Here is a 72,089-nt window from a genome sequence, read left to right as displayed (position 1 = left end):
TTCCAGAGGTGGCACCACTTGGAATTTAAGAAGATTCTTCCACATTCTTACCAAAACAGAGATATGAGGAAAACTTTCCTCGGATTTACCAGTGCCTCATCTCTAACTCAGACCCAAGATTGGGACTGAAGGAGACAAAAGCAAGTTATAGGACACTGAGTTCGCAAGCAACAGTTGTCTTCCTCCAGGACTGAAACTAGGAGATCACAAGCTAACAATAAAGGAGATAGTCTTATTCACTATATAAATATTCTTTGTGGTTTTCAGAAACTATTTGGAAACAGAAACCTAAAGGAAAAATAAATAAGTGCTCAAAATTGTGATAATTTAAAATTAATAGAAATGTGATCTGCTTTTATACCCCTAAATTGGTGAATTAGAACCCATCTATTATACAATATTTTGAAACGCATATAGACTTAATTATCAGCTGAAAGGTGTTACTTGGATACTTATTTAAGTGGTGGGGAAAGGAAGTTGGAAACAGGCTCTAATATTTATTTTAAAAATGTAATAATGTTAAAGCCACATTAAATTTTAATAATTTTAAGAGACTTTAATTTAAAACAAAGGACATAAAACACTATATTTAACGACTACCATAAATTATAAGATATTTCACTTCTCTGTATATGGCTATAAGCAAAAGATTTATAAAGTAGTAAAAATGTATTTTTTAAACTGATAATATTTTGGCTTTTCACCCACCAAATCACCATTTTAGTATGTTATATATTGCTAAGCATTTCTAAATTTGCCTATTATTTCTCATTATCATTGTATGTCAAATTCTACAAATTAAAAAAAACTGGCTTACATTGTCATACATTAATTAATGTGAAGTACTCATTCAAAGGACTTATTTGTTGTACCTTTTAAAAAGGAAGGAAGGTAACCTAATAAATCCTGACCAACGCTGTACTTTCTTAAGCTTCAAAAAAGAGAAGTATGGCACAGTAAGAGATGTCCCAAGATCTCTCTTCTTGACACAACAATAAGCCGAACATCTTAAACACAACAAAAAACACCCAACCTGCACACAAGAACATCTGAGCCCTTGCAGGATCTGCAAATAAGAGCTACCACAGGTCAGAATCAGGGAAGTCGGGAGATAGACTGGGAGAAACAAAGAAGCTGCCCCTCACAGCTGGAGCTCCCTGCAGGAGGAGGGGGAGGGGAGAAGGTACAGAGGATTCCCTGAACAACTCTGCCTCGGAAGGCTATGAGCTCCATGCAATGTCATTGCCCAGGGCAGAAAGCAGAGAAGTGGTGACTGCATAGAAGCAACAGTTGACAGTTGCAAACCAAGATGCTGAGCTGCAGCCTCCATTCCACAACCCAGATGGCACTTCCCCCCACATCCTCCAATACAAGATACCCCGGACTCCAGGGGAATCTGAGCAAACACTACCAAAACTATCACTAACACTGACAGGGAATGAGACTGAGGGTAGTGAGCACAATTGAATACCTGTGAGGAAAAAAAGGCATTATTAAGACTTTATATAAAGCAGGGATCCAAGAGGCTTAGACGCCATCTACTGGAAACTAAAAGAAAAATGCCTTCTTAGCCATGGGCTAAAGAAAGACCTTAATATAATAAATCTTTCTGGGTATGGAAAAAAAGCAGAATACATTTTCATTAATTCCTAGGTGGAGAAATAGTCCATTAAACATCATGAACAACCAAGGTGACAAGGCATCTCAGAAAGAAAGAGAAAAATCTCCAGAAAATAAGCTTAAAGACATAGAAATATGTGAATTAAATGAAAGAGAATTCAGGATGGTACTTCTGAAAAAACTTAATGAGATCCAAAATAATTCATATTAACAATTCCAGGAGTTGTTCAGCATACATAGGGACAAATTGGGACAACAATAACAGAAAAGAGAAAGATTCAAAGATCCAAATTCACAAAGGGGAACAGAGATAAGACACACACAGAAGAAAAAAAAAAAGAAATATATATATACACACACACACACACATACATATATACACACACACACATACATACACACACTATCCTCTACATATTTGTAATAGTAATTTCACACCAAAGATTCAGAACTGAAGTATAAAACATAAAATAAGAAACAGAGGGAAAATCCACAAAACTCAACCAAAATACGAAAACAGAAGCACAAGGACAAGGAAGCAATGGAAACACTGAGTTACCAGAAAGCAAAAGATAAAATGGCTATAGGAAAACCTCATATTTCAATAATCACCCTAAATGTAAATAGAGTGAACTCACCAATAAAAAGGCACAGAGTTATAGATTGGATCAAAAAATAAACTCCAACCATATACTATCTCCAGGAGACACATCTCAGCTCCAAAGACAAATATAGACTCAAAGTGAAAGGGTGGAAAATGATATTTCAAGCAAATGGCATTGAGAGAAAAGCACAAGTAGCGGTACAAATATCAGATGAAAAAGACTTCAAAATAAAAAAAGGTAAAGAAAGATACTGAGGGACACTTCATAATGATAAAGAGAATCAAACACCAAGAAGACATAACATTTATTAATATCTATGCTCCAAATCAGGGAGCCCCGAAATATCTAAAGCAATTACTAACAGAACTAAAGGGAGAAACTGACCGAAACACTATCATAGTAGGGGACCTAAATACCCTGCTGTTGGATATGGACAGATCACCCAAACAGAAAATCAATAAGGAAAGAACATCCTTAAATGACACACTGAATCAACTGGATATAATTAACATTCACAATGCCTTTCATCCAAAAACAGATGCTTATAAATTCTTCTCTAGTGCACATGGAACATTCTCAAGGATTGATGACATACTGGGATACAGAGATAGCCTCAACAAATACAAGAGGGTTGAAATCATACCAACCATATTCTCTGATCGTAATATTTTGAAGCTAAAGATCAACTATAAAAAGAAAGCAGGAAGAACCACAAATACTGGAGATTAAACAACATGCTACTGAAGAATGACTGGCTCAGAGAAGAAATAAAAAGAGAGATCAAGAGATACATAAAAATAAATGATAATGATAGTACAACATATTAAAACTTTTGGGACATAGCAAAAGCGGTAATAAGAGGAAGGTTTATATCATTACAGGCCTATCTCAAAACAAAACAAAACAAAACAAAACAAAACAAAAACGAGCCCAAATGAACAACCTAACACTTCATTTTAAAAAAAAAAAAGAAAAAACTAGAAAAGAAAAAACAAATGAGGCCTAAAATCAGCAGAAAGAAAAAATAAAAATTAGAGTAGAATTAAATAAAATTGAAAACAAACAAACAAACACAATAGAAAAATAAATTCAACAAAGAGCTGGTTCTTTGAGAAGTTTAATAAAATTGACAAACCTCTGGCTAGACTCAACAAAGAATAAAGAGAAAGGACACAAACAAAATCAGGGATGAAAAAGGAGAAATTACAACAGACACCACAGAAATATAAAGGATCATACAAGAATACTATGAAAAAGTATATAACACCAAATTTAATAACCTAGAAGAAATGGACCAGTACTTAGAAAGATACAACCTTCCTAGACCAAATCAAGAAGAACTGGAAAATCTAAATAGACGAATCAGCAGTATGGAAATTTAAACAATCATCAAAAACTTACCAAAAAGTAAAAGTCCAGGACCAGATAGCTTCGCCAGTGAATTCTCCCAAACATTCAAGAAGATTTAATACCTATTCTCCTCAAACTCATCCAAAAAATAAAAGAGGAGGCAATACTTCCCAATTCATTTCATGAGGCCAATATTACCCTGATATAAAAACCTGGTCAAGATAACACACAAAAAAAGAAAACGACAGACCAATATCTCATGAACACAAATGCAAAAATCCTAAATAGGATACTAGCAAATCAAATATAGCAACATATTGAAAAGATTACACACCACGATCAAGTGGGCTTCATCCTAGGGGCACAACATACACGAATCAATTAATGTGATATACCACATAAACAAATTAAAGAATAAGAATCATATGATCATATTAATAGATGCAGAAAAAGCCTTCGATAACATACAGCATCCATTTCTGATCAAAGTACTTAACAAAATCTGTATAGAAGGAAAGTACCTTAACATAATAAAGACCATATATGACAAATCCTTAGCTAACAGTATACTTAATTGTGAAAAACTAAAACCTTTCCTCTATGATTAGGAAGAAAACAAAGCCGTCCACTATTATTCAATATAACATTAGAGGTCCTAGCAAGTGCAATCAGGCAAGAGAAAGATATAAAAGGCATCCAAACAGGAAACAAAGAAGTCGAACTGCCACTATTTGCAGATGACATGATTCTCTATATAGAAAACCCTACAGACTTCACAAGAACACTACTGGAAACAATAAGCAAATACAGTAAAGTTTCTGTATACAAAATCAATATTCAAAAATCCATAGCATTCCTATATTCTAATAATGAAGTATCAGAAAAAGAAGTGGAAAAATAATTCCTTTTGCAATTGCAACTAAAAGAACAAAAAACCTAGGAATAAACCTAATGAAACATATGAAGGACCTATATAATGAAAACTATAGGACCCTTTTAAAAGAAATTGAAGAAAATACAAGGAAATGAAAAGATGTTCTATGTTCATGGATTGGAAGAATGAACATAGTTAAAATGACCTTGTTACATAAAACATTATACAGATTTTAATGCAATGCCCATCAAAATCCCATCAGCATTTTTTTAAAAAATGGAACAAAAAAATCATCCTATTTGTATGGAAGCACAAAAGACACCAAAAAGCCATCCTGAGAAAAAAGAACAAGGCTGGAGGCATCACTCTGCCCAACTTCAAATTATACTACAAAGCAACAATAATCAATATGACATGATATTGGCAGAAAACCAGACACACAAACCAGTAAAACAGAATCGAGAGTCCAAAAGTAAACCCGTGTTTATATGGGCAAATAATTTTCAACGAAAGAACCAACAACATCCAGTGGAGAAAGAATAGCATCTTCAATGAATGGTGCTGGGAAAACTGGAAACCTACCTGCAAAAGAATGAAACTAGACTGTTGTCTATCACCACACACCAAAATTAACTCAAAATGGATTAACGACTTGAATATAAGACCTGAAACAATAAATTTCATAGAAGAAAACATAGGAACTAAACTCATGGACCTTGGACTTAAAGAGAATTTTATGAATTTGACCTCAAAGGCAAAGGAAGTAAAATAAAAATAAATGAATGGTACATCACTAAACTAAAAAAAGCTTCTGCATAGCAAAAGAAAACATCGATGAGGTAAAGAGACAACCTGAATGGGAAAATTTACTTGCAAGCAATGCTTCCAATAAGGGCCTAATATCCAAAATATATAAAGGGCTGATACAATTCAATAACTACAAAAAAAAATCCAATCAAAAATAGGCAGAGGACCTGCACAGATACATTTCCCTGAGGACATACAAATGGCCAACAAAGATATGAAAAGATGCTCAACATCACTAGCTATTAGGGAAATGCAAATCAAAACCACAATGAGATACAATTTCCCATATGTTAGAATAGCTGTTATCAACAGGACAAGTAATAACAAGGATTGGAGAGGATGCAGAGAAAAAAAGGAACCCTCAGACGCTGCTGGTGGGACTGCAAATTGGTACAGCCTCTATGGAAAACAGTATGGATGTTCCTCAAAAAACTAAAAATTGATCTACCACATGATCCAGCATTCCCCTTACTGGTTATTCACCCCCAAAAGACTTGAAAACATATATCCAAAAAGGTATTTGCGCACCAATGTTTATAGCAGCATTATTTATGGTGGCCAAGACATGGAAGCAAAGGAAGCAACCAAAGAGTCCTACAAAGGATGATTGTAAAAAGAAGCTGTGGTACATATAAACAATAGAGTATCACTCAGACATAAGAAGAGATGAAATACTGCCATTTGCAACATGGATGGACCTTGAGATAATCATGCTAAGCGAAATAAGCCAGACAGAAAAAGTTGAAAATCACATGATGTCATTTATATGTAGGATATAAACCTAAAAGCAACAAATGAACAGGAGAGAGACTCATGGACATGGACTTGTGGTTACCAGAGGGTAAAGGGTAGGTGGATTGAGTAAAAGGGGTCAAATATATGATGAAAGAAAGAAATCTAACTATAGATGGTGAACACACAACACAATGTGTGTGTGTGTGTGTGTGTGTGTGTTTGTGTGTGTATGCCTTACTGTTAAATTGTATACCTAAAACTTACTGGGTTTCATTAACCAATGTCACCATAATAAAAAATAAATTAATTTTTTTAAAAAGCTCCAAAATCGATTTTAGCCTATTCATTTTAGTAAATGAATATTTGTGGGTATCTCTACGACAATCGATTTTAATGTGGATTTACTAGCCACACATAGTCTCAGATTCCTTTTGCATGGATAAAATATCTTTATATCTTTATTTTTGAAAGATATTTTCACTGCTTATAGAATTCTAAGTTGGCAGTTATTTTCTGCCAACATAGAATTCTATAAGCAGTGAAAATATCTTTCAAATGATATTTAAAAATATCATTCTATCATCATCTAGCATTTATCAGTTTGTTTCTCCTAGGAAGTAATGTGTTTTGTCCTCTTGATATTTTCAGGATTTTCCCTTTGTGTTTGATTTTAAGCAATTTTACTACAATATGCCTAGGTGTGCTTCGGTTTTGGAGAGATTCTAGAATCTTTGGCTTGATGTCTTGAATCATTTTGGGAAATTTTTCAGCCATTATGTTTTCAATTATCACTTATCCTCCATTCTCTCCTTCTTCTCCTTTTGGGGCTCCAATTGCAAGAACTTCTCACCATTTGTCACATATATCACGTTCTCTTTTGTATTTTTCATGTTTTTAAATTCACATTTTCTTCTTAGCAATTTAGTAGTTCTCTGCTATGCTATGTCTAATCTGCAGTTAAACTCATCTGATGAGATCTTCATATTAATATTTGTGTTTATCAACTCTAGAATTTCCATTGGATTGTTTTTATAGGTTTCAATCATCTGGTAAAATTCTCTTTTAATCTATTTTCTTAAATCTATTAATAACAATTATTTAAAAGCTTCTGTCTGATAACTTGAGTATAGGGATTAGTCAGTGTCTGTTTTTGCTTTTGCTTTTGTTTTTAGTCTTTTTTTTTTTTTTTTTTTTTTCCTGGGCTGCCTGTTAATTTTTTATTGAACATTGGTCATTGCACATGACGAATTATAAGGCCTCCTGGAGATATCTTCCTTTAAAGATTTTTTTTCTCCCCAAGACAGTCAGAGAAGTTATAGATCACCTTGATCCAATAGAGATTGAGATGATTAAAATTTAAGAAGTTTTTGAAAATGTCTGAATCCAGTTTTTGTATCTCAAACACTGAAAAACTGCCTAACGTTCTGTTTTAGCATCTTAGATTGTACTTTCTGCTGTGTTGCTTATACTTAGCTACCTCAGTCACACTGACCTCCAACTTTTGCCTCCCCAACTTTGTGGGCTACCGAAAGTTCTAAGCCTTTTCTTTCTGCTTATCCTTTCGCCTGCACCCCTCCCGCATTAGAAAATAGCTTAAGTGAATAACCCATAAAACACGTCAGGTTTACATCAGTACATTGCTCTTGTCTCAGAATCTTATCCCATTAATCCTAGCCGTCTTACTTGTTCTCTGATGCCTCTACAGCTTTTTTTTTAAATACATTTTACTATCTTTTTTTTTTATCAAGGAAAAGGAATTAATCTAATACACGCTACTCTGCAGAGTTAGAAGTGCAATTTTTTAAATAAGATTTTTGCATTCTTCCCTACATATTCTTACAAAATGTATTTTCTCCCTGTCATTTTTCACTTATTATTTCAGCTGGGTCTTCAATATTATCATTACGTTATATAATTTAGTTTTCCAATTTCTTTAAAATTTATTTAAACCAATACCATTTATAGATTGTTTCTTTTTAGTCTCTAAACTTAATCTTATAATGTAAAGTCTCTCTGTAAATTTTCTCTCTTTGTAATTCTCTTGATTAAATGACATTTCTAAAGTTACAAGAAAAAAATCATGATTTTATAAAAACTGACGCACATACATTTTATTCATGTCAGTATAAATTCTTTTTCTCCTATCATTTATTCTAGTCTCATAAAAAATTTCAAAATCCCTCGCTGCAATCTCCATACTTGCTTTTCGGTTTTCATAATGTATTCTATTTAAAGAGAATGTGAAACTTGGAACTTTTCTGGGATGTTATAAATATTTTATTTGTACAAAATTTGTATTCAAATAGTTATTTCTTTATTATATTATTCATGAATAATATTCTCAGTGAGAGGTATGACAATTACACGAAGATTTTATCCAAAGAATGCAAAAAAAAAGTATGAATTTACTCATAACTTACCCTTCATGCCAGTAACAAGTTAAAAAAAAACTACCCTGTATTATTTCAGATAAAGATATTGTCAATTTTGAAGTCCTAATATGTGGAGGGAAAATCTTATTAATGAATAATAGAGCTGCCTACCACATAGGTGTCTTAAAAAATAAGGCTATGGCTCTGTTGATATCCAAAATTTACCTTCCCGGCATGATCTTTCCCATATCAAACTACCTTAAGTTGTTTCTAAAAGCACCACTGAGTTTTTTTACATATGCTCAATAATGGATCCTACATGCAGTTCTTCTGGCCCAAACTCCATGTCAAAGCATTCTTTTCCTTTTTCTTCTGCTGATATGGATTCTAATATCACCATGATACAGAAGAAACTCCATTCCTTGGACAATGGCTATTCCTAGCACCCACCCAGCCTAGGGGACAGACCCTTCCCTTAACTCTCCATGAAGCAGCTAAGTTTAGGCTGCAATATTTACCAAAATTATATTATACTTTCTCTAATGCTAAAGATAATAACTACAACCTACAACTTTTCCCACTGTCAAGTTCATGATTTCTTTCATAAATATTTGTTGAGCATTAGTGGTGTGCTATGGGCTGGCTCTTCCCTCAACCTGTCTTATTCAATACTTTTACCTGTGACTTGGATGAAGATGTGGCAGTAGGCTTATCAAAAGTATAAATAGGCAAAAGCTTGGAATTTAAAATATTTAATGGTTGAATCATCATCATGAAATATCTAAATCAGTTGGAATAATGGCCAAACCTATCAGTTTAATAGAAATTCAAATTAAATCTTTGGATTAAAAATAGCAACTTTGTTCAGAATATGCAAGTACAGAATTGGAAAATCATATTTAAAACATATCACATTAAAAAAAATTAAAAGAAAATAGAGACTCGAGTTGTCTGCATTGTGGAGGGTCAAGAACTGATGGCAGAAAAAAAGGATTTAACTTTGGGTGGTGAACACACAATGCAATATACAGATGATGTGTTATTGAAATCTATAAAATTTTATTAACCAATGTCACCCCAATAGATTTAATAAAAGCAAAGTGAAAAGAAGGAAAGGAAAGGAAAGGAAAGGAAAGGAAAGGAAAGGAAAGGAAAGGAAAGGAAAGGAAAGGAAAGGAAAGGAAAGGAAAGGAAAGGAAAGGAAAGGAAAAAGGAAAGGAAAGGAAAAACATGATAAGGCTGCCAAGCAGGTATCTTGGTATCTTGGCCATGATGGATGTGTAGAACACAGGAAAAGGGCAGCAATGGTCCCCAGTTTTCTGCCTTGTTCAGGCTACAACCTGCGTATTGTGCTCATTTCTAGACTTCAAGACAACATGCAGGAGTAATATGGATAAACTAGAAGAGGAAAACCTGGTGGAGGAAAGGTCTGGAGACTGTGTCATATGAGGAACAATTGAAGAAAGCAGGAATCTTAGATAAAAGGGATATGGTTTTCAAACATTTGAAGGGTTTTCATAAGGAATAGTTTGAAATGTATTATCTACCTCTCCTGATAACAAGTACTTAGTGTTTGAAAGGAAAACTCTCCACGCTTCAGTCATGTGGTATTCAAGCATCGCTGCTAGCAGGCGGATCTTTGTACAGCACACATTTTCACAGAGAATGTCAAGGGCTGTGTCCCTGGAGCATCCCTGAAGTTTGACCTTTTCCTTCTGTAAACATGCCCTGGACTCTACATCAGAGGAATTCTTTCCCTTATTTCTACTTCATTCTGAAATGGCTGCAGGAGGGAGTCTTCAAAATGGCAGCTCAGTGGTACTGGAATGAGTAGACTTTCTCTGATCTATTTGAAAGAAGATACTACTGAAAACCAAATCTCACCACCACCTTAAGGACCTCATTTATTCATTCATGAAAATTTACTGAGCACTGACTCTAGGCCAGGCCATGTGTTGAAAATTCTGAGATAAAAGGCACCACCCCTGTTCCCAAGGAAACTCACTGTCTAGTGGGGATATAGGCAAATAGATAATTTTAATAAGACAATGAAATATTACAATCACAGCTTTTTTCCAACTTAGATCTTATAGTTCCTTACTTGACACTAATATTAATAAATCATTTTAATTCTTTTAATTTTTTCTATACTTAATTCTAAAGCTTCTGGGGATTAAAAGATGCATACTTATTAAGAAAGATAGTTCCCTTCCTAATTAATTGAGGTTATTTACTATTAGAGGCAGATGGAGGATCTGAACCCTTCCCAGGACCTGAGGATTCATGCAAAACTCTACTTAATAATTCCACAACTCTGATAGAAGTTATCATCCAGCCCACTTTCCTGGATTTCCATTATATACATATACAATATCTCAGTCTTCCACTTACCGATAGAAATCTACAGCTCCTACCCAGAATAATTTATGTGATGTGTTTGGGATTTTTAAACTATGTAAATATCAATTTGATTCTAAAGACTTATAACATAATAACATCATAAAATATATAAATGTCTTTTCATTTAGATTTTTTCAAAATTAAAATATTTGTTCCATGATCAGTCCACAGATGATATGAAACTATTTGTAAATGATTTTTAATATAAATACTGAAAATTTAAAAATCCATTGTTATAATCCACTGCAATTTTTCCAGTGACTTTCTATCATAATATTTGTAGGCAAATTGTTCTTAGAGTGTCTCAAATACCAATATTATAAAATATTGATAAGCCATCAGAGCTAATTTCTCTCCAATTTATAATTTAGTACATCACACATGCTCAAAATTTTCTAATTTTTACAACATATTATTAAAGTATTAAGGAAAACTGGATCATCACTGCCAAAGATGTCCCAGTTCTAACAGAAGACCTAAGAACAGGAAACAGGCATTTGTGGGGACAACTCCACTTAGGAAATGGGTTTAAAAAGATAAGTCATTTAAAACATTTGTCATGTGGAATATATGATTGTGACTTCAAATTGCTATTTAGTTATACTTCAGATTGTAGACTATTGAAACTACCCTTCAGCAGAAATTTAGGTTGACACACAAGACAGAAGTCAGTTTTTAAAAAAGCATTTATACTTAAAAAAAGAAAAGGCAACCACCTAAATATGTAAAAAAGAAAAAAAGTAAAATGAGGGGTGGGATTTTTTCCTTTAAAATGTCCTTCTAGAGTTACCAAAATTTGCATTTATAAAAGAATTAAAAATAATATCTCTGGATTAGCAAGAAGAGACATACAGGGATGACTAGTGAGACTTGGTATAGGACACAAATTCGATTGGCTTCTTTCTCACTTGCTTCATCAGATGCTGGACTCCCTTTTAGTTTCTTTGGTTCCTGCAGGGGAGTCTTCTATAACTTCTTAGTCACCTTGGACTTTCCTCTTCTGCTTGCATTTATTTTTGTCTGAAGACATGTCCTGTCCTACCACCTTTTGTGGCTTTGTTTCAATGTGTGAGAGCAGGCTTGGTTGACAGCTTTACCATTACCTCTTGAACTCTCGTTTTCCTGCTCTTTCACTTGAATTGACCTCGTTTTGTGCTTTGTGATAGTGTTTGCCTTTTCTATTTATCTTTAAAGACATTTGCACATGACACATTCTTTCCCATTCGTGGCATCATTTAAAAACTGGTACAAACAAATTTGGGGTATTTGCCTCAACTTTTGTCTGACTTTTGTAGTCGTACGTTATAGAGTCTTTCTACCGGCATTCCCACCTTGTGCCAGAAAATACCCTCTGACTGATACATTTCTCATTAGCTAATTTCTGTATATTTTTTAGGCACAATAAACGAGCCCATAATGCCAAATAAACAAGATTCGGCAGCAATAAATTCTAGTCCGTTCATCTTCTTTTCAAATACTTCATGTAATTTTTTGTTTTGTTTGTCTCTAGGGGATCATGGCTTTCTAATAGATTAAATGCATTTCAATTGACTGGAGGATTTATTATCATTTTTAATGTCATAACTTGGGCCAGCAGTATCTTCTTTTAGGCAGGTGCCTATGTCATTTTTTATAGAACTTTATTAATATTTGAAAGTTTTCTTGCTTCCCAGCACAAAAAATGATTCTATATTATATACATATTTAAAAGCAATCTTATACACACATTTCTAGGCCAAGCATAAGCTGAGATGTTTCTCCGAGTCTTAAATTTCTTTTAGTGAAAAAATATAGAGACTAAGAACTGGGTAATAATAGGGTGTAACATGGGGTAACATTGTTCCTAGGTTATTTTGGTGTCAATGCTACAAAAGTATTCCTTTAAAGTTTACACTGATATTTCTAATTCTGTTCTAAAATTACAATGCTCCTACTTAATCAGGAATTGTATGATCCCTTTTCTCTAAAAAGAATAATTTCTTATTATCTTTATTTAGTTAAGAGTTCCAAGATTCCCACCTCGATACCAAAACGAACAACAAAGTACTGAATGAAGCTCAATATTTTCTAGGCAGTCACTTTTGTTTTGAGAAGAGATCTCAGTAAAGGATGTGAATTCCAGCTAGTTCATTCTAGTTTCATTCTGCAGCCTTCCTTCTTTGTGGCCGAGTAGGTGCTTGTTTGACAGATGGTTTGTTTCACTTGTTTCCATGGGTTTTGAACCTGAGGTCTTGGTCACAGCTGCCAGTTCTGAATTCTCAGAAATGGGAGCTTTGGGTCACTACTCCTTTCTTGGTGCTAATATTCAGTTTCGGAAGAGTCCAAGAGCTAGTCCAGTCCATTCTAAGAGGATGGAAAGAGCTTCAGTTGGTGTCCACTCTGACTTAGTGCATAATTAAAAGTACAAATTCATTTCTCCAAGTGGATGCTGGACAAATTAATTCTTTCCACTCCTCTTTAATTTCTAGTGATTTCTAGTTCACATGTTCAATGAAATTTTAGTTCTCCTAAATTTTGCCTTTATCATAAAATGCTTAAAATGTATCTTGCTCCCTTTCCTGACCCACAGCACTTTCTTGCATATACAATGTAACGTTTCCTCATTCCCTTAGAAACCTTGTGTATCGTGAAATATTTTAGTTATATTTTATAAACCCAAGTGATTCTCCCAGTTACTACCACTTCCATCCCAGCACCAGGTGAGTTCAAAGTGTTTAATTTTCTGCAGAAAGGTCCAAGAAAGACTTTGTATGCAAATAACATTACATGCAGACTAAGGTTTTTGAGGCTTAAACTGAAAATCTCTCCTTCGACTCATGATCCAAAATTCAGATATTTTGAATATGTCACCTGAAAAATTTTAATTTATTAAAATACATATGTCTTTAATTTAATTACAGATGACACCAGTATAGAACTCCAATTTTTCAGGGGTCTTTGAATAAATAAAAAAAAATCCATTACTTAATATTTTATGAACTCAAACTTCCAAAAACTATTTAGAATATCAGAAAATAAGCAGAATGTATCAAAATAAGACAGTTCAATAGAAATGTGATGTATATTTACATAACATAATTGCTTATTTTTTCTCCAGTTTTTATGTAGAAATCTAAACTTGTTTCACTTGTAGAGGAAAACACAAAATCATATTAAATTTCTCAGTGTCATTATATTATACAATTAGGTATGGCTATTCTTTCAAATATAATAGTTTTTAATACAAAAATCACTTAATCTTGTAATAAATACTATAGAAAACTCACCAGCTTACTTTTTGTTGTTGCTATTGTTCAATTACTGTCTTTCTAGAACTGGGGTTTTATTATTAGAACAAATTTTAAATGGCTACTTTTTTTTGCTTTCAGACCTTTACTTGGGCCCACGCTTCCTATCTCTATGTTGGTCTTACTTTTTTCTTATTAATACAAAGTTAAATTTCTCTTTTGAGCTTAAATCTTTGATATAGAAAAGTATCCATTTAAAACAGCTTAATTCATATAATACCTACCTTTATATACATACATTTAAACTGTCATCCTATTTTTAGCTAAATATAAAATATATTTCAGCAAAATATTCAAATACAAATTTTTCATATATGCTTTTAACTTATAAAACTTTGTAGTTTCAATTAAGTGTGTTTTTTAAATTGTTTACTTGTTGCTTCCCCCAAGAACATTAATTAATTAGATTCTAAGACCTCTGACTTTAAATTTTTTGTTTTTGCTTTTTTGTTTTTGTTTTTTTATTATTTTTCAATTAGAGTTGACATTCAATATTATTTAAATTATTTCAGGTGTATAGCATAGTGGTCAGACATTTATATAATTTACAAAGTGATCCCCCCAATTAGTCTATTACCCACCTGGCACTATACATGATTATTACAATATTATTGACTATATTTCCTATACTGTACTTTACATTCTCCACAGATATACTTCTTAATCCCTTTAACTTTTTCACCAGGCTCCCTAATCCCCCTCCCAATCCCCTTCCCACTTGGCAATTACTAATTTGTTCCCTATATCTACAAGTCTGTTTCTATTTAGTTTCTTTGTTTATTTTGCTTTTTAGATTCCACATATAAATAAAATCATATGGTATGTGTCTTTCTCTGACTTATTTTACTTAGCATAATACCTTCTAGGTCCATCCATGTTGTTGCAAATAATATTTCATTTATTTATGGCCAAGTAATATTCCATTGTATGTACCACATCTTCTTTATCAAATATCTACCAATGGGTGATTAGGTTGCTTCCATATCTTGGCTATTGTAAATAGCTCTGCAGTGGATACAGGGGTGCATATATCTTTTCAAATTAGTATGTTGGATTTCTTTGAATAAATACCCAGAATTGGAATTGTTGGGCCATAAAGTAGTTCTATTTTCAATAAAATTTTGAATTTTTAAAATGTACGTTAGTAGTAGCCTGCCAAGGGTTCTTTGTTTTGTTTTGCTGATTTGTTTTGTCTTAATGGAAGGGACAATCTTTTTCTTGTTAATGTGCACAGGTTTTATCTTTATACAAATTTAAATATAGATTCTGGGGGAAACGAGTTAATTTTTATCTACATCTAGTGACTCGAAATTAGGATTTAGTCAGTGAAGTGTTGATTTCTGTGAACAGATTTCCCTGATGAGGGCCCTTTTTCCCTTGAGTGTGGGACATGGCAGGATAGGAAGGAATTCCTTGGGTAAGGCCCCAAACCCCTTACTTCTAGATTGTGATCTTCTAATCTGTGGGATGTAGTAATCATGTCTTATAAGCTTAATCATATTTCTAGACAATCTATAGAAGACTTCTTGGTATTCCTAGGGAAAGAATGTATGGCAGTTTATGAGGACCTCACAGGAAGGTAGATTTTGGGTTAAGGTACAGTTTATTCAGGTACTCACATCCTTAACAGTCATGCTATTGTTACTTTTTAATAATAGTTACATTTTCCTGCAACAAAGTCTCTGAAGATGTCATCTTCTGCACTGGGTGGCACTATACCTGAGAGAATTACCTTGCATTTTTCCTTCATGTTTTTAATGATTTTGCTATTTTTCTTGGGTATCTTTGAGGAAGGCAGTTATGAATGTTTTCTTCTCATAGACACCATGATTCCCTCAGGCCACTGTTCCAGGTTGAGTCTAAGACCACCACGTTACACAAAGCCAGGGGGCCTCACATTTATTTTGTTCAATTGATGATCCCTGGAATTAAGCAATAAGGCAGCTCTGTCAGGATTCAGCTACAATTTGGAATTATACTGATTAACAAGATCGATTTGGTACAATTCAAAATTGATACAAAACAGGGTCCTTAAAATGATTTAAAGATGAATAGAAGAGGTAAGGTGCTTCCTTCCCAGTTCTTGAACTTGAATTAAGGAGCACACATGGTAAATTAATCTAGTCTAGGGACAACTAGTCACATAAGAGATACTCAAAGTGGGAAAGGCTCTTAAAGACTAGACAGGCGGATAGAGAAATTCAGTTAATGGTCTCTCTTCAAAACAACAAAGCCTAGGTATCTGTGTACCACAGAAAGAAGGTAAAGAGGGAACAAAAGGAGGATTTTTTTAAAAAAGATATCAGAGGTCTAAGCATTTAATCACTCGGTCCTATCCTGCTGACCACTTTTACTGTTCTCAGGATCTGTGTTGTTCAAGATCCTATCAAAACCACATCAAATTATGTGAAGAAAAAGGCCACATACACAGAATTTTAAAATATGACCATACTCTTTGATAAGAACTGCACTGCAAAAAGGAAGGAGACAGTAGTCACTAGGTTGTAACTAGGTGACCACCACACCCCTGTTTTTTAACACATCAAAGTGATGGGCTTTCCTTTAAATACAAGGTCAACCTTAGATCCCTTCTGAGAACTGCTGTTGTGATCAGCAGGGGAAGAAGGGCCTCATGACACTCAGGTAAAAGAAAGAAGAACTTATGACCCTGAGGGAGAATAAGCCAAAAATTCTGATACTAATCAGAGAAGAAAAAGAGGACATTTGTAGTCATTGCTTAGCAAACCTCAGAAAGTCTGTTTGAAAAAGATGCCTCTGTCAAACCTTTGAAAGGAGGCACAGTGCTTGTGTAGTAAAACACATGGATCTATTATCATTTTGGTAGACTTCATTTAACTCTTAGCAAGTAGTGCTATCTTATTAGGAAGAGTTGATTTTTTTTTCTTTTCTATCAGATGTCATGTACTGGACAGGACCTCTGAGTGAAAGGAAGGTAGGAAGATGGTATGTGAGGTCTTCTCCCTCACCAAGATTCTACAGATGCCACAGTAGCCACCAAACTCCAGAACAAGGAAGAATGAAAAGAGGGGAAGGAAGGAGAAATACACCTGACAGGAGGTTCCAGATCAAAACCCTGGGTGGACTGGCAACCTCCTAGTTGGGACCACCAGCACTTGACATCTCAGTCAATCCGTATCATTGCCTTCTGGTTGTCATAATTTAATATCTTGTGACCAGAGTTCTTTTACATAAGAGGTATTTCCCAAGTTTCCTGTAGGGAGCATGAACCAGAGGAAGTAGGACACCACAGAGTATTTACTGTGCCTCTGTAGTTCAGGAGCTTCTGTACCCAAGGTTATGTTATGAGTATTCAAGCCAGCAGGGTTTTCCTGCCAATCTGCAGCAATAAGCAGACCCTCATCCAAAGGAAAGTCCCAGAACTCTGCTGAGTAAACCACTGATGACAAAGGTTTTCAATACGATAGAGGGAGAAACTTCTCTAGGCTTCAGCCATGTGGCCTTCAAGCCACTTGCAGGTACTCAGAGGTTGGAACAGTGTAGCCTATTTCAGGGGAATGTCTCTGCTGTGGCCCTTGGCAGCCATTAAAACTTACTCTATCCCCAGTGGAAATGTTCCAGATAAACAAGGCAACACACGGTCCCATGGTCCTGGATCTTAAGTACATTAGGCAATGCACTAGGAAGGAGCTTTTCAAAGATGAGAGGTCTAATATTACTATAACATGATGGGCTTTATTCTGACCTTCCTTGAACAAAATATTGACAGATAGGTATGTGGCAAAGTCTTATTAATTCGGATTAAACAGAGAATCAGTACAAAGGAGTTTATCCTAAAATTTACCTGCATTATTTATAAGAAGGAATTCATGATTCTGTTGTTATCATGTAAAAAATATTTACATGTAATTAAATAAGGCCGTTTTAGAAGTGGAGCTCTAAAAAGTGGAGCTCTTTTCAAGTATAGGTATAGTACCCAATATTTATGTAAATTTCAAATGATTTATTTTATTCAGGAAAGCTAGCTCACATTGCCCTTTGCTAGAGATAATCTTTGTTTGCTCATTTCTTGCTTAAAAGAAATAAAACCGAATAGTTTACATCAGATGTGAATCATACTTTTCGCTTTTGGGGATCAACTGCACATAACTGGTACAAATTAAAGAGGTGCCACCACAGGAATCGAATTGTATTTAGACTAACTGAAAATAATCTCTGCTTGGCCACAAGCCCACATTTTCCCCTATTCTAGAAACACAGAGGTGATGTTTGTTGAGTAGAAACAGAGTGTACAAAGATTTGCAACTAACCTCAAGCCAGATCTAACCCAGATCAAGTATATGTGTACCACAACCAGGAGATGATACAATAGATTCTCAGACTTGAACTTGGTTCTAGACAGCAACAATTTCAAAATGCTATTAGTATAAAAAATAGCAATTCCCATTTATAGGCTTCACTTAAACACATTGTTATTGGAATTAGTTACCATGGATTATGTGTTCACTATATAGATGACATTGACTATGCTAGTCTCATAACAACTGTGTGAACTAGGCAGTCCACATTTTACCTTTGACATTGAGGAAAACTGCATAGGGAGGCATTTTGCAGAGCTCTTGTGAAGCTTTTGGAAAAAGAGTATTCTGAACACTAAGCAAATGAAAAGAAAAGGTAATCGCCAACTCCAGAAAAAAAGCAAGTTTTAAAAGAATGTAACTATAGTCACAGTCTTCTACCTGATTTAGCAGTGAACTTTATTTCAGTAATGAAAATATAGAATGTGAATTAAAAGGTCAGATGTAATTTTATTGAGAAATAAGGAGAGAAAAAGGGGTATCACTTTAAATCTTCACCTATTATTACAAGCAGACAATAGGTAATGTCAAAAATTGATAAGTTGACAGACAGCAAGGTAGGTGTCTTATTTACAAAGGAGGAAGCAAATCACAGCAATAGCTCCAATAGTTCAATATAATTACCTCTAGGGAGCATGATAAGGTCGGAGGAAGTGGTGGTCAGGAGGACAGAGATTATTGTTGCTTGTAAAGCTTTTTAGCATCATTTGATTTTTAAACTATTTCCTGTAATATTTACACAAAAAGTAAAATTTTCTTTTCAAAAAAGAATTGCATTCCTTACAGTAACTCAAAGGTTTATTTTATCATAAGCACTGAGCTCTATTCGTTTGTCTTCTTTATTTATCTATTCCGGCTCTTGGGGCCTCTAGTAGGCCACAGATAGGTTCTTGGGAGCCACAAGTTTGTGCGTTTATATTCATTTCATTTATAATTAAAAATGCATAAGCTTCTTATGGATCATCTAGGTAGCTGTCATTTTGTTGTCACTGTGCATATCTGTCATGTGTATATCTAATCAAGTTAGCTCCATGTAGCACATTTTAATAATTGCAGGAAAATTAGAAAGAGCAGTAAATGATGCATTAGTATCAAATCAAGTGTAATTGAAATTATGGCAGGTCATATGAATAAAATTTATGTAATAATTTGAATGAACCAAGTGTTGAAGAAATTGAGTCATTTCACAAAGCATTGTAAAGTAGCATGAACTCACAAGGACCAACAGTCAGTACCATATTCATGTTGTAAATTGTAGTTTGGGTTCAGCAAAATATTATCTGTCACATAAAAACAATGTCATTAATTTGAATTGTATTTACTGGTCTGCAGGTTTCTTAAATAATATTTTTTAAAGTTTGTATAATACAATATCAATGAGTATCAGAAGTTGATACCTATTTTTATATTAGTATGCATCAGTACAAATAATAATATAATAATTTAGTTCAACCGTGGAAAGTTCTTTTTTTTTTCTTTAAATGAATTTTCAAAATTAAATTGTTCTGTTGAAAGCGTCCATATGTTACATAAATATGAAAATCACTAATTGGTCATTTGTGTTTATTGAGAGATCTGACTGGTTCAGTTTGCTACAAACCAATATGAAATACCACCCACCTATGCCCCTCACCAAGTACTTATTATCTTAGAAAGAACTACCTTTCTCTCTCGCCAGTTTAATTCACCAACTTTACTATCGACAGATATAGTAAATAGCTTCATTGTCTTCATCACTGGACTCTCCTTATCTTTACCTCTACATGTTGATTATACCCATTCGTATGTAACTTATGCCTCCCCTAAACTCAGAGAAAGAGGTCGGGAAAAGTTGGGGAGTAGTATGTTTTAGTTTCCCCTCACTACTATAGTAATTTACCACAAATCTAGGGGCTTAAAAGTAATATAAATTTATTATTTTACAATTCTGGAGATCAGAAATCCAAAATGAGTCTCCCAGCTAAAATCAGGTGTCAATAGAATTGCTTTTTTTCTGGAGGAATAGAGAGAATAACTGGTTTCCTTGCCATTCTCAGTTTCTAAAGACTTCTCTCACCCCTTGGTTTGAGGCACCGCATGACTCTGACCTCTGCTTGGATCATCGAATCTCCTTTTCTGAACTCCCACCTTCCTCTTTCATCTGTAAGGACCCTTGTGATTACATTGGGCCCATCCAGGTAATTCTGGATAATCTCCCATCGCAAAAGCCCTAATTTAATCACTTCTGCAAAGTTCCTTTTACCATGTAAAGTAAGTAATATATCCATAGGTTCCTGAGGTTAGGATTTGGACGATTTGGGGGTGGCATTATTCTGTCTACCACAGGAGGTATCACAATGCACAGCCAGTCCCAAGAGCAGAAAGTCTGATGTAGAAATCCGCTTTGGAAGAGTGTGAGAACACATTTGCCAGAAACAGAAAAGAAAAATGGATGCAGGTTAAGAGAAGCGCTTTATGGTGAATAACGAGGAGTCTTTTTCCGAGAGGTTGACGGCTTGGAAAGGGTGGGAAAGACATGGAAAGGCTGCTGCGGGAGGTGGGAAAGCCTCCAACTAAGGAAGAAAAAACAGACTGCTTCCCCACGTCTTACTTGGGTAAAACTGCTTATCTGAGATGCGAAGGCAGTTTTATCCAAGTAAGGTGTGGGATCTGAGGTCACGTCAATTACCATGTATATGAAAATGGCTCTAAACACACTGCCAGGATAGCTGTCTAAATTTTTAATTTGGAATTTGTGAACGAACCAAACGATGACATCAGAACTAAAGGAATTCTACCATCTCCTTTTCGTTACGCTATTGTTTTTCTTTTTCCATGATTCCTATAAGAAACCTCACACTAATGAGGCTAGCATAAGGAGGCGGGAAAGGAGATGAACCACAGACCGCACTGGAAATAAACCAAGAAAGAAGAAAAAACAATCCCTGGCCAAACGAACAGCGATGGTGAAAAAAATTGCACTAGCGAAGGGTCTATATCCTGAGTTTAAATGTTTTAAAGGACAAAACATGAAATCTGATAAGATCTGCCAGCTGCTTCTCTTTTCTACGACATTTGCCCAGGAGACAGCTACTGAAGCTTGGGTGTATTTCTTTCTTGCTGTGTCATACAAGTTCCCCTCCCCTCCCCCCTCATGCTCTCCTGCTGCTTTATCAGTGTGTGCGTGTGCGTGCGTGCGTGCGTGTGTGTGTGTGTGTGTGTGTGTGTGTGTTTGGTTTCTCTCTCCCTTGTGAGGACACAGCTGCCTGCCTGTCTCCTGCTGTTTCTTCTGCATTTCTGACTAGGTTTTTGCTGCCTCTTGCCTCCCCTTCCTCTCTTTCTGCTTAGCTCCTTGTCTTCTGGTAAGTATGACAAACACTCCCCCAAGCCCTGTGAGAAGATCTGGGGTGCGGTTTGCGGTGTTCAAAACTTGCAACTTTGAGATTTCTGATGAACTGTTGAAGAACTTTCCATTGTTTTATTTATAATTAAAATGTGTTGCTCAGGAAGGGATGTGTGTGTGATATAATCCGCTGGGACGGCCAGAAAAAGTGAAAAATTCTCTCTCAGAGAAGGAAAAGGCGGCCAATACAGTTTATGGAAGATAAAATTTAGAAATAATTTTTGTTATAAAATTAATTAGTCTAGAAAAAGACTATTTAAAAAGTAACAGAGTTATTTAACTTTGTCTTTTTCCTTGAGGCTACTTTTAGGAATTGAGGTGTCCTGTGGTTTACAATAACTCAGTTATTCTGTTTTCAAGTAAAAGTGGAACATGAGTTTAAAGGCTATCCATGGGATTAATATAAAAACACTAACGATTGTGGCTTCTGATGAATAAAGAATAAAGCTAGTATAATTAAAATACTTGCATTTTGACTAACCACAATAAAATTCTCATAGACAGTTTTAAATTCATTGCTTTGAAGTTTGGTTTACTTTAGATTTTATTTCATGCTAAGAAGACTTTCTAACACTTTAAAACCCACAGATGGATTTGTGTCAATAAATGTTTACTCTTCCATCTGTATTAAGAAGTACTTTCTTCCTTTGATTTTCAAGGATCAAGTGCTAAATGCCATGGCTCCATTTAGAAGAGCTTAAAATAGCTTCTGGCTGGAAGCAGGTGCCATGTGTCTTTCTGCACGTTTAGCCAAGGCCTAAGTTATATATAGATGACTGTGCCCAACCAGAAGGGGTCAGGCTAAAGAAACTCCAGTGATGACGATAATGAAGCTGTTTACCGTGTCATTTGATAATAAGGTTAATGGATTAAAATGGGTAAAAGAAAAAAGTACTTCCTTCTAAGATGATAAGTACTTGACGAGGGCCACACGTGGGTGGCAGTGTCTGTACATTCAATTTTCCGTTCTCGTTGATGTCTTCTGCCCTAAAAACAGGGGGAAGCCACGCAGTGCGTAGAGCGGTATGTTTCTATTTCTGCTATCATGCCACACAACAGCTAAACCAGGGCATTGTGAAAACTCTGTCATATTGTTACCCTTGTTACCCTGCTAATTAGCAGCATCACCATTAACTATAATTTAAAAATAAAATGCACCATAACTTAAAGGTCTAAGCCAAATCTATTGCAACTCTAGAAATGGTGATAGCCAGTAATTCTGGAATCCTTGATTCAGCTCATTCTGTATTCCCTATTTCCAAAGAGTCCATATTATATCTGGATTATTTCCCTCTTTGTTTTCTCTCCATTCATTAAACATTGCTATATCTTAAATATTATTAAGTTATCCTAGAGCTTCCTGACTTAGAAGAGAAAGTTGTTATCTGTTTTTGTTTTCTAAAAGTAAGTCAGTTTTCATCTTGAAACAAAAAAAAATTATAGAAATTCAAAGAATTATTATTATGAGCATCACCATGTTTCCATATAGTTTGTTAATTTACACTTTCCCTCATTCTCATCTTTTCCCAAAAATGATGTTAACTTGAACCTCAAAAAAGCCGTTTTCATCATTAGTATTTATATGTTATTCATCTGGGAAAAGGAGAATACTAGAAAAAAAAAGTCTCTTGTATCTAGTATAATAATTCATTTATATTAATGTACTGATATTAATCAACTCTATTTATAGATTAAAATAGAACTTAGCAACATTATTATTATGAAAGATTTTAGCAAGTTCAGTGGCTCTTATATTAAATACACTTTGAAAGTTAAAATATCTTAACTTTAACACCATTTAAAATTTAAATATTTTAAATGTATACATCCATGTACTTCCGATGATTGCAAATCTACATAGAATTATATAAAAGAATGGTAACACAAACTGGCTATTCCAAGCAAAGTGACAAAGAGGGTCATGAAAAACAATGTCTTGAATTACTCTGTTAATGTCAGTAGTAGGAGATATTACTAGAATTTAAAGACCAAAACCAAAAATAGGCTAATAGTATGACTCGATTTAGAAAAATGGCTTCCCTCTGTTCCTACCTAATTGCTGTATAGATGGTTTGTGAAAGCACATTCATTCCATGTTAGAAACTGTAATTAGTAAGTGCCCGTTTGGATGGAACTAGGTTAACTACATAAAGCCTGACTGTGCTTACCACTAGGTACCACTCCCAGTATGGAGACTAATCACTCTGCACAGCTCTCAGGAGAACCACAGTCAACACTTCCAGTGGACAGTTCATCGTTACTCAGTCAGAATGGCCTGGAGAAGCAAGGTAATCAGGATTCCTCAGCCCCACTCCAAGCACCATCGAAGGAGGCAGATGTGCAACCTGAAACAGGAACTCGTGACATCTCTGACGAGTTGAATAGACAACTGGAAGACATCATTAACACGTATGGGTCTGCCGTTGTCACAGCAGGAAACGAGAACCTCCCTACAGCCAAGGAGCAACCTGAGAACTCAGAACCAGCTGACAACGAGGATGGAGACTGTGAGGAGGCCACCGAAGACCCTGAAAGAGAACCTGTGGCTTCTGGAGAGCCACCCACAGCCAAAGAGCCTGTCAGCAATAAAGAGCAAAAATTGGAAAAGAAAATCCTGAAAGGATTAGGCAAGTACTTATGTTCTAATACATGATTTTTCTTTGAATTATTCCTAAAAAGGGCACTTCCTCCAACCTTTACTAAAACGTTTATCTAAATCTAACATCTTCCATTGCTGTACTTCCCCCCAGTCAATTCCCCTCAGGAGAGCTAAAGTGAACTTTCAACATGTTAGAAACCTACCCTCTGTCCTCAACGGCCTCTCATTTCTTTTAGGAAAAGACCAGAATTCTTGGCATAGTCTTTCAGGCCCTAATGGTCTAACCCAAACCAGTCTTTCCAGCATTTTCTCTCATCACTCTACCCTACAGAATCCCCTTCCTGAACACTCTATTCCTATCACCACCATGACTACTGCTATCTAATAACTAGTCATTCTGATTTTCTCTTTCAGTTCTTTACACCTGCCATACTTTCTCCTTCTCAGGGCTTGAGTACATCCTATTTGCTCTACCTAGAAATCTCTACCTATTCTCCAGTTCATCCCTCTGGATACTTATCTCATCATTTAGCTCACAAATCAAATAGCATTTTCTTATAGCCCAACCTTAGATAAAGTCTGTTTTCTGTTTCTATTGTATTATATATCTTTCCTTTCTAGCATTTATCAGTGTTTGACAGTATACATTTACTTTTGTGATTATTGGGTTAATATGTGTCTTCCCTACCTGCTCTTTTATTTTAAGGGCAGGGACTGTGTATATATTTGAACATCATCAGATGCCTAATGTCTATCTAGGACAATGGATGGCACATGCTAGATGCTCAGTAATATTAGTTGTAAGTCTGAATGAATGAATAAATAAAAGGGAACTTATTTAAGGCAAAGATAGTATAATCTGGATTTAAACAAAACATAAATATATGGATGGTTTTGTATATATAAAATGATTGTCAATTAGATCACTTAGTAGTATATTCATTACCATATAAAATATTTGTATTTAACAAAATTCTTCAGAAATATATCAATTTCATAATATCAATAATTATAAAAAATATTCTTGCTCTCATTATTTGGTTCAGCAAATATTTGTTAATGCCTAGTCTTCATGAGGCATGGTGGTAGGTGCACAAAGATAAATAAGTTATCATGTCTCTAGTCAAGGAGCCCTAGCTATGGAGAAAAAATAGACATGTAAACTATTTATTATACAGGATAGATGCTAAAGCAGATGTGGGAAAATTGTTAGGAAAGCATGAGGGATCGGTAACACCAAAAATGGTTATGAAAGAAAGGGTGAGAGAGCTAATATTTTAGCTACTATCGGAAATATGTTACTTCACATGTGAAAGCCCCTCTGCCTGTCTTTCTTCATGAATTTCCCTGAAATACTCACTACAAACACACCTCCTATGGGAAACCTTCCCTGACATACCCAGGTAGAGTTAGCATCATCTTCCTTAGCTCTCCATTAAATTTTCTGCAGCAATCATTTGTTTATATGCCTGCCGCTCAGGCTGGATGGAGAATCTATCAAGAGCAGTGATTGTGGGAATTGGAATCAAAACTGGGTTCATATTCCAGTCATAGGTGATCTATGAACCCAAAAGTACATCCATGCTAGCTAGCATAGGATATTATTCTACGATGCTTAAAATGCATTGCTAGCAGGTATATAAACAAGAAGGGCTAAAAGACACATTCAAATAGCACACGTGACCCGCCCAGCAAAAGATTAACCCAGATAATACCAAGTTCTAACATGCAACATTGGAATCATCAAGTGTTTTAGAACTTTGGGAAAGAGAATAAAGTCGCTCTATGTTAGAGTTATTTTTTTCTTCTCTTTCCAAGGCATCTCAAAATAGCCCCTTTGCAATGGTCAGTGTTAAACTTTCCATAAGACAATACAAAATCACAACTCAGAGGTGAATGATTTCAAGTGTTACTAACCAGTAAACTTCTTTCACTTTGCCACTCTGAAACTACTTCTACATAGAAATGTTTTTATGTTGTATTGAGGGGATAGATATGAAGAAAATAGAAGTAAAGTTAAAGATGACCAATTTTGGTTTCTATTCTGCCTTCTATGAGTTATTTCAAAATTAGTATTAACCTCGTAATTACCAAATAATCAAAAAAAATAGAGAAAAAATTATACAATTCTGCCACTATCTATGAATTAGTAAATTTCATTTGAGTGTATTTGACCTGAACTAACATTTGTGGATCAGAATTCCCAGGTATATCTACTGCCGTTACATGTGTATAAGCTGCTCGCCCTTCCATGCCATTCCTCTGAATACTATCAGCATATTCTTTTAATCACTGTACTATTTCAGCTACAACATGAGTTAAAACAACATTTTTAGGCTAATCTAAATATGTAACCATCATTATAAACCTTACTCAGTCTGCATGTGATTTTAACAGGCTTCTTGGTCATTTAGCAATTAATGCACTGTCATCTGGACCAATGGTTTTCCAACTTAACTGTGCATTAGAATCAAATACAGAATTTGTCAAAAATGCTGCTTTTGAGCACAGAAATTCAGAATTGGTAGGTCTGAATTGGGGCCAAGTCACCCTGGGTAATTTTGACACAAATGAATTATAGAGGCAATAATTCTGATGCTTCAGAAAGTGGTTCTTCTACATTTTGGGGAAAATAGAAAGTGCCAATTGTAATCTCTTAGAATCTACTTGGAACTTTTATAGAATTTTAGTAAGTCATTCTTCCATACTTGAAGATATATCCTTAGACTTCACTTACATATTTGATCAAATGAGTTTTTAATTATTGTATGTTTATCAGATAATATTTGCTTCATTGGTATTTTTGAGATGCTGAAATGTTCTCACTCTCTAATATTCCAAATTTTCCAATTTTGAGATATCTGAGATTTTAGACCAAGTTAAAGTTTTCCTGCTGCCAGAGGTCTCTGATCTTTAATAGATACGACAATGAAAATCTCCAGTACTGATGAGTATAGCTTACCACGTACCCTAAATTTATCGGAGCACAATATCCTTCTTTCACAGAATATCTCTGAATATTGGAAAAATATCTCTACAACCCAAGCACTCAGGACTTATTTTTCTTTTAAATGATAGACATCCTCCTATTTGGTAGAGACACTTTCTCCTTGGCAGATTCCCCATTAGAGAGCACCATGACACATCCTGTTAACATCTAAAGTTTCCCTTTTGCTTTTCCCACCCCATTTTCCAGAGTCACAAGCATCTTATTAATTATTTCTCTGTCAGCTTTATGTAGGCTACATAAGCATCACATGGTAATGAGCATAAAACAATGATAAAATATAATATATCTTCCAATATTTAAGTTGACAACTGATTGAGTAGGAAATCATAGGTCTGAAACATAAGGCCAGGAGAGAAACAAAGCTGATCCACAGGTCCATTCTAAGTTCAGAATCCATCTAGTCAACCCACTAATTTAGTAGACAGGGCAATTGAAGCTTAGAGAATTTTAAAGACTGAAAAAAAAACGTTACTCAACTAGTTGACTAGTTGATGTGATTGTGAGATTAGTCCTAAAGAAAGCAAGTCATTAACCGGAAGTCATTAACAGTGCAGAACCAAAGATATACTATAATAAACAGTATATTGGTTGAGGAGCAGTCACTCAGCTCAGTTAATGGGTTTCATCTTTCTGGTTACAGGTGAGTTCCAGTTCTACTTTCTGAGAGAAACCTTGAGTAGGACATTTGTATTCTAAAATGTGTTTAGCCTTTTACTTACTTTGCCTTAGAAAGGTCACTTTTTCAGATGGTCTGTTTTATCCATTTTAACTTGATTTCTAGTTTCATTATAACAGAATAATAAACTGCTGCTTTGAAACAAATGCTAAATTTTCTAGAAGAGATGGTTGGGGACCAGACTTCATGGGGAAGAAGAATCAGCAGAGGCTGAAATGTTCATGAGAAGATTCATAGAGAAGCTAAAACTTAGGCCAGGTTCTAAAAGGAGAACAGGGTTTGGAGACATAGATAGAAGGAGAGAGAAAAATATGTCCCAAGCAAAATTATTAGTACTCTCTTCTGAGCCAAGGGATAGGATGTATTCATTTCTTACTACTACTCCTGACATGTTTCTTTTTTATTATAAAGTTTGCTTTATTTTGTTTTCCCTGGAATCATCTCATTATTAGACTCAAAAGTTTTTTTCTTTTAAGAAAGTTTTCTTTATAGTTATAGCCTAGAATTTGCTAGTAGTTTGAACACATCATCAATTGACCTAATAAGTCCAGGTCCACTTTCCAAATGAGTGAGAAGCCAAATTTCCAATTACGTATATATAATAAGGTCATTAAAATACAAGAGAAATGAAATGTCAGCCAAATGGAAAACAATGTGACTAGAAAATATAGGAAAGGCAGTATTTCAAAATTGATATAGTCAATAAAACCAAGTAAAACAAACAAAAACCATGACTACAAGAGGTAACAGTAAGGGTAAGAAAATCTTTATACATTTTAAGAGTGAACCAAAACATTTTAGGAAAACTAATATGCCATCCAAACAATGTTATTTTTATTGTTGTTGTTATCTAAATCAAGCTAAAAATAAAGCTTTTTCAGTCATGGAATCATCAAATCTCAGGATCCATTTAGTCAACCCATTAATTTTATAGTCAGGAAAATTGAGGCCCAGAGAGCTTAAGAGTATATGAAAAGGTTACTAAAATAATTGATGACAGAATCAGTTCTAGAACCCAGGTCTCCCAACCTTAGTCTAGTGTGAATTTAATCCTTCCTATCTACATACATGAAATTTATACTATCTTTCCAATCTGCATACATACATACATACATACATACATACATACATATATATACATATTTACCTTAAAAGATACCTATAGATGCTCGGAAAGTATTTCTATTATACTTATTGTCTTTATGTTAGAGAGAAAACAAAGTTAACATTGAAATATGATTCTAGGTCTAACATTTGAAGAGAACATTCACAATCTTTTACTGCTTTAAGCTTCTCCCAGCACACTCGGAAATTTGGAAGAGAAAAGAGAGGCATACATGTGCATCCATGACCAAATTTTAGCACCAAAGTTCTAAAATATAATTTTGGAAGAAAAAAAAAAAGCATAGTTTTGAGCACTCATGAAAATCTATATAATTTTTCACTGAACTTCATATTAACAGTCATTACTATGCTAAAACTTTAAGAAAAAATCCCATTTCACATTTCTATAGCTGATTTCATTGTCTTAATTTAAGAGTTTTAGTTTCTTTGAGGTAAAAATAATTCCTTCATATTCTAATAGTCCCACAGTCTACAACGATGTCAAAAGCCACAGCCATGTGTGACATGTTTGTTCTTGCTGCACCATGGTTCTACTTTCATGTAGACTTAGAAGCAAACTGAGCATTCTGCACATTGTTGGCTATATGCCACCTTTAATGGGGACTTCAGGTCTGTCACTGGCTTTCTTTGTGACTAATCTTGCAATTACATTGCTTTAAAATGACACATTGGAGTAAAGGCAGATCATCCCTTCCCAAAAAAACATCTGAATAAAGTTGATGTTTCCTTTTGTGTCACCAAATGACCCATTTCCATGTAATTATAACTTCAGCCTGAGAAGATGAGCAAATCTCTCTGTCTATTCCCCTCCTCAAAGATAATTCCACATACCACTCCAGTCCAGCAAAATCAATGGAAGTCTAAAAACTAAGCTCTCTGATGTCACAAATGTATGTCACAAATTTATATGATGTCACAAATTCATCCCTGCACTTGCCTGGTTTCAGTTTCTTGGATTGTTTGTTGAAGGGAGAAATCATTTTGAATGGTAGATTGATGCTCCTGAGTGTTACCCTTCTATACAAAATAACAGCATGTGAGAAGAGACCTCAAGTGGGGTGATGATCAAAAAAAAAAAACAAAAAAAACAAAACAAAAAAGAACAAAAAAACCTTCTCCTCATAGTTAAAGAAAACAAAAAAGAGAGAAGATATTTATGGGGGGAAGAAAAAGAGAACCACTGGACTCACTCAAGAGTTTCCTCTCCCCCAAATGGCACATGTAATGGTTTTATATGTCTGCACTCACACTGTGAGGTATCCTAGCACACACTAAATGTCACAAATGACAGGAAGACCTATCTTTCTTCTACTCAATCACACAATTGTCTTCAAGACAGCATTCATTTGATTGACACGACACTAATGCGTACTGGTTGGCTTTATTTTGTTCCATTACTACCAACATTTACTGAGCACTTGCCACAGGCCAAATACTGTGCTGGGTCCTGGGCCAAATTTGATCAACAGTGTAGTCTCTTGCCTGTAACACATGGCACTAAGGATAGCAGTCTTCATGTGGGCACCTTCTACAGACTGAAGGCAAGGGTGAAGGGATGGCTTGATCTGTACAATGCAAATTCATCCCTGCTGCCAGAAAAATAACTCAAAGACTGGGCCCAGTGGGGGTGGGACAGCAGTGATGATCAGTTTAAAGGCAGTGCGCTATGCCGCAGGCCATAATTGAATAGCTGGTTGGGCACCACTCATACTTACCTTCTGCCCTATTTCAGGCCATGTCTCTAATATGAACTGACTCACGGGGCAAAGATAGACAAAACCAGCTGTTACAAATGAAGTCATTTTTTCTTTCCAAAAAAAAGTTTTCTTTTATTTCTCTAGGTTTCCCTGGCATTAAAATTCCACATGGGAGTAGAGCGATTTAGAGCAAGTAGACAGCCTTGGATTCAAGCCTTGGCTCTGCCACTACTAATTATGTAACTTTGGACTTTCTGGGCCTTAGATTCTTATCTATAAAATTAACCAGTTGTCTGTGTGCTCTTTGAAGTTCCTGCTAGACCTAAAATTCTTTGATGCCATTTAGAATTACCAGATTTAGCAAATAAAAACACAGGGTGCCCAGGAAAATTTGAATTTTAGATAAACAATATATAATTGTTTTCAGAATAACTACGTCCTGTGTTCTGTATTTTATCTGGCAACTCTAATTCTATGATTTATCTGCCCGTCCAGGATGAAAGTGAAAATTCCAGCAGAGGGGAAATGCTTGATCTTTTGGTAAAGGTTGTCAAAATTGTTAATATTCTTAAGCAGATTTATGTCAGGAAACATAGGTTCTACTGTGTGGCTTGACCTCCCTACTCTGATTAGATAGAGTGATCGTCACCCTTGCACGTTGATAGGACTTTGAAAAGATATGCTCACTGGTAAAAGTAGACTTCATCACCCCTTTCTCCCTCCCGATGCTCAGCCCAGTGGCTACTTAGATAAGATTTCTGGGCCTCACAGAAAGGCAAATCCGACAGTTTGAGCTGAAATAGACAAAAGGAAGAACAATGAGGAAAGGAAAAGAATCCAAAGCTTACCATCAAATAATCATGAACAAATGAGATTTATGGAGCATAAACTCCAACTAGGAACAAAAATTGAAACTGCCAACAGAGATTAAGGTCTGGAAGGGAGAAGTGAAGGCCCAGGAAGATGAAACCTATAACCAGAAAGACACACAAAGGCCTGTGGGACAGGCCCTGCCTGTCCTGAGTCCATTTTTTCTCTCTATTGATTTCATGTTCTGCTTGGTAGGAAATATGATCAGACTTATTCCTACCCAAACCTCATGGAACGGGTTCACACACAAGAACAAGAAATTGGTTCCCCCCAAAAAGAAGAAAGGGGTACTAAAAGAACACCACCATTAAAAAAAAAGACAGTCTAGTAGGGCGATCACTTTGTGAGTTGTTATATAGATCGCTAATCACTATGCTGTACAACTGAAACTAATACATTATTGTATGACAACTATAATTGAAAAAAACTCATTGAATTGTGTGTACAATGTAAATATGAGCAATCAATTGTCTATTGTATTTCAATAAAGCCAGAAGAAAAAAAAAAAAAAGACTAAACTGTCAAGTTTCTCTGCTTTGGGCTGAAATTCTAGCAACTCCATGTATCGGTGCTGGCTGTTTCATGGTAATCAAACATTTTGATGGACTTTTTTGCTTTTTTTGTTATTTTTAAAATAATGTAGGGAAATGGGTGATTTGTTCTTTCACAAAGGCAGTGTTTTATACTCTTTTGAGCATTTTCAAAATATTCAAAATTCTTTGAACATTTAGAATACGTGGGGGGAAGGAGTGACAAAAATGAATTCTTGGGATGAAAATTTGGGGACTAATGTCATAGCAGATATTTGTTGAAACTCTACTATCACCTTGCTACCATACCACATATTTTCTCAAACTTCTCACTTATTCTATAAGGTAGATGTCATCCCTTCTTATAGGGAAAGAAAATGATATCGGAGGCTCAGATAGTTTAAATGGCTTGATCAAGGATGGCCAATAATTCCCAAGTGGACAAGCTAAACTTCCATACCATATCTTCCGACTTCGGGGTCAGCACTCACTTTAAAAATGTCTTTACGTTTTTGTTTTTCTTTTAAGGTAAAGAAGCTAACCTGCTAATGCAAAACCTGAACAAGTTACAGACTCCTGAAGAAAAGCTTGATTTTTTATTTAAGAAGTATGCTGAGTTGGTAAGATCTTTAATTCTTTTTGTCAGAAAGATTCAGGCTTCAGTCAGAGCCAAGGAAAGGAGGTTGTTGGCTTTTCAGGTACATCACTATAGACTGTGACCAGTAACCTCAGACAAGCCAAAGCTAGAATTCATAAAAGAAGAATATTTTTACAGGAAAAAGAAACAGAAAAACTGAAGAATAACAGCAAAATGGGGAAAGAGGATAGAGTTGGAGTTTACTCCACCTTCAAGTATGTATATAACTTAGGGGATAGATGAGAGAATTATAGATAATTAAAAATTGTAGATATTTTAAAGGTTTTTTTTTTTTTGGCTTTGCAATAAAACATAAATACACCCAACATAAAGTCAAACTTTCATTTGGTTCTGTGCCCCAGTTTTTTGAGGGGGGCCCCTCAAGAAGGCATAGAGTTGAGTTAATCCTACTTCCTCAGTTTGTGACAGATTCTCATTTGGTCTTAATGCTTGTTAGTTAATCAATCAGTCAGTCATTTATTCTCTTTGATCTACATTCCACTCCCCCACAATGGCAAAGGATTTGACATAGACAGTTTTGTGCCCTGTTCTAGGTCCCCTACATGTGGTCTTTCTCCCAGTAAGTTAGGGCTACTGGGAAGAAAAGAAGCTACTCCCAGGCATCAGAGAATCCATGATGTGCATTGTTTCCTCACTGGTACTTCTGCAATACGCCAGTTGGAAAAGAAGCATTCATTTCACCACCCTGTCTGGTCTCCATGAAGAGAAGTCTATGTACTACCACGAGTGTGTAGCTAACAGCCGAGAAGTGGCGTCCTCTCAAGCGAAGCAAGGCAATGTGCTCCTCTCTCATTTCTGCTTCTTTTCTTTCAAGTTTTTTCTCACTTATTTCTTTTGGAGAGCAGTGACAGGAGGGTGAAACTTACATCCACATACAGTGAAACAATTCCTCCAGGCAGTAGGTCAATCTGCTCCTGAAGACGAATTTGCCTTGCAATCAAATAAGCTTAAGGGTCAGAGCCTCTCACTTGCAGGGGCTCCTCTGAGGCCCCGGATGTAATTCTCTTTTCTTAATTATATTTTTTGTTTTTTATTTTAAAAAAGAGGACCTTGAAAACCAAATAAGCTTCATACCTACAAAACTCTCAGGTCCCTGGCTACATCTCATCCCTATTGCTAGAGTTTAATGAGTGACTTGTTTTCTTTCGTTTTCATTCTAACTTCAGTCCTATAATTCCTGTTCTTTTTTTCTTTTATCTTGACACATCTGTTATGCTGAATTATTATGCAATAGACCCAGAGAAATTCTGAAACCCCAAATGACTGGCTGAATGCTTAACTCTGCCAACAATACTTTTTAATTATTTTTTTAATCACAAAAACTACGTCATGATAATATAAGAAAAATGCTGAATACACAACCTCAAAATATCTCTATCTCATAATCTAAAATACAAACTTTGATTTATCCATCTTCCTTTCCAGCTCTGTTACATATGCAGAGATACTTTTTATTATAATTACCTTTGTGAGATACAGTTGACCCTTGGGCAATACTAGGGTTAGGGGTGCTGACAGCCTGCACAGTTAAAAATCCATGTGTAAATTTTACTCCCCCAAAACTTAACTACTAATACCCTACTGTTGACCAGAGGACTTATAGATAACATAAACGATTAAAACATATTTTGTATGTTAAATGTGTTATGTATGTATTCTTACAATAATGTAAGCTAGAGAAAAGAAAATGTTATTAAAATTTTTAAGGAAGATAAAATATATTTATTGAAAAAAATAAAAGTATTTATTGAAAAAATCCATGGATAAGTGGACCCACACATTTTAAATCCATGTTGTTCAAAAGCCAACTGTAATTGTGTATCTGGTTTTTGGCTCATATGACAGACATCTCCCTATGTACTGTATAGTCTTCATTAATTATATTTTGTAAAAGCTATGTCATTTTCCATTAAGTGGCCTTATCTACTAGTTCTTTAATTTTGTGACATTTAGATCTTTCCACTCTTTGCTTTACCAAATATCATTGCATTACATTCTTAAATCACAAATCATACATTAGATCTGTTCCTTCTCTTCTTTTTATGATCTTAGAAAAAAGTTCCAAAATTGGGATTACTAAATTGAAGAGTATGAATGTTTTTAAATGACTGCATTGCTTTCCAAAAGAATGGTAGAAATTTATAAAGCAAGTATCAGTGCATCGACTTTATTGCAACTTATTTAACATTGGCTATTAACCATCTATGAACAATTTCAATGCCATAACATGTTAGGTGTCAAAAATAATATTTTTCCAAAAAACATGACCCCCATTCTCACCCATCCATCTTGGCTCTTTTTAATACTTTCCACATCATTTTCCCTTTGCTCCTTTGATTTACCTACTCGTATCGAGGCCACTCATGTTTAGTTTCCAGTGCATGTTCTATACTTGGCTGGACTGGGCAGCATTCTAGACTCGCACAGGAAGCCACTTACACTGCTGCAGTCCCTCAGCAGCACATCAAAGAAGAACCACTTCTTTGGTCTGACCCAAACTTTCTTCATGAGCCAAGGCTGTTCACCCTGGTCTCATGGAATTCCCTGCGCCTACTCTCCCTCTTAGCCAAGCAGTCACCCCCACAGAGGTTATTTTAAAATGGATACACTGATACTTGCTTTATAAATTTGTAACCACTGATAGGATCTCTGGAAAAATACTTTGGCATTCATATCATGTTTTATAATAAACTTTAAAACCTTAAAGATGATTTTAGAAAAAATAAATAGAAAATTGCCCCCCCCCCAAAAAAACCTCATTACATTTTCTTTTCAGAAAGGAAAAATTATGAGGAATTGCAATCTTTTACTTGGAGACTAAAACCTATTTCCCTGCTCACTGATTTGGACTTTAATATAGAAAGTGTCTAAAATGTAAGTGTTAAGAAAGAATAAATTATCATATTCAAAGTTGTGATTCAAACTGCCACTCTAGCTCACTCATTTTTACAGATTCTGAATCTTGTAATGTTATCTACCATAGTATTCATTAATAAATAAGAATAAGTTTATTAATAAATAAGGATACCCCAGGACTAAATTAAGTACTAGAAAAAGTACTTTCGGCAAATGGTCTCAATTTTAATGTAGTTACAACAACATCGCTAATACTGTTCTAATTTAGTACTTAGCATGAATTTTACTTTTTTAACTTAATAATAAAAAAGAGAAAACATGAGAACTTGCAGATAAGAATTGTATATGCCTGTTACAATGTATAGAAGAACCCTAAATGTACTATTAAATCACAAAGCCAGCATTAACTGAAATTGATTTAGTTGATGATTTTCATTCTTTAAGAAACCCCATACACATTCACATGTCTGAAGTATTTAAACAAAATTAGCCATACTCTAAAATAAAAAATCATCAGAGTGAAGGATTTTTACTTAGAACAAAGCAAGATAGACTTAATTAAATTTTTTATGTGTTGATTTTGCTGTAAAAACTATGACATCGAATGGTCAATGAACAAGCCAAGATTATCTCTTTCAACTTATAAAACACATGTAGAGTATCCACTTCCTCGGAATCAGATAAATCACATAAAGCAGTGTTCCCCAAATGGGAACAATTTTGCCCACCATGGCAATGTCTGTCTGGAGATATTTTGGCTATCACAATCGAAGGGGGTGGTGCTACTGGCAGCTAGCAAGTAGGGGCCAGGGATGCTTCTAAACAGCCTGTAATGCACAGGACAGCCCCCGCAACAAAAAATTATCGGGCCCAAAATGTCAACAGTATTCAGGCTGAGAAACCCTGACATATGGTTTAATCTCAAAAGCTAAAGGCTAACCATAATGACAATAATAATATACAAATCTCAAGGAAGAACAATAGGTCCCTTGAAGTCCAGACATAAGCATGAGAAGTTTCACCTGTACCTGATAAACATGGTGCAAAGTGAGAGGACCTCATGCATCCTACGAACAGGAAGTGAGTATTAAAAATACATTAAAAATATCGTTAATCTTCCAATTGAACCTCAAGAAGGATATCATTTTTAATCAATTTTTATAGTAATATAGACCTAGTTTCTCTTGATGCTAATTCTCACAAATTATTAAAAATTGCCATAAACATGAAGAAAGAATATCATGTATGAATATCCTTAACTTAATTTGCCAAGGGTTTATAATGGACATTTCAGTGTGGCAGGAGGGAGGAAGGAAATAAATAAAGACGTGAACTGAAGAAAGTGTGGCAGTTCTGTTTTTCTAGTTCAGAAAACAAAACAAAACATGTTTTTTTAAGATGGAGGAACTAAAATGAGTATCAAGGCTCATGTCATGTGTGTATCTACTTGTACCATTATGTGAGGCACCAGGAACATCTGGGGTCCTGAAGCAACCAGGGGCTCCCCAAGAAGAACTGTTCCTCTTCATTAGCCAACAAGGTCATTATTAGGATGATCATCTATATAGCATAAGCACACTCAGGCTCTCAGCAAACCTAGTCAAGCAGAGGAAATGGCTCTACACATTGTCAGTCTGAGATGCACACTCTCACAGTATGCTAATCTCTGGTGGCTTCAGGAAGGCTGATCTCCAAATTCTCACCGCCCCACTATAATTCCATGAAAATGTCGGCAAATTTAACTGAGTGTACTTTTACAGAACACCCACTTAACTTTGCATTTTAGGTAAACAAACAACAATTTTTTTTTAATTTTTATTTTTTAGTAAAAGTATGTCCCATGCAATACTTTAGATATATTTTCGCTAAAAACTTATTTGTTATTTATTTAAAATTCAAATTTAACTGGATGTCCTACCTTTTATCTGGCAATCCTACCCCAGAAATTTAGCACCCAGAAAAGTCTGGGAGTACTTTGGTTTCATTTTCTATGCTGTCCCTGATACTTTAGTTATGGCCGCTGGAGGAGGATGAGAAGAAGCCCCACCTGTGCTCATCAAAAACAATTGTCATGATTTATTGCAAGAAGCACAGAGGATGTGCAGGCAGACGGAGAGCAGGGCATGTTACAAATACTAGCCATTCACATTGTCAAGTTAAGTCAAGTTAAGGAAATATCTGAAAATGTGGTGACAAATGTCAGTGCTTAGATAACCAAGGGGTACTTTCTCTTCTCCTCCTTTCTCACAACCCACAGACTTCATCTTCTATTTACCAGGAGGCTGCTTTTCTCTTTCCCACTTTTTAAAATAGTTGCTATAAGCTTATTTTGAGAAAGACTATTGAGACCTGAAGGTAAACCAAGCAGACACACCATTGACCATTGCCCTGACACAAGGCATTAATTATTATGACTTCTGGCAGTTTACAGATTCTGAGACATGCCTTACTAATACTGACTGACATCATTAGATAGGCTCAAGAAAACTAAAGTTATTTTTAAATCAGATAAAGAAGATTAAAGTTAGAAGAGATCAGTAATAACAGTGATGGTAAGGAAAAACCTGTAAATATTATGCTCTAAAAACCATATCTACAAGTACTACAAAAGTAACATAGATGAGATTAATTTGACTCCATAGGGACAGTGGTAATAGCAAACAAAAAAAAGTTTCCAAGCAATCAGAGTGCTCTTTAGGCATTTCCTCTTTTGCTCCTTTTTCATATCAACTCAAAAGAGATTTCTGCCATTTTCTTTCACATTTGCATGCCCATGTCTAGCTGGATGAACATCGCACTGAGCAAAAGACTTTCAAGCTCCTACAAAAGAAACAGGTACAAATCCAAAAAGAAAAGGACCAGTTACAAAGTGAACACAGCAGAGCTATCCTCGCTCGAAGCAAACTGGAGAGTCTGTGCCGGGAGCTGCAGAGACACAACAAGACACTGAAGGTATGTGTCACAAGGGCTGCATGACATGCTTTGCTTGCGTAGGCACAGATTTCTACTCATGAAAGAGAATAAGCTTTAGAATTAGAGAAACTTGACTTCAAATACTACTCCTGCCACTTGCTCGCTTTTGACTTTTGATAAATTATTTTACCTCCTATAAGCCTATTTCCTCATCTACAAAATGGGGATTATACCAATTTCACTGTGTGGTTGGGAAAAAATTAAATGAGGTACATATGCAAGGTCCCTGTATAGTAAGTACCTGACACAGAGCAGGCCCTAAGTAAAATGTGTGCTGTTCCCCTTACCTTTTACTTATGTTGAGTTGTTATGTTTTATTTTTTAAGGTAGGCTTTACTGCTACTCTTTAAAATATAGACTTGTAAAAATGCAACATTTTTGGCATGATAATAAAATCTGCATGACATGAAATAAACTGACACAAAACTAATTGCCACAGTGAAGCAAAACTGAGAACCAAAGTGTCAATAGTCAACTGAAAAAAAAAAAAAAAGGAGCTATTTGAAAAAACACTGAAGCTCTTCAGACTTAATTATTCAATCTAAAAATACTAGACTTCATTCAGTCTGCATGAGTTTCATTAATTACAGCATAAGCCTCTAGCAGTGTGGTTAATTTGATTACGTATAGACACTAGCTTCATTCAATAAAGCAAGATGCAGGGCTCTTCAAGATAATACTCCATGCGTCCACAATCCCCTTTCCAGCTGAATATCCTAAAGCTTTTGACAAACAAGAATTAATTAGACACCATATCCCTGTGAGAGAGTTATTACTATACATGTTTAAAAGTAAATACTTAAAGAAACAGAGAGATTAAGATCATTGCTGACTTCGTACAATGAAGTAAGCTAAACACACAAAAAATATAGAAGATAATGGCTCTTCATATTTCAAAATTGTCTTTTTGATATCTGGGAAATGAGAATCTAGTATGATGAACTCTCTCAAATTATGAGTTGTATGAGATGGGTTTCTGGTGTCACAACTCCAGGGACAACCGAAACCCAGATGAGGTGGGGGCCTGGGAATAGGAGCATCATGCTCAATTCAAGATATGTGTTCAAGTAATAGTGCTCTGTGTTTGCACAAATCTCCTGTCTTTCAGGAGTGCTATATAGTAAGGAGCGCAATTAAGACAGATATAGTGGGAAGTTTTATCAACAAAGAGTTTTAAAAAGCGGAATGATATGGCTTGGTGTGTTTGGGTAGCATTTGAAGGCAGGATGATGGAAGTGCCAGGAGACACTGTAGGTATACCCACACACCCTCAATAATGGCCTCCAAATGTGAAAAATGGAATTATTAAGTATCATGATTATGCCAAGACTTGTGCTAAGTGCTTTATATAGATGATTTTATTTAATCTTCACAACAATCTTATGAAGGTTAATATCTCCATTTTATTGAACAAACTGAGTCTCAGCAATCCAAGTCCATTGTCCAAGGTCATACATATTCTAAGTGTTAAAATCAGGATTCGAATTCAAAATATTTTCTAATTTCCCTTCTGATTTTTTTCCTTTTACCCAGGGATTATTTATATGTGTTCATTTTTATAGCCTATCAGAGATTGTCTATCTTCACGAACATACTATACACACTTGGAAAGAATGTCTGTTCAGATATTAAATGTAATGTTTCATAAGTAACTACTGGCTGTAGATCATTCATATCTTTACTGAATTTTTATCTTGTTCTACCAATTGCTGAGGGATGGAGTTTTAAAATTTCCTAGAATAATTGTGGAATTTTCTACTTCCTTTAATTATGTCAATTTTTGCTTCATGTATTTTGAAGCATTAACATAATGTATATACACAGTTATGGTTATTATGTCTCCTTGGTGACTTGACTCTTTTATCACTATGAAATGTGATAAAATAATAATCAATAATAATTATCAATAATAATCTTTATCCTGATGTTTACATTATCCGCTATCAATATAGTTACTCCAGTTTTCTTACCCTTTTTGCTGGCATGATAGATCTCTTTCAACCTGGGTCTTTATATTTAAAGTGCATCTCTCATAGACAGTATGTAGTTGGACTTTGCTTCTTTTAATTCTGTAATATCTGCTATTTAATTAGAGTATAGTCCATTAACATATAATGTAATTGTCATAGTGACTGGATTTACATCTACAATTTTATTTATTATTTACTTACTATTTGTTACCTCTGTTTTCTGTTCTGTTCTTCTCCTGCATTCCTTCGGATTATGTGAATATTTTTCAAATTCCATTTTAATTTATCTCTTGGATTTTTAATTATACCTCTGTGCATTTTCAGTGGTTGCTCTATGATTACTATATACATTCTTAACTTTTCAAAGTCTGCCATTTAATTAGAGTACTAGTACAATACTACCTGGAGTTAAAACTGTATCACTTCATATAATATGTAGAAACATTTACTGCCCCTATCTTTAAAGCTATAATTGTTATAAGTATTACATTTACATACATTTACAAAGCCCATGAGACAGTGTTAGAATTTTTACATTAAATACTATATACGTTTCTTCTAAAATTAAAAGCAAAACTGTATTTACCCAGATATTTACCTCTTTGATGATTTTTATTGCTTCTGAAGCTTTACATTTCTATCTGACATCATTCCCTTCAGCCCAATGCACTTCTTTTAGTATTTCTAATAGTACAGGTCTGCTAGTAGGTAGTTCTTTCTCTCTCTCTCTCTCTCTCTCTCTCTCTCTTTTCTTTTACCTTTAAAATGTCTTTATTTTGCTTTTATTATTCATTGGTTACAGAATTCCAGTTTCACAAGATGTTTTTCCTTTTCTTTCTTTCTCTCAACCTTTTATAGATTCTGAATTCTGGCCTCCATAATTTCAATAATGGAAATAAACAATTATTTGAATTGTTGTACTCCTGTATATGATGTCATTTATCTTTAGCTACTTTTGAAGTTTTTCTTTAGAACTTTAATTACCTTATGCCCAACTGTGGTTTTCTTCATATACATCCTATTTGGGATTTGCTGAGCTTCTTCTATCTATAATTTATGTCTTTCACCAAATTTGGGGAAGTTTCAGCCATTATTTCTTCAAATATTTTTTTGCCCCATTCTCTCTCTCTCCTTTCCTTCTAAGATTTTAATTCCATGTGTGTTAGAACTTTTGATATTGTCCCACAGGCCCTTGAGTCTCTCTCCATGTTGTTCACCAATCTCACCAATCTTTTTTCTCTTCTATCTTCAGAGTAGATCAATTATATGGGTCTGTTTTCATAATCACTATTTCCTCTCTCATCTTTATTCTGCTCTAAGTCCACAGCGATAATTAAATTTCATATTTTTTAACTTTTCACTTCAGAATTTCCATTTAGTTCTTATAGATTATTTTTCTCTCCTGAGATTTCTTATTTTTCATTCATTGAGATAATATTTTCCTTTATATCGATGAGCATACCTCTGTTTAAATTCTTGTCTGCTAATTCCACTTCTAGGTTATTGTGATATAGGCCTGCTTTAATTATCTTTTCTTTTGAGAATGGGTCATATTTTCTTGGTTCTTCATATGTTAAGTCATTGTAGATTTTTATCTTGGATGTTGTGGCTGTTATGTTGTAGAGAATATGGATTCTACTACACTCTTTGAAGAATGATGGAATTTTTTAAAGCAGGTTATTAACTTTGTTTGAGTCAAACTACAAACTGCCTCTCCTGGGCAGCAACTCAATTGTAGTTCATTTATTTTTTCCTTAATCAGAAGGCTTTGGTTCTGACCTGTATATATGTGTTCAGGGTCAGCCAAAATTTGGGAAGAGTTTATTCACAAAATTTATGGCTCTCACCCTGACTTTCTCTTTCATTGGAATCTCCCCTCACTTTTCAGTAGCTATAGTTGACTAGAACGCCGTACTCTTATTCTTCAAAGATGGTAGGTTTTCTATGAGAGTTTTACCCATTCCATTCACCTGCCAATTGCAGTCTTCCTTCAAGCTAAAAGCTATAAAAATGGGAAACTTACAATATACCATTTCCTCTTTTACAGGTGTCAACTTCTCTCCAGAATCTGCCCGATTTCATTTACTCTCCAGTGTCTTTAAGTAGTTGTTTTCTGAATTTTGTCCAGAGTTTATAATTATTATCTGCAGAAGGGTCAGCATGATATAAACTTCCTTGGTCATACTAGTGAAATTGTCTAAGTATATCTGAATTGAAAATCCACATGCTAGAAGCTTGGGAAGAAATAGAAAAAGAGTGTATAACAGACTCTTTCCATCACCATAAAATTTAACTTTTCCTATTTCTTATGAAAATTGAAGTAAAAAACAAACAAACAAACAAACAAACAAATTCCACCAAACCTCACAATATAGGATAATTTGGAAAAAGAACCAGTAAAAGTCTGGGATATGGACTTATTTCAACAAAATACTACATATATTCAAAGCAATAAATCCAAGCCTCAAATTATATTGAAAAAGAACTGCCTTGCAAGAGATGAATGTTGCAGGTAACATGATTTTAGTATAGGAATAAGTAGGATTTGTTATCAGAATGTCACAGAATTTTAATGTAGAAAGGCCTATAAGAATCATCTAGTCCAAGCTATTCAAATATCTATGCGTAAATTAATAATCCATTAATTCATTAAATAAATATTTACTGAACACCTATGAATCACTGCCAGGCACAGCACCAGTTCTAAGACGTACAATGATGCTTGCAAAGTTTGTATTCTTAGGTATGTCAGAGTTTGTCCGTTGATCTTCTTTGCATTATTAATTTTAACTTTGAATAATATTCTTGATAGAGAATAATTTATCTCACTGTCTAAATCATTGCATTTTCTTTATGAATTGACTCAAATTTCATAAGATTGTGCTAGATTTATTTTTTTCTCATGGTAAAACAACACAACGTAAAATGCAACATGCCATTTCGTGGGCCAAGGATGTGTATGACATGTATTGAATGCCATCATAACATCTGCAGCTTCTTTCTGTAGCCAGTTGCCAGTGAAAAACTCAGACTTGCTGGACAGCATGAGATGGTTCTTGCATTTACTCATTTATTTACGGATGGAATAGTTATAAATGTCAATGGCATTCAGACTATGGTCTATAATTCTTTGACTAGGTACTTGCTGACTTCTAAACTGATCGGGAGCAATGAAGAAACAATCACTATCATATGTATATTCAATTGCTCTTAAAAAATGGTCATACTCATTTTCAATGTTTTTGATGAAATATATATGTAATAAGTGTCAGCATACAAATTTCAGAGAAATAAGATCTCTGATAGTTAATTTCTCCAGATCGGGAAGTACAGATATCTTATATAATATCCTTAAGATATTGTCACTCATGAAATGTTTATACCATAAATGAATTATGATTCTGATATCAGCAGTCATATTAGAGTTAGAAATTATGTAAATATTATAGAGGAAAGAGGACACTTAACGATGAATTAAAATAGTTCCAGAACATATATTTTCAGCATCAGTTTTTATTCTGATCACATTATTCTACTATCATAATAAAGATTTGCACAATTACTTCTGTTTTAATTATTTCTTTTTAAAAATCCTGTTATATAATGTGATTGCAGTAGGCAACTAAATGCAGTATAATTTTACTTGCCAACAATGAAGCAAGCTTTCATAATAACAATTAATGAGAACTGCAAGGAATCCTAAAATGTCTATATCGCTGTCAGCAGTGTCTCTATCTTTGGTATGATGTAGCAAGATTAAGCCCTTTATTCTAAAAGAATGAAAGGAACAATCACAAAGCAAACAATTTTCAATATAGAGATGGGGGAAATTTGGGTACATTATTAGTAGTTAGCAATGAAGGAGGGTTTTGTTTTAGGAGAAAAGAGAACAGACATGATATAAAAGTTAATTTCCAATTCTTGAATGTTAACAAAGCAGAAGAGGGGAAAATTAGATGTTTCATTTTAGAATTAAAGAAGATCTGAAACTTAATATTGCTTTCAGATTTAAAATTTACATTGAACATTTCAATTACCCTATGTGACACATGGGATGATTGTTCTTTAGAAAAAAAAGTATTCAGCATTTTTTCTAAGATTTCCTTTTACATTCTGGAATTGTTATGATGGATCTCCGGCTCAGTTTCTTTTTCAAGTTTTTCAACGAAAGTTTTTTTCTTACCAAGAAAGTTTACATACATTGTGGTCACTTATATTTACAAAACTTGGATAATACATTTATGTGATTAATATGCCAAAATTTTTATAGGGGAATATAAGTTCTATTCTTCTTCTTTCTATACTAAACCAAAGGAACGCATGATTGGTCTTATCAATTAGTAAAGTGAGTAGCTTTTTTTCCGGGCCACAGTCAAGAGATCAAAAACGGGTGATTACATGTTTGTTAGAAATCACTATAGTTTATTCACTCAGCAGGAGACCCACCATCTTTAAGATAAGCCTATTCGTCACTAGTTATCAATTAAAGACTCCCACTGAATCTGCTCTGAATGGTTGTGTGTTCACAATTGAAACCTTTGTTCATATGATTATTTGGGTGGGGGCTGAGCAACATTAAGTTTAAAGAACTAAGAAAAAATCCTATTTTCCCTACACAGTAATATCCTTTCATTGACCTAACCTTGAGTTGTATCAACTTGGGGTGCATGCAAACCGGCATAACAAAAGATTTTGCTTTTTGTCTGCAGGAGGAAACCCTTCAGCGGGCACGCGAGGAAGAAGAGAAAAGAAAGGAGATCACAAGTCATTTCCAGAGTACCCTGACAGATATCCAAGCCCAGATTGAGCAGCAGAGTGAGCGAAATATGAAGCTGTGTGAGGAGAACACGGAACTTGCAGAGAAACTGAAAAGCATCATTGATCAGTATGAGCTCAGAGAGGAGGTGAGAACCACATCAAACAACTTAGAAGCACTACATACAGATCCTGATCTGGGTTAGAAAGGTGCGGGACATGGTTAATAAGAAAGTTATGGCCAGCCTTCTCAACTGATTAACATTTAGGGTTGAATTTCTTCTCTAGCCAAATAAAAACAGATGGTATTACGAAATACCTGGCTAAAAGTCATACGGAATTTCTTCAGAACTGTAATTACTGCAAAGCAAAGACGATAGAGTGGTAGGCTGTGAGCATGGTTATCTTCAAAAACAGTATTTCTCTGCCTTTTTAATTCTCCACAGAGCTAAGAAATATCAAACACATTTCCTCCTAAGAATCACCATGTTATTAGGGGTCTGTATTCTATATATCCAACAAGCCAGTACTAATATTAATAAGGAAATAATTATATTATTTATGCAGAGCTTTGTTTGTGCCTGTGCTAAGAACTATACATACAGTATGCCATTTAATTGCCAAAATAATCTTATGCACTAGATAATAACATATTATCCATACTTTATAGATGAGAGCAGTATACAAGATTAAATCACTTACCCAAAGTCACAAAAGCCAAAGAGTTTTGCTTTCAATAGTTTACATTAAGAGGATAGGCTACCGGTCAAGATGATGAGTAGGTAAATGCTTTGCTCACCTACTCTCACCACATCAGAATTACAACCAAACTACAGAACAACCATCAATGAGAATCACCTGAAGTCCAGCTGAACAGAAGTTTTATAACAAAGGACACACAGAAAAAGCTACCCCAAAACTGGTAGGAGGAACAGAGACATGGAACAGGCTGGTCTCACACACTCACATGTGGCAGTTAAAAATCAGGAGAGATGTCTCAAATGCAGAGGTCCCCTCTAAGGAGTGAACGCGTAGGGTTCCACTGCCAGAAAGAGAAGTTCCCACAACTTCTGGCTATGAAAACCAGCAGAAAGTATGGCTGAGTAAAACAGAGCAGGCCCCACCGCTCCTCTTAAAGGGCCCACACAAACTTACTCACTGATAGACTCACTCACGATGAGCTCCAATGCTAAAGCAGCTACTTGGAAAGCACCAGGAACACACGGGGAGGAACTGAATAGTGTGGCATCAGAGAGAGGGCTGGAGGGCATCTTTCTCCCAGACAGAAGTAAAGAAGACACCATTTTCCTTTGTTGACCCCTCCCCTCCAACCCCAGCAGATGCAGGTGGGCATCATATCCAAGGGTCCATCAACCTAGCTAACTCTTTTCACCCTGGCCTGGTGATTCCCTGAGATCCTGCACCACCCAACTTGTGGGCCTACCCAAGCCACTTCCAGTGGCTTTTCCACACAAACAGACTGTCTTGGCTCATGCTATGGACTTTCCCAAAATCTCTTAAAGGTTTACAAACCCCAAACAAGAAACATCTGGCCTCAGCATGCCCTGTATCTCTTGCTAAGCATCCCCAGCTGGCCTCAGTTCAGAACTTAGCCTCCCCCAGGCACCTCCAAGCCCAGTATAAATGGCAACCACCTGTAGATTACTTTGTAGCTCATACCAAGTGGTCCTGGGCAAGGCACAGGCAGTGGCTAACATTGGCCTACAGCAGAGCCCCTCCCAAGAGGCCCAGAACCAAGATACCTGGGGAGCCAGCATCAGATCACACCAGAGAACCACTCAAACACCTCCAGAAATGACACACCAAGGGGCAGACTGGGTAGGCACTAGAGCTCTGCCAAAGCAAACCCTGTTCCATAGGGTCATCCCCTGCACAACAACTTCTCCACTGTCATCACAGACGGTGCTCACAACCAACCAACCTGAGAGTCAGCCCCTTCTATTGACACGCAAACACCAACCAAGGCTCAGCTACAATAGGAAGGCACGTTCAACCCACACAGGGACACACCTGGAACACATGACTCAGGTGACTAGAGAGACTGTGCTGCTAGACCCCATAGGACACCTACTACATAAGGCCACTATGCTAAGACAAGAAGAGATAGCAGCTCTATTTAGTATAAAGAAATAAAACCAGGGAAGCATCAAAACAATATGGGGAGACAAAAAAAAACACACCCCAAATTAAAAAACAAAAACAAAAACAAAAATAAAGCTCCAGAAAAAGAACTAGACAAAATGGAGACAAGAAATCTACGAGATTCAGAGTTCAGAGCACTAGTTAAAAAAATGCTCAATGCTCTCTGTGAGAACTTTAAAAAAGATAGGAAACATAAAAATGGTGATAGGAAACATAAAAAAGAACCAGTCAGGAATGAAGAATACAATAACAAATAAAGACTACATTAGAAGAAATCGACAGCAGATTAATGAAGCAATTTGGAAGATAAGGTAGCAGAAAACACCCACCCAGAACAACAAAAAGGAAAAAAGAATTAAAAAAAAAAAAAAAGAGGAGCATTTAAGAGGCCTCTAGGACAACATCAAGTGTACCAACATTTACATCACAGGGGTACCAGAAAGAGAAGAGAGAGAGTAAGGAATTGATGAAAAGTAAAGACCTACAACCAAGATTACTCTATTTAGCAAACCTATTATTTAGAATCAAAAGACAGATAAAAAGCTTACCGGATGAGAAAAAGCTAAAGGAGTCCATCACCACCAGTATCAAAACAAATGTTAGAAGGACTTCTTTAAGGAAAAAAATGGATAAAAAATATAAATAATAAAATAGCAATAAGTGCGTATCTATCAACAATTACTTTAAATGTAAATGGATTAAATGATCTGATCAAAAGACATGGGTGGGTGAATGGATAAAAAATAAGTCCCTTACATATGCTTGCTACAAGAGACTCACTTTAGATCGAAAGACATACAGAGACTGAAAGTAGAGATGAAAAAAGATATTGCATAAAAATGGAAATGAAATAAATAGCTGGGGTAGAAATACTTAGACAAAATAAACTTTAAAACAAAAGTTATAACAAGAGACAAAGAAGGACCCGGTAATTTCATTTCTGGGTTTTAATCCAAAGAAACCCAAAACACTACTTCAAGGGGACATTGTGCATCCAAATGTTGGTTATAGCATCGTTTGCAGTGGGCAGGCTATGGGGGTGGCCTGAGTGTCCATGGATGGATGGGTAGATGAGGAAGAGGTGGCACATATCTACAGTGGGATGTTGCTTAGCCATGAAGGGGAATGAGGTCTTGCCAGAACAAAATACATGAACAGATAAAACAGAAAAAATAAAGTTTGCTTTGGGGGACTATAAGGATTTCTCATTTCCGAAATTATATTTTAATATTTAACATATTTTTAAGACTCCAGATGTCTCTTCAGGATTTTGATTTATCATATCTCTTTCCCCATCACACCCAAATTTTAAATCTGTTTTAAAAATGTAACATAAGGTAGTCAAAGTGATACTATTGGTAACATGCTAAGATTTTATCAGGAAAACAACTGAGCCAATAGCACATAGTAACAGCACTTAGGTTAATCAAGAAACTCCTCAGAATAAACCAAAGTGCCATGCTACCATTTTATCTTGTCATAAAGATCAACCCTGCTCCAGAGTGGAGGTTTAGGCAACAGCAAAAGGGAAAGAGCTAAAAAAAAAAAAAAAAAAAAAAAAAAAAATGTCCATATTCTACAGAAAGATCTCAAACAGAAAAGGCCTGGTATACTGGTTGTATATTCCCGGGACTGGTTCTAGGTAAGGCCCAGGGGTAGAATTCTACATATCCACTTGTTGATGGGATCTTTTAATGACCAAGAAGCTGTCTACACTGAGGTAGAGTTGGAAGCTTCTCCTCACCGAGAGCTAGTTGGGAGGTCAAAAGGTCAGAGGCACACAGTAGCGCATTTGCATATCAATTCATCTGTGACCCCTGGCCTTGTCTTGCTCAACCAGAGCAATAGAAGTGAAGTCAGAGGGCTCTTTAGTCCCTGACCCAGGGCCACATGCTGGTACCCCAGGGCTTCCTCATAAGCCTTGAGGCAAGAATGTGGAGGAGAATTCACCATGGTAAGGTATATTAATGCTGTGCTTAAAAGCAGTATATTCATAGAAAGAGCCAAAATACCTAATGATAGTGCTATAGCCCCTGTGATATATATCACTGCTTGTGCTGCTTAGCATAATAACTAGACTCATATCTAATAGTTACCAGATGCAGAAAAATTATGTTGAGACCTTTGGAGTTATAATTGCTGAATTCCGCCAAAATACAAGGGACCTTACCAGTTTATGGCTTTTGTACAAAGCCATAAGTGATGTCAGTGCATGTATTTCCTCCTCTTTTTAAATCTTAAAACCTGGAGAATGTGTATTTATGTGAATATTGCTTTTTTTATTCTATCTTTTTCAGCACCAATAAAAAGTCAACCTTGATGTGTGCACTTTATTTTTTCCCCTTAGCATCTGGACAAAATCTTTAAACACAGAGAACTGCAGCAGAAGCTGGTGGATGCAAAACTTGAGCAGGCGCAAGAAATGATGAAAGAAGCAGAGGAACGACACAAACGCGAAAAGGAATATGTACTTATCGTTTGCGTCAATGTGCTTGTCTGGTCTGCCTGCGGGTCAGAGAACCCATGAGAAAGTTGTTTTTGAGAATGGTCGCAGAGCCCTAGACTGATGGAGAAAGAGCCTGAGCTTCCCCAGAGACTAAATTAGCTAGCCCAGTAGGACGCACTGTACCTAAATGACTTTCTACATGAAATAATCATGCATCCATTCAATAATGTTTCTCAACTGCCTATCATATGCTAAGCACCATCTTGGGTGCTAGAGTATGGCAGTAAGCAAGACAGAGAAGGCCATGGCCCATCATGGAAGCTAGTCTAACAGGGAAGAGACAGGCAATTAACAAGCAAACAGACATGGACCGGTAATTTCGGATAATAGTAAGTGCTACTAGGGAAATAAGGAGGAACCAAGAAGGGTCAGAAGGAAGGAACCTACTGTAGACTGGGTGACCAGGAAGGCCTCCCACAGGGGAGATGCTTGAGCTGAGCCCTGCCTGATGAAGAGTCAGGGAGGTGTCTGGCAGCAGTGTCTGCAACAGTGACAAAGGCTCTGAGGTGGGAACTAGTTTGACGTCCTCCAGAAATAGGAAAAGGTCAGGGTAGCAGGAGCATGTTGACCCAGTAGAAGAAAGTTTCTGAATGAAGTTGGAGAAGTAAACAGGAGCCAAACCGTATAGCTTTGTAAGCTTGGAACGTAGCTTGGATTTTACTCTAAATATAATGGGAAAGGCCTGAGTAGTTTTAGCCATAGAAGTGGCGTGACCGTCTTGGCATTTGTAAAAGATGAATTTAGCTCCTACTAGATAGAAAATAAACTAAAAAAGGGTAAGCAAGCAAGAAGACAGGAGACCACTGCAGCGATCCGGATGCACTATGATGATGGCTCGGATTCGGAAGGTGGCAGTGGTAAAGGAAGGCTGGACATGGATAAAAGTTACACTTTCAGTGTTAAACCAGCAAACCATGCTGTGGACCGAAGATGGTTGACAGCAAGGAAAGGGAAGGGTCAAGCATGACTCCGGAGTTTTTGGTCTAAGACACTGTGTGGTGTCTTTTACTGACATCTCATTAATCCCAAATACTACAAGGCATCTGTAGAAGCATTCTACAGGTGAGAAGATCAAAGAAGATGTGTGACTTGTTTAATTAAGATCGCACACTGCTAAGTGATCGAGATGTGTTGCACACCCAAGTGTATCTGCCCCCAAACCCAAGCTCTGTGATAGTACATCACACTCAGAGGTGTGTTTCAGAGGCCAGAGTTGAAGCATGTTTTTATTACTGGAGAGAGTGCTTTAAGATACTGGCAAAGGACCAGTCATTGCAATTTGGTCATTTAACAATTGATCATGAGCTTTATTTTTACCTAAAGTCAGACCAGAATCACTTCAATTTGTTAAAACAATAACTTAAAAATAACTTTGGTTTTCAAATGTAGCAACAAAAGAATGAATTTTGGAGAACATAACCTAGCAGATATTGAATAATTTCAAATCAGAAGCCCATGTGCTCTTAATAAAAAGATTAATTTATTAAACTCATCTACAACCTAGCTCTCAAAGAAATAAAACATTTAATTATTATTCCTACCCAAGAAGACAGATACTCCACTGTTGGTGTAATTACCCTATTGGGTAAAATACGCTTCCCACCGGATATCAGTACCTTCGATATACAAGACATGTATAACTAGGCAAAGTTTAATGTGAGGGAGACATGGGGGCAGATGTGGGGTGACCCAGCAAGAAACTATCATGCTGCCTATTTTTCTATCTCGATTTAGCAAAACAGAGCAGATTTGAGTTCAAGAAAGGAAGCCCCCTCAGTTCTTCAAAGGTGGCCACCTACCTGGTTTGTAGCTCTGATGCTTCTTTCGGAACGTGTTGAAATAGCAAGTCAGAGCTGGGGGTGTTTCTCCACCCCTAGGAGAATACGCAGCCACCTGCCTCCTCTCGGGGACCACCTATAAATTTGGAAAAGAAAAAAAGATGCCTTCAAGTTTTTCCAAATAATGATTTTATTGTTCGTTGTTCTTCTGATTACAAAAGTAATACGTAGACCTCATAAACACTTTTCGCAGCAGGGATAAACATAAAGAAGAAAATTTTAATCAGCTCCAAATACATTAGAACCTTCTTAACTGACGGCGAGCTGACTGACTAACCAAATTAATCCATGACGCTCGCCATTCTCCCTGTAAATGCACTGACAGCTGCCCACAGCAGGTCGAATCCTGTGGCTAGTAAGTCACCCTAGACTGTCTACCCATGGTTGCCCTCATTAAGTAACATGGAGCTGACCAAGAATCAGCCTTTTGCTCCTGAACCTTTTCTTTCCAGTTATCTTTATTTTTGTATTATGTAAATCAACAGAATCATACATTAACTGAAGAACTAAAAGTGTGAAAAGAAAGAGTTGTTTCTATGAATACTATGCTTAATGCTTTGAAAGATGAGATATAAGCAAACAGCAAGAAACAATTGTCAAACTAGATGCGAGTAGTTATAAAGGACTGGGAGAAAGTTGTAAGACTAGAGAATTAAATGATCAAGCTGCTTCACCAGTATCTTTAGGTCTTTGGGTTCTAGCTTGTCTGTTTAAAAATAAAAAATATTCTAAATCTTATATGGCACATTATAGGTATGATTTTTTTAAAAACAAAATAAAAGAACCCCTCTGAATTCCATTCTGAAATTCCACATCCAAAACAAAGACCAGAGCCCTAAATTAAAATGGATAGATGAGCATACATCTTAAAATAACATGTTTTACATCTGTGTCATTTTTCTATGCCTAAAACCATTTTCTAAATTTAACCCCTCAGCTCCCTGTTCTGATCAGGTTTCAGGTAAGAGGCCCTGGGTGTATTTGAAAGTCTATTTTATGGAAAGGGGGCCTCATTTTGTAAACTTATACAGGACTTATTTTGTAAACCTTATCTAGGATGTGGGACAATAGGTCAAATTTCTAATCTCGTATTTCTCAAAATGTAATCCATGGACCACCAGTATCCAAACCATCTTGGGCATTTGCTATAAGTAAAGATTCCAATTACACACCTACACTTCCTAACTCATAGTCTCTGAGATGAGTCAGCATTTTAACATGCACCTTAGCAGATTCTGACGCATGCTGTGGTGAACAGGGGTCTAGGAGACTAACTTTGATTTTAATATAAAGGGACAGTTGCTTACAACATTGCCACAGATGAGGATGTTCTGGAGATGTTCAGGCAGAGGTTGAATGATGGTTGGACAGACTTTCTAGAGAATGTTCCAGAATTTGGTGGGAGGTCGAATTTTGTGTGATTAATGCTTGAGTTGAAGATAATTTATCTTTCTATTTCTAATAGAACCACTAATTTTTAGTTGAGAATCCAACTTTTTAGACTTGTTGTTTTTAGATTTCTTAGACTCTTTACGAAGTTCCCCCCAAATTGCTTAAGAGAACAGTTAGTTAGCAAGTTATTAAGTTTACGCACAAATTATAACCAAATGATAACTTAAAAGACAATTCGACAGTGTTTTTATGTATTCTTTCTTCCACAGTTGCTGAACCAGGCAGCAGAATGGAAACTTCAGGCCAAAGTACTGAAGGAACAAGAGACAGTCCTGCAGGCTCAGGTGAAGTGAGGGGACAACAATGCATGGGGTGTGCTCACTCTGCTGTTCCCAGGTGAAGAGACTGTGAACCAAAGGTGGTCTTCAAAAAGCCTTACGCTTGGCAGGGGGAAGGGGAACAGGAGTCGAAAATTACGAATAACTTTACGTTTATTACTTTTAAGTAAAGGTAAAAGTACAATGTATATCTAAGAAAAAGAAATGCTCTTGCACCAATAACATCCAGTCGAAAGGGCTGTTGACATGCAAATGAGGTCACCAAAACAGCCACGGAAAATAAGCTGGTGTACAGGTTCCCACCTATCTTTTAATATATCCTCTCTCTCCTCTCCCACTACTCTATTAAGAAAAAAAAAAATATATGTAAGCTATTCATATGCACCATCTGTAATTGTCAATACTGAAAATGTTTTTACTTGTTTGATATTATTTATAATAAAAGGAATTTAGAAAAATAGAGTCAGCACCCAAGTATTTGTGCTGTCAGAGGCTAGCCTTGTCAGTGGCCAATGAGTAGAAATGGCGGGCAAAGGAGAAATCACTTTGATTTGGCTTTGTGATGTCCTGTGTGTGTTTTGACTAGATTATGGGAATTCATACTTCAGAAATATTCAAAAATAAAGCCTCATGCAACAACTGACTCTAGGTGAAAGCCAGACCTAGCCATCTTTACCATGCCCTGGGAGATCTGCCCCCTGCTGGCAAAAAGTCCCTGCCCCTTTCTAGAAGAGCCATCCTGCCTTGGAACACAAAGGGGCTCTGGCTCCCCAGCTGGGAGACATGCCCATGCACAAAAGGAACTGTGAAATCACATAGAGCAAATTCACAGAAAGTGCCCTTCCAAGCTGGGCGGCGTTCATTTAAGATTTGGGTAATTCACTTATAAATATTTTTGTGCTGACTGCTGAATACTTGTTCATGGTAGGAGAAAAATACTTGTTCGTTATATGAATGAAGTTTAATGAACTTGTCCATTGTAAAATAAAAAGCAAATAAGAAAAATAAGAAAGTTCAAATCACAAATTATATAACTACATAGACAAAAATACAGATAACATTTGGATATCTAAAGCTCGCAAAGCATTCTTTTCCAATGTGTGCACCAAATATAACAATGAATATTTATTGAGCACCTTGTAAATGCTAGGCATGCTTCTAGGTGTTGGAGACATAGTAATCAATAGGAAATACAAAAATCCCTGACTAATTAAACTTACAATTTAGTGATAACAATGTTAACAAAAACACTAACCATTCACTAGTACACAAGTTAATATTAGCATTATTTCATAAGTTAGGATTCACATAGGGATATATGAGATAAAACGAGTCTTTATTTGCACACACACACAAAAAAAGTTTAAAAATCACTGGAAAAGATGGTCTCAAGACCTACCCCCCCATTCAGTTCCAGTTCATGAATACAGAGAACTTCCAGAGCTGAAGAAGCGTAGCTATCAGCTAAGTTGACTCTGCCTTCTCCTCCATTGCCTTTGTTTTCCCGACACATGATTCTCTTGACAAGGACCCACCTTTGTCTATCTCTTTTGTCTTCAGGGCACTTTCAAAACTTCAATAATTACTTAACCATCAAGAAGAATATAGAGGCCCCAAATCCCTATGTGAATAATGTTTAAACAGGTTCCTCTTGAAAAATGTCATCATTATATTTTTTAAACTTTTAAACGTTGAAAAACAAAGTCTATCACAGGTTATTTTGCACAACACTCAAACTCCTCTGGTTTTCCAATACCTTTTTTTAAAAGTGGGTGATAGGAGGGGGAGGGAGACCATAGGCCTCGTTTGTATCATCTGAGCAAGGGAAATATCAAGAATGTATTGTGTTTTCCTCAATGATAAAGTTACTTTTCAGTCATAAGACAACAGCTTGCCAGTTTGGGGCATGATTCTCACTTGGAGAAGAGATGTCTAGTTTTTAATTATACAAACCAAGGCAATAGAGTAAATGTCAGAGATGATCAATGGGATGCAATTGTCACTACAAGCAGAGTGTTCATCGGATCGATATGAATGAAGATGGTTGTAGATGTGGAAAGTCAGCAATACCTGACAGTGCAGACACAAAATACTGCCCAAGGGGACAGATCAGTGAGTAAATTGTTAAAGACAGGTAATCATAGTCTTTCAACTCAGAAGTCCTCAGTTTATCAATACAGGATGAGAGGAGATGCCTCCGCAACTGCTTTCATAATTGGACTCGTTCCCAAACTAAAGCTTACAAGTTTGCTAAGACAATTCCTGGACACCGTTCTGTTTCCTATATGCTGTGAATGTTTGTAATTAATTGTTGGTGCTCAGTTAAAAGAATGTGTGTGTCACTCAGCCTGTTTAAAAATAGAATATTGGCCTTTGAGCCGCACTTCTCTCACTCAGGCCTGCTTCCGCATCTGGAAGTGTACTAGCGCTCCTAATAAAGCTTTTCTTTTCTACTGTTAAAAAAAAAAAAAAAAAAAAAGTAGAATGTTGAGGCAATTGCTGTTATTACTAAGTCTCGAATAGTTTGTTTCTATTTGTGCCTCTCCAGAGGGACTGTGGATGATCTCTGGGTGTCCCTTCCACATGTCTCTGAAATACCGAAGTGAGAGCAGGAACATGACATGCGCATCATGTCATCAAAATAGTGAGGGGGAAAAAAGCTACCAAACAAATATCCATGTAGAAAACAGAAAGTGTACATTCTTAGTGTGAGCAGAGAGAGTTGGTTACCTGAGAAGGATATAATTCACACAGGTTTTGTTACCTGTGGCAATGAGATCAAATAGGAAGAAAAGCAGAATATTAAAAACAGTCACCAGGAGAGGGGAATGGAGAGTTGTTGTTTAATGGGTATAGAGTTTCAGTTTTGCAAGATAAAAAGTTTCTGGAGAATGGTTGCACAATGTGAATATACTTAACAATGCTCAACTATACACCTAAAAATGGTTAAGATGGGCAATTTTATGTTAGGTATATTTTATCATAAATTTTATAAAGGGGAAAAAATTGAGGAAACAAAAAAACAATTACTAGAAAAAGACCAGAAAAAGGAGATAGTGACGCAAGACACTATTCCTGGGCACTCTGGGTGTGTCCGTCTTCTCCATCTGCCCCACTGATGCAACAAAAAGAACATTTTGCCCAAATAAAGGAGAGAGCAGGATGGGGTGGCTGTGGCTGCTCTTACTAATTTCGTCAAGGTTGCCTCTGTGAGATGGACCTTGCACGCACTCACATCTGTCCCTTTCTGTCTGCAGCCTGCAACCTCAGGGCTACAATGGAGGGCTGAGGACAGCTAAGGAGACCATAGTATCTGCAACCTCCATGCAACTTTGCTGGAATTAACAAAAAGTTGAAAAGAAGCAAGGGAAGGCAATAGGAAAAATCATAGGAGCTCTTGGCCAAGAGTGCAAAAGATTGAATTTTGTGATAGAAGGTAAAGAGGATCAGCTGTGGGTAGTTGTTGCCACCCTAGGCCACTGGGTCATGTGCAGTATGAATAGCTAGTTCCACAGGAGCTTACATTAGGGTAGAGCCTCTCCAATTGAGAAGCTTGACGTACTCACCGGCCCTGAAATCAAGTCAGTGGATCCCATCCAGTACTTTGAAAAAAATGAAACAACTGAATGTATCAAGAATGCATTGCACATAATAAGAGTAATTATTGTCTTATAAACTGTGTGTGTGTGTTTGTGTGTGTGTGTGTGTGTATGAGAGAGAGAGAGAGAGAGAGAGAGAGAGAGAGACCGACCTTCCTGGCCATGAACTCCTTTACCCAGTCTTCACTAATCTGTAGGCCAAAGAATCATGAGAAACAAATTTCAGACCACCGGAATTGCCCCAAGCTATCACATACTCACAGTGCTGATTTCAAAATGACGGTCAGCTGTTTAACTTTTCTTTGGAAAATTTGTATCTTATGAAAAGGTTTTATGTTATATTTTTGTTGTGCTTGTTCACTGCAGTGAAACCTCTGCCATTCTGAATCATTTGAGAATGAACCATTCTAGACTATCAAATTCTCTAAGTTCTAGGGGTTGTTTGATTCCCACACACTCCCTCTAACTCCCACCCTCAAGACTGAGAACTTTCCATTCCACTGGTTTTCTTTTGGTGTGTACTCTGCTTTCTAAAAAACAGTCTCACAGGTGCCAGAAGTTAGTTAACTGGTGCCTGCCTTCTGGCCAGTAATTCAACCAAACCAGCCTACCAAAAACAGCCTCAAGTTCTTGTTTGTTACTGGATGCTACAGGCTTGCTTCTCTCTATACGAAAGATGTTCCTATGCCCATCCGAGGACTTGGAGCTGTTTGGGGTACTTAAGGGTACCAAACACTCATTTGAAAATTCAGGCTTTATTCATTTGATTCATCCATATTAAATCTCCACTCTCTCAAAACATACTATCTCAAAATTATTATCAAAAGCAAAATTTTATCGTTGTATTACTATCACCAATAATCAAGTATTTCCTTTCCTATCCTGCCCTATTCTCACCCCAAAGGCAAGCTTTGGAGTCAAGAATGTGGGGGTACAAAGGCCCTCTTCTCTACTCCCGTGGTGAGCCACACACTTGCCAATGCTAACCCACACAATGTTGTTTTTGTGCAAATTAGAAAAAGGCATTCCTTCCTCAAGCCTCGTTATTTCCATCTGTAGGAAATTAGTATAAGAAATTGATTTTGATGAAAAGGGACATTAAACTGCTATTGGCTAAAACACTGTATTCATAAATACAGAAAACCACAATGTCAAAAAATGGAAATGGCAATTGTTTAGAGTGGCACAACCTGCCTAATGGCAGCGGCTGTAGTCCATGTCCGGCCCACATTTCTTTTATCACTTCTTTTTCACTTGTCTACGTTCTCACCTCTGTCAGGATTAAGTTCAAGACTCACCTCCACAAAAACGTGGTTCCTTCTTTGATCAAGCTCTGTACATACCTGCCTTGGCACTTGTCCCAGTCAAGCTGTCTTTGGGATCATCTTCCCATCAAGAGTGCAGGTCTCTCAAAAGCAGGAGCCACGTGTTAAATACTTTTGACATAGAGTCCACATATATGTTGAGAGCTCAATAAATGTTTGTTGCAAAAAGTTATGATATAATGAAGTGGTGATGACATATTTTATTATTTCATTTTTCTTTAAAGAAGTACTTCGATCATAGTCACTGACCTAGGTTGATCTCAAAGTAAATGAAAGAATTGAACATATTATTAACACTATATTGAGAATTCCCTTAAATCATTTTTCTTCTCAAATAATGAACAATGACATGTTGTTTTGTTCTGGAAGCGTTTAGAAAGCAGACCTAAAATAGATCCATTCTTTTCCCTGTTTGCAGCTCACTCTCTACTCTGGAAGGTTTGAAGAGTTCCAGAGCACACTGACAAAAAGCAATGAGGTGTTTGCCACTTTCAAACAGGAAATGGATAAAGTGAGTATTGCTTATCCCACACAAAATATTGACATTTTCTGTTTTGACAGGCAATTCTCCTTTGGGTTCATTTTTCTCTCACTAAGATATTCCAGAGCATTTCATGAAGTAATGAAACATTTATAGGTGCCAGTGAAATTTAGACTGTATTTTTTTTTTATTGGTAAGTAAGTATTGCTATTTCCTGAATTAATCATAAAAAGAATCCAAAAACACTAGAATACATTTTCAGTCCAAGGAAGGTTTTTTTTTGCCCCTAGTCCATGGATAGGTTGAAAGAAAGAAAGAAAGAAAGAAAGAAAGAAAGAAAGAAAGAAAGAAAGAAAGAAAGAAAGAAAGAAAGAAAGAAAGAAAGAAAGAAAGAAAGAAAGAAAGAAAGGAGCTTGCAGTTTAACATTATGTTGTTTATATTGAAAACAAAAAAATACCTGTTCTTCCGAAGATTAAAAAATCTTTCATACAAAAATGCAAGAGCAGAATATTAGAGTAGAAAATACCATTTCATAGGATCCTTCTTAGAAGAAGAGATATGTCTCGTGTGATGGAACTGGCAGTCTTTGCATGAGACAAGGGAAGCCTAGATTCGAATTCTGGGTGTGTTCTTACTCATAAAGTCATGTTAGACAATTCATCCAACTTCCCTCAACTTTATTTTTCTTATATTTAACCCAAAGTCCTATTTCTCTTGCCTACTTCACAATAGTGTGAAGTTCAGATGAATTAATATGTTTTAAAAGGGTTTTAAACTATTCAAAAGTCTTTCACAAACATAAGGTGCCCATATTATCGTGGGATACAGTGTTTAAATCTTATTAGATGCCGTGTTTTCCCAATACAAAATCAGCATCAGAATTGTGCTTCTGAATAAGTATTGGCATTAACTATTTTTAAGGGCAGAAAGCACCCTTTTCAAAACATTTTCATAAAATAGTATGATAAATTTCACGATTCAGTGAGCAAACTTTAGTAGGCCAACACTTGTTAACAGTTACAGTTTCCCAATTCTTGATAAATCCATCCACTAAAAAAAAAAAAAAAACTTTAATTATGGAGTTTTAAGATTTGAATAAGAATTAGAGCAGAAAAAAATGTGTTTATCTAAAAATTACATAGTTTTAAGATTGGAATAAATCTTAAGAGAAATGTTAATCTTAAAGATTAAGATCAGGAGCTCTTGATCTGGAGTTGGTTTATAGAGTTTTAGAAGTAGACCTGAGAATTCACAAAAAATTTTCAAATACATATCTGCATTTCTCTGTGTGTCCCCATAGATTTCATCAAATTCTTAAAAAGTCGATGACTTTTAAAAGTTTATAATCTAATAAGTTGGTTAAGAAATGATTGAATAAAAAAACCACTAGAAGTTCACCTAATTTCTCTCTATAGAATCCAGGGTTTGACAGCCTGCGCCCAGCCTCTGGCCTCAGAGGCTACCCAGCCTCAGGCAGGTTGGCACAAAGCAGCAAATGCCCAGCTGTGGTTTGTCTAAGGAAACTGCATCTGATTACATGCCTTGTCCTTCACTTTATCCAATCAGAGAGCAGATCCAACAACCAGGAACGTGAGTAGTTTTAGGTTCAAAAAAGACAGGCTGTGTTTCATTCACTTCTGTATCCCCTACACCCAGTCCCAGCCTGTGACCAGCAGACACTCTGCAAGCATTGCATTAAATGGAAGGAAATAACACCATCCTTACTCTTCTGCTTACTCATCTGAATATTACTCTACTTCCCTGAATTTCAGCTCCCTATTTATAAAGTGGAGGTGAGAGCATAACCTTCCTTGTGGGACTATTTCCAGGATGAAATGAATAATGTGTGTAATCACATCCTGCAAACCCTATTGCACTCTACAAACGTAAAGACTTTCTCAGTCTATTTTCTCAAAAAAAGCTGCCTTTGTGTGGTTACTTCTCCTATGTGCCCAGATATTATCAACATTTTAATGGCTAAAGAGCCAGGCCAGCTTTCTCACTGATAGTCTTCTATTCAATAAAGTAAATAATCTGAATTGTAAGCTTATTTTGGAGACTAAATTAAGCTATTTTCATTTTAAATGAAAGAAAAAACAATGACAAAACAGTGTGGCCCTAAATAGTTCCCTGAACTGGCTCTGCTACAAATAAGTTTGTTCACCACTGACCTAGAGGATTCAGGAACAAATCATACTTCCCCCCTCCACCCCCACTCAGTTCCTTGACATCGAACTTGTGTTCACTTCAGCAGCTGGTACAAAAGAACTTTTCTTGATGTCACATATGGAACTAATAGCTTATCTGATATATGACCTCTTCAGGATTGATATTAAAACACTCTTAATTTCTATAGACAACTAAAAAAATGAAGAAGCTGGAAAAGGACACAGCCACGTGGAAAGCCCGGTTTGAGAACTGTAACAAAGCTCTGTTGGACATGATTGAAGAGGTGAGGAAGCTTTTCCCTTGCCTTATTTCCCCTGGCAAGTCAAAATACTCACACTTGGAAACTTATAAACTAATAGTACAAATGATTACCTTTGAAAAAGGGCTGAATTTTTCTGGAGTGTGATATGTGAAATTGTAACAGAAGTAATTAGAGCACAGTAATTTAGAATCGGGTCTGGTCTCATAAAGAGCTTTATGACCTTTAAGTCACTTGCCTACTTGTTAATCCCGACACTGTCCCCAAAGCGGTATCAGACATGTTGGACTGTGAATTCCTTAAAGTCCTGATAAGTGTCTTATTTGTCTTTCTTGGCACATAACAGATACAGAATGAATGAATTCACTGATTTGAACACATAGAGAGAGGACACCAGCCCAAGCATCCAGGATATGTGCTATTTTATAGACAGATTGGAGATATATTGTTTAATTCCTCCAGTGGTCATTTAAACACTGATATTATGTCAGGCTCTGAGTAGGTTTTGAGACTATAAAGGCAAAGATACAAAGCCCTTGATCTGAGAGGAAGGGCTTACCAGTAAAGATCTCTTCATATAAACGAGTTAAAAAAAAAAAAGTCTTAAAGGGTACAGAGTAGCACAAAGATGGGATGAAAGAGTAAAATGATTAGGAACAATTTCATGCACAAATACGTCAACATTTCTAGAGAAAAGAAGGAACATTGAACAGTTTGAGCGGCCGGCATCATGAATTAGTGTGTGGTGAGTTTCTCTGGTTGTAATTACTGTTCTAACAATTCATCCCAAATTGCAGCCAATTCCAAAGAGATGAGCTTTTTATTCATCAACATAAATCAAACAGTTGCTGGATTAGCAGATAGTAGTTTATCTATAGAACAGATAAGGCTCTGCTGACTGCCAAGTCCCAGTCCATCTCATTCATTTTTATACAAGCTTTTGCTTACACTCTCTAAGTCTTACAAACAGAAAAAAATCATCTACAATTTTAATGGCCATGGATGGAAACAGAAAGAGGCTTTGCCATCTTTCTTTCTTAAATTCTAAATGACTAAAAAAAAAAAAAAAAAAAGAAAAGAAAAAAAGAAAGGAATTGATATCTCTGACCAAGCACCTACCTGCCACCACTGTGGTCAGACCCCAGAGCCTAGTAGACAAATTCTTAGACAAAAGTATTTGCTTGTCTCTAGGGAGCATACTGGCAATTTTGCTTTTAATGATATTTTGTGTGTGTGTGTGTGTGTGTGTGTGTGTGTGTGTGTTTTCAAATCACAGAAAGCATTGAGAGCTAAAGAATATGAATGCTTCGTGATGAAAATCGGGAGACTAGAGAATCTCTGTCGAGCTTTACAAGAAGAGAGAAATGAACTCTACAAAAAAATTAGAGAAGCGAAAATGTCTGAAAAGGATGGCCAAGGTCAGAACACCTCCGACGACGAAGAGCCAGAGTCGACTGTCTCTGTGGGGGAAGAGGCTGACACGGAGGATGCCAACAGCGTTCACAACGCTGTGAAAAGTCTGGCCACAGCGTTCATGGTAATTCATCACCAAGAATCGACCCTACACCAGTCTGAAGAATTCCAACCAGAAGTCAGCAGTCCTGGAGGGGGCGGTGATACGGCCCTCAAGGAGCGGGAACAACTCCTTCTGAGCCCTTCATGCCATTCAGAGAGTCCCCTGCCTCTCCCAGCTCCTCAGGCTGAAGTCCAAGGAGGCAGTGAGGCGGAACTGCCCCCCAGGGGCAGTAATTGCCTTGTGAAGTTGGGAGCAGAGCCCGAAGACCAGGGTCTCCCTGCCGGAGCACAGGCTGATCAGCAGTGCCAGATGCCAGAGGCAGAAGGTTCCAGTCAGGTGCCACAGTTCCCAGTCCAGGCCTCCCTACCGGCTGCGGAGGTAAACGGTCCTACTTCACCGACCCCCTCAGGTGAGCAAGTTCCAGCTGGGGTGCCTGGATGTGAGCCCAATATGCAGCCTCCACCTCCGGCTGCAGCACAGGGCCTGCCTGCAGCGGCCTCAGCCACACCGCAGCTGCCCGAAGTGGCCGATGCCAATCTGGAGCGAGCAGACTAAGCCTCACTTCGCTTTCGGAGGCGGCTCTTCCTGACTCCACATCTTTGTCCTAACAGATTGCTTCTGAAAGAGGCATTTTCGGCTAGGGATGTCTAAGGAAAGAGAATTAATTAGAACACTTTTTAAATGTTGTGCAGAGCACATTTGGACTTTGCTATTTCTTCTCAATTTACAACTGAGCTTTAATTTGGAGCTTTTCTATATAACGCTAGTTGATAGTATAATTTTCCCAAATGGCAATGAAACATATGCATAGAAAATTGATATTAATTTGCCATTAAGATGGAACTTAATTCAATTTGTTAATCAACAGTAAGATTTGGTATTTAAAGACTTCCACTACAATATATAAGTACTGAAAGTGTGATGTTGTATTTATTTCCATATATAGTTTAATAAGTTCCATAATCAGTAATGGATGTCTAAGTTTCATTTAAACATTATAAGCATAATATATGCATATACTACATATATAGATATATGTATTTACACATATTAATATAATATATGCACATAATACATGTGTGTGTATATGTACATATGTGTATATATACACATGTATATATTTGTGAATATGTGTGTGCTTATGCACATATATACACATATGTATATCATATATACATATTTATATACATTTCTCTCATCCTTTTTTGAATTTCATGCAAAATATTTAGATGCTAATCAAAAATATTATCTCTTACTTGCACTCGGGACTATAGTAGACTATACTGCTCTATGAATCAGAAGAAAGTTCAGAACACCAATATTTAGGCCATGTAATACTAGGCAAAAATAAGTAACCCAATGGTAGATCAATAAATTCAACCAATTGATCGAGTAATAGAATAGCATTTGGGTTGGACTGCACGGACACTCAGATGACCACTGGAGGCCCGACACAGGAAAGGGGGACACTCATAGCTGCAAATTGCTCACTTTTCCCAGCTACTTTTTCTACACAACTCAGCCCATTGCCTTGCAACCCAGCGTATTCATCATGGCTTCCTACAAGGGAAGGGTTGGAAGTGGGAAGAGAAGCCAAGGCGTGGAGAGATTGGGGGTCCTCAGACTGGAAAGAGGCCATATTCGTACTCTGCCTCTTGTGCTGCAGAGGGCTTGAGACAGAATTTTCACTTGTCCCTGCCAGCTCCTCAGCTCCCTCCCTGTCACCCACTGCTCTCTTACTGTCACTGCCTCAGTCTATATTCTCAAAACATCTGCTCCTTCTTTCCAAACCCTTCTTTTGCAGCAGGAAATTACATCCAGCCTTCATCTCAATTATTGCTAAGTGAAAGCTATTATTTTTCCAAAACAGAAATCCAGACAGGATCTCAGTATAAGTGATGAGACTTACGAACCAACACATTTTCTGCTGTGAGGAATTCTCTACAGCTGAAATATAAATCGAAAAGATGAATGGGTCCCTACTCAGAATGACTTGAAAACTAGGTGAGGATTCAGAAGGCAAAAGCTAGAAGCACCTGGAGTAGTCTATATGAGTATTATATTATCATTGTTTGACAAGAATCTCTAATAATACTGACAGTATAAATTACTCTACCTAGGGTAAAGGAGACTGCAACAAAGAAATAGGAAAGGAGAGAGGGAGGGAGGGGGAGGAGGGAAAGAAAGAAAAAGATCTTACTCAGCTCTACCTTAGAAGTTGAACTCGAGTAGAAAAATGGATAAAAGCAAGATTCTGTGCTACTCAAGCAGGAAGTCACGCTTCAGTGTCGCACGTGGCCGTCTGCCAAGGCACACAAAGAGCTGGTAGGCAGCAGCCATATGCTACAGGCATTGTAAACGGCATCAAGTTTGTTTGAAGTAGACAGTAAGGATAATAACAAAATGCTAGTCAGGAGGAAAAAAGCATATCGCTATTTCAGAACCCGTGTATTTCTAAAGGCTTAAAATATTATAACCACAGGGTATCCAGCCAAATTCAACATTACTTGAAATCTTAGAGATTTAAACATTCATTTAATTCAGAGCCAAATATTCACCATAACAATCCAAGAGGGTCTCCTTTTCCACTATTTACAGAGGCTAAACTTCCAAGAATGGAGTATGATTAGATACTCATAGTAAAGACTCAGTCTGAAATTTTAGCAAGAGGAACAGGCAAGAGAGAGCCAAAATCCAGTAAATCACATATTCTAATACCCAAAGTTCATTTTTTCATCCAAAAAGTTTTCATAGAAACACATTACTCACTATATGTCTTGGGCAGAGTTTCAGATACAATAACTTGTCTGAAATTTGCAAAGCTTAATATAGGCTCTGGGAGAATTATTTTAACAAAGAGTGTTTTATTATAGGCCTTGTGTTAGAATTTGGCCTTACTAACTGTAACAATAATTCATAAGACCTGAAAGAATAAGTCTTTACCAAGTTTATATAACTATTTCTAGAAATGCCAAGTCTACTTTCCAGAAACACTAGAGTTGTTGGTAGTTTCTAGATGAAATAACTATAATTTATGTTTCCTTTAAAAACGTACTTCTTTTCCGAAATGCTCTAGCAGTGGTTTTATTTATTTATTTTCATTTATATTTATGTTTACTCTTGTTACTTCTATGTTTCCATGATGCCTAACAAAGATTATGGTGTCATTCTATTATTGGTTGAATTTTTGGTCTCTGAGTAGAATATAATGGAGTGGACACTTCGAAAATCTTGGATGTGTGTGTGTGTGTTGAGAGAAAGAGAAAAAGAAGAAAAAGGGAATGGAGAGAGAGAACGAACATGAATGCTCCAGGCTAATGAGAGCAAACCCAGGCTCCTCTGCTCCTCTGCCTGGCGTCGGCTGCTGGCAGACAGTCATCACATGGCCGGTGTTTCTCCTCAGTGCCAGTCTCCCATGAGACTTATGTTTCCACGAGTTTCTCTGCCATGTGTCCACTCAGAAATACTCTGAGCGGTAGCGGGGGAAGGGTGTAGAACAATCAGCTCATTTTGCCTCTATCCAGTCCTTTTAACTGCCGCAAGAATTTTCTCTAACAAGACCCAAAGAGGCCCAGCAATTCTGCCTTTTGCTTATTCTCTCTGCCCAGGCCATATTGATCTCTGAGGGGCTTCTTAAACATGCATTTCCTCATATGCTTGAAGAGAATTGTTTAGCTAGAATGGAAAAAAGATTCAACCTCTGCCCTTAAGGCTGGTTTTGCTCCTTTTTGCCTGATACAGATACACATTTTTTAAATAGCTTTTTTTTTTTTTTTGAGATAATGAAGATATTATGTGTCATTGCAAAACTTAGCCTGCTTTTCAATGACTAAGATATTGTAAGAAAAATCATTTCAGGAAAATTCCCTCAGCCCCTTCAACTCTAACTAGTAGTTAAATCCAGTATTTAGGAAAAATAAAAGTATTTAAAACAAAGGATTCACAAAAAGACGACATGAAATAAAAATTACTTTGGTCTCTAAAATTTGTTCCCATCATAAACTGGCAAGTTGGACTTAGGAAGCAAGTTGGTTACATGGGTTAAATTTTCACAAGGTTTAAATCATTTCCTTTTCTGTACTTTAGAACTTGAAAAATTAAAGCTATGATAACATATGCATTTAATACATATATTAGATCAACCATGAGGGCAGTCCATTAGAATAGGAGCATTCATAAATAAATGGCAGTATTAAAGATTTTTCTCGACCACAGTAAACTGTATCTTCAATGCCTGAAGTTAAGTCTCATTGGTGGTATCTTATGATAGAATTTCTACAAGTGCTAATTGTTGTTGAATGTGTATGTGAATATACACACATGTACACACAAACACACAAACACACATGTATAAAATTTGATCTAGATTTAATTTTGCTCCTGTAGGTGAGTCTTCATATCTGTATCTTCAAAGTGTACTTAGTATGATATTTTCAGACAAGAACAAACTATAAAAAGGAATCATTTCTTGTGTGAATAAAAATGGCAACATTAAACTAGCAACATGAACCTACAAATTCATTGATCCATGGCACAAAAATTATTCACAGAAGCGATTTCACTCTACTAGGAAGTAAGAAACTAGATAAACCACTTCAACAACACAATCAGGCTTGGCTAAATCCAGGTTCCAAGTCCTTCTTCCTGCTGGATTTTAGAATTTTAGCTCTCTACTAATGCCAAAGTCAATCCCATTTTAGTTCTGAATTAATTAAAATGTATGTAAGTATAAAACTCATTGTTTCAGAACAAACAGTCAATTGATGATATGTTAGGTCAAACAACACAAAACCACCACAGAAGCCAAGCAAAAAGACATTATGTTGAGAGGAAAAGGAGAGAAAAAAGAAGACTTTTAATCTAATAGCTATTGTATAAAAGGAAAATTTTATTTAAAAAAACTTTAAGACTATTAAGAACAATAAAAAGAAGAGGCACATAAATTTGTAGACCCTATTGTGAAAGCAGGATGACAATAGAAAGCAAGAACTGTAATGAAATTAATATACTCCAAACCATAACTTCAACCTGCAGAATTTTTACAAACATGTTTCTTGGCATTGTTTGCCTTTCTTTTAAAATAATAAATGTATTTTTTCAGTATGAAAATAATAAAACTACATTATAGAACATTTAGAAAAGAGAAAAAAAAATAACCCATAATCCCATCACTCTAATTTAACCACCATCAGCATTAACTATATCAGAGTATATTTTAAATTATCGACCCTTTTTCTTTAACGTGAGTTAATTTGTCTTGGGGGTGGACACAGTAGTTCAAGTGAGAGTAATAGCTATTAATAGATGCCAGATTTGAAGGTTTATACTGTGTATTCAAATTTTATACACTTTAACATACGAGCATGGAATTATTTATAGAATAAACATGACTGCAAATACAAATACACAGCATTTTCATATGTTGTTTGAAAAAATTATGCTATGCGTTGCACTTAGACGTTCTACTACACACACACACACACACACACACACACACATACAGGTTTCTAAGTAAACCTAATGGACTTGGCTAGAGTGAGATCTCTAAACCTGACACAGCTAAAAACAAACAAACAAAAACCAACTAACTCTAGAGAAATACAAATGCAGTAACTAATAAAACAAAAAAAAAAGTCAAACTCTAGTTTATAAAGTGACAAGAAATAATAATATATAAATCGCAGCATTGACTAAATAAAATTCAGTGTTCTCATACAAATCTAAACTCTTCAAAAGTATCAAGACAACGGTTTTGTTGCTCTAATGAAATCACAGTCACAAACATTAGCAATATTACATCTATTAAGTAGGGCAAAGCTAAAAACTATTGTGAACCTGAGATCGCACTAACATCAACCAGGCAGATGCAACCAGCCATGTAGTCATCCGAGATCCCATATACTGTACAAGAAAACTTGAAAGTCAGAGTTTAAATTTATAGAAAATGGACAACAGAGATGCCTTTCATCACACCCAAAGTCACGAAGTTAAGCATATGTCAGATGGGAATGCTACTGGTATGATAACATAGGTTTATTAGATTTATTAGAAGATAGAAGATTCTCTACCCAAACCAGTATCACTCCTCAGAGACTATTGTAATGCTCTGGGTGAAGAAATCTGTGTTCAAGTCACTTGTTTTCTTAATTTTCTCATCAAAGAATTATTCCCTGGAATAAAATCAGTTAAGTCTAATCTAAGTGAAAACTGTAGAATAGCACTAGTCTAGGAAACAGTCCCCATTCCCTGTTCTGTTGCCAAGTAGCTGGGTGACTTTGGAGAGATTACTTAACATCTCTGGGCCTCAAATCGCTTATCTATAAAGTAAGAGCCTTGGACTAGGTGATGTCTGAGGGTTTTAGCATCTCCGATTAAATCCTCAAGAGACTTATGAAGTGATGTAGAGCTTTCCACTCTCTGGGGAGTGCTCTATTCTCAGAGAGCTACACATACCCTTGGGTACATTTATTTAAAGTCAGGCAAGGGAAAAAAGACAAAGAATTACTCAAAAATATTTTTAATTATTTTTAATTTTAAAAATTAGATGAAGGAGCATTAAGGGGAAATCACAAATTCTTGGATTTATTCAAGGAATACTGAAGGCCTTCTATGGATGAGGTTCTTTGTTAGTCCCTGAGATGACAGTGGTTACAAAGCTAAACAAAGAATATCAGGACCACTTCTACCTTGAACTCTATCTGCTCAGGATCTGAGCTCCCATCTTCTGACAAGGGCGTGAGGGCTCCTCCCACCACAATGCTCAGCAATGAAAACACAGGAAGGATAACTCCATAAGCATGTTATTACAAATGATGCCCATATCTCTAAATGAAAAAGTTTGTGTTCCTGGTAGAGGAGGGTTTTATGAAATGTGTGTGTGTAGTCATTTGTGTGCAAATGTACATGTGTGAGTGCATACTCGTGTATGTGAGGGTATGTATATTTGTGTGTAATATGTGCCAGTATATGTGCATACTTTTATGAGTATATGGTATGTATGTAGTTCTATGTAACTGTTCATAATTGCGTATGACTGTATTTATGCATAATAAATTGACACGAGCCTATGTAGGTGTGTGTAGTTGTGCATGAGTTTATAGCATCTGTGTGATGGGGATGGGAACCGAAAAGCTGAAACACTGCAGATGTGGTTTTAGTCGTTTGACTAGCTTATTTTTATATAGGATCATATCTGTCGCAGACTTTTTTGTTTGCATAATTAATCCTCCTTTGCTTACAGTGTCACAGGGCTCATTCTTTTTTTGGTTGACAATCTGCCTTCTAAACAAACAGGCAGGCGGATGAGGCTGCAAATGTAGCGGCAGCTATTTACTAAATAGTTGTATCTACCACCAGCCCAAGGTGACAGCCACCACTGACTCACAGCTCTCATCCTCAGGCAGGGCTATGGGTATGTCTTGATAAATTCACAGCGCTATTCTTCATACACACCAGTCACAGTTTGATCAGGAAACACAAGAAGTGGTAGCAAATAGGTTAACTTGGTTCCGGTCTTTTTAAATGAAAGAGGAGTTCCTCGCAAGACCACTATTTCTAACACGTGGCATCTTTGGAGGCAGAGTTATAGTCCGCTTCATCTCTGCTAACCTGTCATTCAGCTGAAACCAAGCCCCTGAACATTAAGAATGTTTCCCTGAACTAAAAGCCAAAGAGAAAGTGTCCAATCCATTTATACTTTAATCAGTGAGTCAGAAGATGGCAAATCAGAGTTGACTGCAGATGCTACCAGCCAATCAGTCAGCCCCATGATTCATCTTTTACGAAGAAAGATTTTTTTGCTGTGATACAATTCGTCTTCCCAAAATATCTACTACTGACTAGCTGTGCTGTCATTGCTGGACCATCTGGCTGCTCCCTTGCGTGTTAGTAGGAAACTGATCCAGAAGTCCTCCGATTCAGTTTGGGAGTAATTTAAAGCAAAACCCAAAGGACAGAGAGTGAGAGCTTTTTATAACAAATTAATTGCCTGCCATACAAGTTAACTGATGGTCTTCAAAAGTTAAAGGGAACAAAACATAAATAAAATTAAAAGACAAGAACAGAATGGGAGAAGTTAGTCACAACAAATACAACAAATGTATTTATTCACATCCAGAATACAAACAGAAATCATACTCATTAATAAGAAAAGGCAAACAATGCAAAAGAAAGTGGGGAAGGCAGTGGGAGCAGCCCACCCCATGGCAGGCAATGAGGAACGGGGCAAGGGGGCGGGGCGGGGGGAGGAACACTGTCTACAGGGAATTTAAAAACAGTAACAAAAGTGACTACAAGTCAGTCTACTTTTTATCACCACCGTGCAGCAATCTTCAATAATGTCAGTGGTAAAGTTGTCCTCCCTGGCAGAGACGACAACTCTCTCAGTGTGCCGCATCTCCTCCCTGGCACTGGATGTGATGGGCAGTCCAAAGAAGTTTGGCAAATGACCAAACACATCAGGCGAATAAGATACAAAACAATGAGATAGTATCACCTTTGCCCATCAGACTGACAAAAAGGATGAAGGCAAATGGGTACACATAAACTGTTGGTACAGTATTGGGTATCTGTTTTTTTCTTGTTCATTTGTAGAAATTCTTTTGAAGGGCAATTTGGCAGGATTTATTATATTTTTCTAATGTGTAAAAATAAAAACGATTTAGCAAAGAGTGGATATATGGCTTTTGCTGGCTCGTATCCTTTCCTTAGAGGAAACACTGCCCAGGATACATGTACTCTAGATGAGATGGTCAATCACAGAGCCCTAGTGTCCTCACCCAGGCCCAGCCTCAGGGACAGGCCTGAAGCAGCCTGACACTGGGCACAATGTTTAGTTCAGACAGTGGCAGCTCTAAGACTTCCATAGAGAAGGGGCTTATTTGATTTGTCATATTATCTCATGTTGCCTTCTATTGTTTTACTTTTACGCTTAGACTACAATCTATCCAGAATTAATTTCTGAAGAGAAAGCAACATAAGGATTCGGATTAATGCTGTTGGATATGAATAGGCCA

The 72,089-nt window shown here is 36.2% G+C and overlaps 1 protein-coding gene across 2 annotated transcripts; it reads left to right on the top strand.

Moving 5' to 3' along the window:
- Nucleotides 1-21,576: 21,576 nt before the first annotated feature.
- TXLNB (taxilin beta) lies at nucleotides 21,577-64,096 on the top strand. 2 transcript variants are annotated; one of them, XM_016132674.2, is made up of 11 exons: nucleotides 21,577-21,728; nucleotides 23,944-24,057; nucleotides 24,202-24,396; nucleotides 32,805-32,896; nucleotides 38,572-38,742; nucleotides 45,443-45,637; nucleotides 49,999-50,118; nucleotides 53,657-53,731; nucleotides 59,068-59,160; nucleotides 61,488-61,583; nucleotides 62,836-64,096. In XM_016132674.2, the coding sequence occupies exons 2-11, from the start codon at nucleotides 23,958-23,960 to the stop codon at nucleotides 63,628-63,630; spliced, it is 1,932 nt and encodes a 643-aa protein (XP_015988160.2). In that variant the 5' UTR covers nucleotides 21,577-21,728; nucleotides 23,944-23,957; the 3' UTR covers nucleotides 63,631-64,096. The 2 variants fall into 2 exon arrangements, with proteins under 2 accessions (XP_015988160.2, XP_015988159.2); XM_016132673.2 differs by having other exon boundaries at nucleotides 21,578-21,728; nucleotides 23,944-24,396.
- The last annotated feature ends 7,993 nt before the right edge of the window (nucleotides 64,097-72,089 follow it).

Source organism: Rousettus aegyptiacus, unplaced genomic scaffold, assembly GCF_014176215.1.
Source record: "Rousettus aegyptiacus isolate mRouAeg1 unplaced genomic scaffold, mRouAeg1.p scaffold_m13_p_1, whole genome shotgun sequence".
Taxonomy (NCBI): domain Eukaryota; kingdom Metazoa; phylum Chordata; class Mammalia; order Chiroptera; family Pteropodidae; genus Rousettus; species Rousettus aegyptiacus.
Note: the sequence above shows the minus strand (reverse complement) of the source record. Positions and strands in the feature narration are given on the sequence as shown.

Excerpts from the sequence above, each read along its gene's own strand:
- TXLNB (XM_016132673.2), top strand. The coding sequence starts at position 23,958 with ATGGAGACTAATCACTCTGCACAGCTCTCAGGAGAACCACAGTCAACA. Across the intron at positions 45,638-49,998 it reads AGTATGAGCTCAGAGAGGAG|CATCTGGACAAAATCTTTAA; the intron begins GTGAGAACCACA and ends TTTTCCCCTTAG. Across the intron at positions 61,584-62,835 it reads TGTTGGACATGATTGAAGAG|AAAGCATTGAGAGCTAAAGA; the intron begins GTGAGGAAGCTT and ends TTCAAATCACAG.